Source organism: Chiloscyllium punctatum, chromosome 17, assembly GCF_047496795.1.
Source record: "Chiloscyllium punctatum isolate Juve2018m chromosome 17, sChiPun1.3, whole genome shotgun sequence".
Classification (NCBI taxonomy): Eukaryota; Metazoa; Chordata; class Chondrichthyes; order Orectolobiformes; family Hemiscylliidae; genus Chiloscyllium; species Chiloscyllium punctatum.
The window spans coordinates 93924729-93995578 of record NC_092755.1 but is presented as its reverse complement, the minus strand read 5'-3'; the positions used below and the strand labels follow the sequence as shown (position 1 = coordinate 93995578).

The following is a 70850-nucleotide window of genomic DNA, read 5'->3' as shown; positions in this document are numbered from 1 at the left end:
CTGTCTTCAGACTGATAGCCACCTTGGCAAGGAATGAGAGAGGAAATGCAGAGATACTTTCAGCGGCTAACATTGTTTCTAGAGTTTCTCCATTCACAGGTAAAGCACATCTTCAGACCACTGCCCACCCCTTCACAAACTGATCCAACAGATTCAATCAGCTCCCCAGTCATAAGCATGAAAAGTGAAGAAACTAACAACAGTGAAGAGGAGATAAGTACACTTTTTGTTAGTGATCTTCCTATGGACATTAAACCACATGAGCTTTACCTTGTCTTTTGATTTAAGGGATATGATGGTTCACTGATCAAGCTAACACTACAACAGCCTTTTGGCTTTGTTACATTTAACAGCACAGAGGGAGCAGAAGCAGCAAAGAATGCTGCATTCACATAGCCTGCAGCTACTGCACTGCACACTCCGATGTGCTGGTATCCTCCATCTGATGCTTCTCCAGAAGGATGGAAGTCTCGTCAGTTTTGTGAAGCATTTAACTGCTCTTATTTAAGAATTCAGATTTTTCTGTGGAGTGATTGCAGAAGGGCAGATTGAATTTTGTTTTCAGGTTGGACTTTACTTAAAAAAGATTTGAAGAACTGGCTCATTTTCACTTGACTTGGAGGGGATGGAGTAGTCACTAAAGACTGTGGATTTAAGAACTTTACTGATGAATTTTTTCCACATGGGAGGATTCTTCAAAATCTATTTACTGTAATGACTGGTAATTTTTGTTGTTATAATCACTGCATGTTGTGTATCAAAGACTTACTTAAATACTGGCTGTCAGAGCCTTATGAAAGCTGATAATGCCATGAGTTATCATGAAATGATAAAAAGGAGGGAATGATAATGTGAACCAGGTATGGACAGGTAGGGAAAGAGTTAGGTTTTGAATTTTGTGAAACAAGAGGTTCAGCTGAGCATGACTCAGATCAGATAAGAACAGATAAGAACTTGCAGTTAACAATGGGGTAATGGGTTAACAAGGTGGAAAAGCATTCATTATGTAGAGCCATTTAACAATATTAGAATAATTCAGTATGTAAGGTCAGTTTAACAAGGTGAAAAGTATTCATTATGCGATGCCAGTTAAGGATAAGAACGTTCATTGTGTAACAGCAGATGGTTTAATCTTTAGTATTGACACTCACTGATTGTAACAGTCACCCAATCAATATGTATGATGCCTTATCTGGATGCTCCTCCCTGTAAAATGACTATATAATTCATTAAGAAACTGCTGTTGGAGAGAGAAGACGACAAATTCATGTCTCTGTGCACGTGGGTGATCGTTCTCTCTCCCTCCATGGCCCGGAATAAATCTGAGCGTTTTGCTTCAACAGAGGGGGGAAAATGGGACAACAGTTGGAAATCAGCCTGTGTTTCTACTTTTTATCATTATTCACTGACTCCTATTGGAAGTGCATCTAAGTAGACATTGGGCAGGAAGAAAGTTGTGATCCCTCCATTACTGAGCAATTTGATGGCATTCATGGGCTTGGGTGATATGCGAAAGAGTCATCTGGCCAAAGTAACAGAACTCTTCTGGTACTGGGATGTTGTTTCCCAGCATAAGTCACCATCTTCAGATAAGGAAGAAAAATAAAGCTGCCAGACGAGGTGGAGGCTAGTACAATTATAATATTCAAAAAGCATCTAGATGGGCATATGAATAGGAAGGGTTTAAAGGGATATGGGCCAAATGCTCGCAAATGGGACATATTAATTTTGGATATCTGGTCAATATGGTTGAGTTGGATTGAGGGTCTGTTTCCATGCTGTATACCTCCATGACTCTGAGATAATTCAGAAATGTCCAAATTCAGAATTATATTAATGCTTATTTGTATTATTTCTTGTTATGCCTGTTGCATTTCCTACTGCATTAATTTAAGTGAATATAATCACAACTGACTGGAGGAGCAGTTAAAGTTCCATCATTTTTTCATTCTGTTTGGAATCTATCCCAACTGCCCAAGAGGCTGTTCTCTTGGAATATGAACCGTATCCATGTTCTGAATTCTATATTTGACAGACTAGTTTCGCTTCGGCAAATTTGTTTCATCAATACCATTACTTGAAGCCTGCTGGCATTTGTCTTTAAACATTCTGTTCAGTTCACCAAGGTGGCTGGCTGCTGGTTGACACTCTTCATATTTTCTGATCTCTGTGAGCTGAAGGCCATCACGTCTTTAACTTTGTAGGTAATGCTACTGAGCAGCCAGAGGAGGGTGTATCGTCATGTACAGCAGTCACGGTGCTAGGTTCAATCACTAGAAATTAATTCAGAGATTAACAGAGTGAAATGTAAGATTGTACGAGCATCTCACATAAGAAGCTGTAAGTACTAAACAGGTCATAATTCATGAAGCATAGATGGGTGGTGAGCAATTGGCCTCCTTTCTAAACACTCATTTGTTGAACTGAAGGAAAACAAATCATAAGATGTATTACAGGAAACTGAATGGATTGACAAGATCGGCACACACTTTTAAGACCATGTCACTGCATATAACAGAGTTCCCAAAGCGAGAGTCAGGATCCCAAATGGAGTTGCCAGCTGAAACATTGGGGTCATTAGCTCTGATGCAGCAGTGGCTACTCTAGAGCTCTGATCAAGTTATATTAGCCATGCTCCCCTTCTAACAGGCTGCTGATGTCACAAACTACATCTCCACACCCCACCCCAAGCTCCCCTGACGACTTATAATAAATTTCAAGCCTCAGAGTAGGGTCACAGTGGGGAAACGTTTGTGAAGTATGAAATACATCAGGGTTGGGTGGCACCGTGGGTTAAACATTGGCCTTTCATGTCTGCAGCTCAAGTTTAGCAATCCCATGTAAATTAGTTTGAGCAGATTGAATCATGTGCTAATTGCCAAGTTGACATTAATTTGGTATCAAATTGACACACATTCAGATTATAGGCCTACAGTTATGGGAAGTGAAAAATGACACACTGGTACAGTGAGGGTGAGGTTTGGTGTGAGGCATATTGTTGAAATGGGACAAAGAACTGTCTGGAGCTTAGGTAGAATCGCTGCAGTTGCACCTGGGGAATTGATCTGAAGGATTGAAGGGTGACATATGTAACATCTTCAACTAGAGAAGTGGTGAATGATAAACCACAAATGATAGGTTGGTTTATCTTATTTTGACGTGGAAATGCCGGTGTTGGATTAGTGCAGAATGAAAGTTGTGAACATTTAGGTGGGCAGTGAGCATGAAATAGTAAAGAAAATCATGATTAAGTAAATTTAATTAAAATGCTTTGAAATGATTAAATAGACCAGAATTTTACAGTTCCCTGTAGGAGATGGGTTTGCCTTCCCAAATCACCCGCCACAAGTGCTGCTTCCTATTGGGGTAAATCCTGACAGATCACTTTGCTCGGGCCTTGGGTGGAGAAGAAGCTGGTATCACTGACCCGCTTCTACATTAGCCATTCCCTCCTCACATTCCCTCTGCCTGGATGTTCCCTCCTTTTCATCATGTTATCCAAACCCACCTTCTCACACCACCTTCAGTCTTCCTCTCCCAAACCAACCATGATACCTGACATCTAGCTGGTCTTGGAGTCTCTGACACTTAGATGGGTGGAATTGCTTGCTGTGTCAAAAATGGACACCACTCAAATTGGCACAGTTGGGATTGGCCAGCAATTCTGAGGTGCCCCCTCTAGCCAGATAAAGCCTCCAATGTTGTTGAATGCCTGTGGAACCATCCTGATTAGCAGAGATTTGACTCTTTGAGTGGTGGGACAGGAAAACCCATCAGCTGGAGTGGTTTGCCCTTATAATTAGGAGTAATATATTTAAACAAACATTAGGTTGCTAGGAAACCTGAAGGCATATACAGATGACTGCAGAAAGATATGAACAGCATACCAAAGCTGACAGAGACAGCAAAGGCATGTATATGCAGATATAAAGAAATATATTTTGGGAAAAAGAGGAGTAAGGTGGAAGAACAATAGGCACGAGTTGGAGATGTGGATGGCCAATGGCATTCTGGACAGTCTTCATTGAGGAATTGACTAAACACAAGAAAGTTCTGCTAAAGTACACAATATTTAAATTATAGTTGCTGTAATGGACACCTCATTATTGAAGAGATGTTACAGTAATTATAATTATACCGTAAAGCGTCAGATAAATGGTAAAAGGTAAAGTTGCTGTAGTCTTACCAGATCACAGGGCTGTTTTTCTCATTAGAGAGACAGAGAGAGAGAGAGAGAGAGCGAGAGCTGGTGGTGGTTTAACCTGAGGGTCACCATATCACAGGCAAGGGGAAAAGTTAAGAAGGAATGTCCTTTATGGTAACTTCAGCCACTGTAGCAATTGAACACACAAACTGTTGGCATCACTCTGCATCAGAAACCACCTATATAGCCAACTGAACAAAACCAATCCCTTCAGATAAATGACATCAAGACAATCAAGTCATAATTAAGAGGAAAAGTTAAAAATGTTATTTCACAAACTGGTTAAAGGGAAATCTAACAGAGTTTGTAATGCATTCTGGAAGATCTGAAGGGGATAAATACTGAAAATTATTTTCACTGATTGCCTCGCCAATTATAAAGTTGCAAGTGGGCGGCACGGTGGCAGTGGGCGGCACGGTGGCACAGTGGTTAGCACTGCTGCCTCACAGCGCCTGAGACCCGGGTTCAATTCCCGCCTCAGGCGACTGACTGTGTGGAGTTTGCACGTTCTCCCCGTGTCTGCGTGGGTTTCCTCCGGGTGCTCCGGTTTCCTCCCACAGTCCAAAGATGTGCAGGCCAGGTGAATTGGCCATGCTAAATTGCCCATAGTGTTAGGTAAGGGGTAAATGTAGATGTAGGGGTATGGGTGGGTTACGCTTCAGCGGGGCGGTGTGGACTTGTTGGGCCGAAGGGCCTGTTTCCACACTGTAAGTAATCTAATCTAATTATCACCAAGGAAATAAATAGGTATGGGGATTTTTTAAAGGATAATTAAAACATGAGTTGCTACAATTAGTGTCCACTGTGGCCAGAAGTGCCTTCTTCTCTCATGTAATGTCAGTGATTCAGTATGTGTTAGAGGAGCACTCAGTTGTTAATGAAAGCTTCAGCAATTCAACCTTACCATTGATTTGGATGTCAGGGTGCTGGCGTGTAAATTTGACGGTGGTTATGGAAGAAGCACAGCCCATTAGAGTCAGAGTTGGATGCAAAGCCACTTTTTCAGCACAATTCGGAGTGAAACCACAGAAAAGTTTAACTCAGTGACTATCTCCTGGATGTTTCTCAAAGTACATGCAGCCAGTTTGTCATATTCCAATCATCCAACATACAGCTGATTTAAAAAAATCCTGCGTCAAAGTTTCTCATTGATTGGGTGAACTGAAGCAGTGTTCCTACCCAAATTTGTATTAAAGAAATTATTCTGGGCTAGCTTTATGAAAAGTATTTTAAGAAATCCATGTGAATGTTTCCCCAACAATTTCTCCCCTTATTTGGTTCCAAGAATGGAAATGGCTGCATTTAATATGATTTAGACTGCAAATCCTCATACAATATGATTAGCTCTCACATTACTCTCTCCCACTTTTTCTGAAAAACTGGAATTATTTCCCTGGTTCTCCACTTCTGGTCACCTCCTTTGTTGAATGTAACCCTCCACCTCCTGAGCATGTTTTTTTTCCCCAATTCCAGGTTTAGAACACTTCTTCCACTCTGTGCGAAATTATTGACCAAAAAAGGTATCTGGATGGGTATATGAATAAGAAGGTTTTAGAGGGATATAAGCCAAATGCTGGCAAATGGGACTAGATTAATTTAGGATATCTGGTCGGTATGGACGAAGTGACCGAAGGGTCTGCTTCCATGCTGTACACCTCTACGACTCCGTAAGTCATTGCTCTTTTGCTAGTTGCTTGCTGCCCAGAATCCTCATTCGCAGGTTTACCCTCCTTTCTGTTTACTTTGGAATAATTAATCATACACTGGCCCTTTACCAGGATAATTATTATAGTCACTAACTATTTAACCTGGAAATATTCCTATTGTTCTCTGGTTTCGGTTTCCGAGACATTTTACCGGGCTGTTGCCGCTGCTTCCTGACAATTAAGATCTTTCTTCTGCATATCCGGGAAAAGGGTTGTCCCTCTTGGTTAATCGGCACAGTGGTAGAATCCTTTCCCTCTTTGTTTGCCTACCCAGAGATATTTTTCACGATCGGTTTCATACTGGTTAAAGACTCTGGTACGTCCAACGTACTTTCCTTTTCTCCGTTGTCTTTTTTTTTGCTGTAAATCGATGTTAATCCTCCATTTTTTTTTTCCAGAGATGAAAGCCGACAATAATTTGTTAAGAAAAATATAAATCTACTTTAACATTGCTTTATTCCGATTTTTGTCCATCCGCTCGCCTCCAGGATTCGCTTGCTTCCTGTCTCCGATCCCTCCTTTTTGGACGTTATTTCACCGCCTGAATTCAGCTGGTTTCCCGATCCACAAAACACTGCGATGGGTAACCGCGGCCGGTGTCGAGTGCACTGTGCTACCCAGGACTGGGGAGCGCTTTCTGCCCATCTCTGGGCTACAAGCCCACACTGAAAAACGGGGCTTTGACAATATGACCTCTCGCACTAACGGTTGCCTCCATTTAATAAAAAAAATCTTAAAACAAAAACATTGGTACCGAACGCTGGAAATGCGAAATTTAAAAAAAACAACTTTGAAAACCCGCAGTATGTCAGATATGGAGAAAGTCAACTTTTCGGGTTAAAGTTGACTCCTCTGCACAGATGTTGCCTCATCGGCCGAATATTTCCCAAGGTTTTTTTTGGTTTTTGTTTCTGTGATTGTCCTCAAACAGGAATGACAATACACCTGAACTCCCTCTCCCATTTTACAGAATAACGTAGGGAACTGTGTTTTCAATGCTTTATTTTTAAGAACCATACAAGTTGTTGTGATTCCCGTTGATTTACATACGCTGGTCGACGGGGTTTTATTTCCGATCTCCAGCATCCACAGTATTTAACGCAAATATTTAATCATTGCTCAGGTTTCCGGTTGCTTGTCCAGCAAATCCCATAACGTCCCTTATTTTCACAACGTGAAATGATTACATAGACTATCCAGCCGAAAGAGTAGGTTCTAGCCTGATCGCGAAACTTCAGGTTCATCTTTGATTCCTCGACACTAAATCAGGTTAGACACCAAATTCTAAAATGGGTACAGTCATGCACTCCAGAACTATTTTCCTCAACTCGTCTCACGTATAAAGGCCCCTGTTCTAATTCCATTACCCACATGTGAAATCCCTTCACCTATGATTTTTTTCAAGCACAGCTTGCCTGATTTTCTAGAACTGAGGGAACAGGTGAGGTGAGAATATAAACATTAACTTACGTAAAACTATTCCATGCATCACTTAGCAGTTGGAAACAGATTGAAGGTGAGTTGAGGCAATCACTCGTCCCATTTCTTCGCAGCACATTAAACATTCCCCCAATTTTTACTAAACAGTAATCATCTCACTGTAGGTCAGAAGAAGTGTCATCTTCACCAAAGAAAATCATAGGCCCTTTGGTTCTACAATTGCACACCAGCCCTCTGAAGAGTAACCCACCTAGACCCATTCCCCCAACCCTGTATTTACCCCTGCCTAATACAACTAACCTACACATCTCTGAACACTAGGTGAATTGGCTGAGGTAAATTGCCCATAACCTGCATATCTTTGGACTATGGGAGGAAACCAGAGCACCCACGCAGCCACTGGGGAGAATGTGCAAACTTCACACAGGCAGTTGCCAGAGACTGGAATCAAACCTGGGTCCCTGGAGCTGAGGCAGCAGTGCTAACCATTGGGGCATCATGGTGGCTCAATGTATGGATTTTCTAGGGAAAGTTGTGTAACAACCATTTGAAATAATCACATTAGTGACTCAAATGTTTTGATATCATCGCAATTTGGAATGCAGTCTTAATGCAATTTTAGTCTGAGAAACAACTTCCATTTCACAATATATGCATTGTTAATCTTGCATTCTTACTTTCTTTGGTCAGGTGACAATTTGCTGATTTCAGCTGTTAGGCCCAGCAAATTGTCCTCACCAGTGAATAAGGTGGATTTTTAAAAAACTAGGCATCATTAGTGCCCCACTTGCTCAATTCTAGCCCTACATTCCACCAGCCACTTGTTCTTGAAAGAACTTACTACTCTCAGGTATCTGCCAAAAATAAAAAAACCCTTGTGTCTATGCCACCTTTAAGAGGCTGCTGTGATTCTGGTCAAACACTAGCATTCCAAACCCATCCTGCTCAGTTGTTCCAAAAATATTAGAGAAGGGAAAAACAAAGCCACAATTCTCTGGCAAGGATCTGGAGGTCCTAGTGGATGGGTAATGTGGTTTGTGTGGTGGGTGCACACTTCCTGGAGTACGTGTGTGTGTGTGTGTGTGTGTGTGTGTGTGTGTGTGTGTGTGTGTGTGTGTGTGTGTGTGTGGGGGGGGGGGGGGGGGGTAAGAGAGAGACACTTTCTGGAGGACTGAGGCATGCCACCAGCCCCCGGCAGCCTGGTCCAAGGTCTCCACCCCAGTCAGTCCTACTTCTACTGTCTTGAGGAACAGTGAGCAGTACAGAAAGGTCAAAGACCTCTGCTGGAAGCCAGAGTTTAGATCAGAGCAGTGCTGGTTTCCAGCATCTGCAGTCCTCACTTTTGCCTAGTTGATTTTAACCTTACTGCGAATCCTCTTGCAAGGATGCCTACCTTGAAGTTGTTCTCCTCTCTCCACAAGAATCTCAGTGAGTCTCTCTCTCTCTCTCCCTGTGCAACCCCCCAGGTCATCTCCTCTGCCCTGAAGCTCTTCAACCATGTACTGAAACAGACGCGTTCACCTAGTGTACTCTTTGCTACCTTCTCTCCAGCCCCACCTCCATCCATTTATCTCTCCAGCCTGAAGGCTTCCTGCCTTTATTCCTGATGAAGGGCTTTTACCAGAAATGTCGATTTTCCTGATCCTCAGATGCTGCCTGACCTGCTGTGCTTTTCCAGCACCCCACTGATCTAAACTCTGGTTTCCAGTATCTGCAGTCCTCACATTAAGCCCACTGACCAGATCATTCATCACACATCCCCTTCTAACCACTGGATGCAATGCTCTCATGTCTTACAAGGTTCCATTGAGATGGCCTTGGCAAAGAGAAAATGGACAGGTCCACCAGAAGGGATACCCTTGACCTGAGGAACAGTGTTCAGAGACCTCAAAAGGAAACATCAGCAAGGTTGTCTCCTGCATCCACCCATATCCTGGTGGGATAGTCAGATATATAGTGTTTTGCAGCACAAGCTGGTGAGCACCTCACTGTGACAGCTCTGCAGCTGGACAAGGCAGACCCCGGGCCACTGACACAAGGAGGTCTTCTGCATACCAGGGACCTGCTTAGCCTCAGGCAGCAGAGGACTCTATGGAGTCAACCATCAGGGACTTTGTAAGAATGCATACAGAAGCATTTGAGTAGCAAGCAAATGAGAGAGAAGGGAAATGGTTCTCATTGCTGCAGTCTGCAACATCTGGGCTATTATATGGGGGGCAGCTTCCTCAAGCATGTGGCAGTCTCCATGACTAGTTTGGTGGCTGTCATGGACAACCAGGTCCAGCACGCAGTCTGCTGTATACGCAGAGACCTACACTGCATCACTAGCCACTAGTCATTATGACTAAAGGAATGATAGGGAACCTTCCTCACAAGGTACAGCAGTGCCCAGACCATACAGAACCTCATCACCTCAGGAGATCTCCCACCCACAGCTTCCAACCTCATAGTCCGGGAACCCCTCACTGCCCGGTTCTACCTCCTTCCCAAGATCCACAAGCCTGACCATCCTGGCCGACCCATTGTCTCAGCATGCTCCTGCCCCACTGAACTCATCTCTATCTACCTTGACACTGTCCTATCCCCCCTAGTCCAGGAACTCCCCACATACGTTCGAGACACCACCCACGCCCTCCACCTCGTCCAAGACTTCCGTTTCCCCGGCCCCCAACGCCTTATCTTCACCGTGGATATCCAATCCCTCTACACCTCCATTCGCCATGACCAGCCCTCCGTTTTTTCCTCTCCAGACGTCCCCAACAGTACCCTTCCACTGACACACTCATTCGTTTGGCCGAACTGGTCCTCACCCTTAACAATTTCTCCTTTGAATCCTCCCACTTCCTCCAGACCAAAGGCGTAGCCATGGGCACACGTATGGGCCCCAGCTATGCCTGTCTCTTTGTTGGCTATGTAGAACAGTTGATCTTCCGTAATTACAGCGGCACCACTCCCCACCTCTTCCTCCGCTACATTGATGACTGCATTGGCGCCACCTCGTGCTCCCGCAAGGAGGTTGAGCAATTCATCAACTTCACCAACACATTCCATGCTGACCTTAAATTTACCTGGACTATCTCGGACACCTCGCTCCCCTTCCTGGACCTCTCCATCTCCATTAGTGACGACCGACTTGACACTGACATTTTTTACAAACCCACCGACTCCCATAGCGACCTGGATTACACCTCTTCCCACCCTATCTCTTGCAAAAATGACATCCCGTATTCCCAATTTCTCCACCTCCCAGGAGGACCAGTTCCACCATAGGACACACCAGATGGCCTCCTTCTTTAGAGACCGCAATTTCCCTTCCCACGTGGTTAAAGATGCCCTCCAACGCATCTCGTCCACATCCCGCACCTCCGCCCTCAGACCCCACCCCTCCAACCGTAACAAGGTCAGAACGCCCCTGGTGCTCACCTTCCACCCTACAAACCTTCGCATCAACCAAATCATCCGCCGACATTTCTGCCACCTCCAAAAAGACCCCACCACCAGGGATATATTTCCCTCCCCACCCCTTTCCGCCTTCCGCAAAGACCGTTCCCTCCGTGACTACCTGGTCAGGTCCACACCCCGCTACGACCCACCCTCCAATTCTGGCACTTTCCCCTGCCACCGCAGGAACTGTAAAACCTGCGCCCACACCTCCTCCTTCACCTCTATCCAAGGTCCCTAAAGGAGCCTTCCACATCCAAAGTTTAACCTGCACATCCACCAATATCATTTATTGTATCCGTTGCTCCCAATGTGGTCTCCTCTACATTGGGAGACTGGGCGCCTCCTAGCAGAGCGCTTTAGGGAACATCTCCGAGACACCCGCACCAATCAACCAAACCGCCCCGTGGCCCAACATTTCAACTCCCCCTCCCACTCTGCGAGGACATGGAGGTCCTGGGCCTCCTTCACCGCCGCTCCCTCACCACCAGACGCCTGGAGGAAGAACGCCTCATCTTCCGCCTCGGAACACTTCAACCCGAGGGCATCAATGTGGACTTCAACAGCTTCCTCATTTCCCCTTCCCCCACCTCATCCTAGTTTCAAACTTCCAGCTCAGTTACTGTCTCCTTGACTTGTCCAGACTTGTCCGACCTGCCTATCTTCTTTTCCACCTATCCACTCCACCCTCTCCTCCTTGACCTATCACCTTCATCCCATCCCCCACTCACCCATTGTACTCTATGCTACTCTCTCCCCACCCCCACCCTCCTCTAGCTTATCTCTCCACGCTTCAGGCTCACTGCCTTTATTCCTGATGAAGGGCTTTTGCCCGAAACGTCGATTTCGCTGCTCGTTCGATGCTGCCTGAACTGCTGTGCTCTTCCAGCACCACCAATCCAGTATTTGGTTTTCAGCATCTGCAGTCGTTGTTTTTACCAGTGTGCAGGAAGCACCTAGCCAAAGAAGCCATATATGGCTAATCAGAAGCCTTCTCTCAGAACTATCAGATGCAGCCAAGCCCTCAACCTTCACTCAGTCTGCCCCAATCAGACATGTAGTAGCTCAAGCCAAGAAGGATCCCTAGTCTTTGGCAGGGAGACCTGCGCATGTCTGGTCCATCTAAACAAGTGTTCCCAGGGTTCATTGTTAAACCATCTGCAATGGGAGGGACCATGCATTGGAGAACATAGATATTGAACTGAAATGCATTAGATCAAAATAAAGAGAGTACATTTAGTATTTAAATCAGATTTCCTTATATTGGGATTTAATGGTATAAAATTTTAAACAAATCTCAATCCCACAAATAATTAGCCTGTAAAAAGCTGTTCCATCTCATTGGTACATATATATGTAACTGGCAATAAAAATCTTCTGCCATTGGCACATATGGATGGATAGCAATAAACAAAGCTAATTGAATCCTTAAATGTTTAACCAATTAAGTATTTACTTCAGTGTTCAAAAAAGTAATTTTTACCTAATTAGGTACAAAGAAAAGTATAATATTTTGATTCTAATCAATTACTGCACATCAATCCTTAGTTTGCCTGTAATAAACTAACAAAATGCAAGCAATACTCATTAGCACATATTCAAAGGCAATTACTCAGCATGCACAACAATTGAGTATTTTAGTTAATCAAATGATAAAAGGTCATTGTTGCATTAATCATCAGGTTCACATTTAGCACAAACAAGAGAATCAGAATTTTCAATACACATTTCAAAGTTTGCTGTCGTTAGTTTACAATGTTCGATTCTTCAAATGTCACATTTAAAAAGGCTGAAAGTTCATTTAAAAATTAGTGGGCTATTTTAGGAGTTCTTCTCGGGGATCTTTACTGTCACCTGAAAAGAAAATAAACATTTTACACTTCTGGAAAAAAAAACAAATTCCCACTCACTCTTTCAAAAACTGATACCAAAAGTGTCTGCCTCCAAGTTTTCAATATGGATTCAATAGAACAGATTGGTGAAAGTGCAATTTTGCAAATACGCAGAAGTACCTCTCCTAATTTATTTTCATGTCTTTCCCCACTTGTTAATGATCCAGCAGAAAAGGGATAAAATAAAAAAAAAAGGGGCACTTATAGCATACACCACCAGCATTTGAATCAACATGACTCCAATTATACATTCAAGGTGTCAGGTTTTATTTCTGGACGATGTAGAGATAAATCAATCAATCTCAACTCCAACAGTAAGGTATTCCAAATGATTGGATTGCTTGAATTGGTCACAGGAATAACTAAAATCAGATGATACAGGGAAACTCTGTTGGATAACTGCGGATAGGAGTTAATGACAACATTAGAGTCGGTCATAAAATCTGCCAAATCTTTAGTCTCAAGAAATGGCCACCTGGATGAAGTCATGAAGGAATAATGTTGACAGTGGTCAAGAATAAAACAAAAAAAGAGGGAAGAGAAAAGGTCATATGTACTGTAATAAATTCTGTCCATAACTGGGGAAAGAACTCAAAACTAGTATAATGATCACCACATTCTGAAATGGGTTTATACGGCTACCACTCGTTACTCACAGTCTTTACTTCTGTATATGCTTGCAATCCATATTCTCCAAGTTCCCGTCCACTGCCTGAAGCTTTGTATCCACCAAATGGAGCTTGAGCTCCAAACACATCATAACAATTTATCCTGTGTGGTCAAGAGAAAATATCAAGTTATAAATAAGTTTTAAATTTAAAAGCCAGCTCAAAGTTTCTATCAAGATTATTGATCAACAGCCCCTCCAAGTCAGAGTCAGATGTACAGCATGGAAACAGACCCTTTGGTCCAACCAGTCCATGCCGACCAGATATCCCAACCCAATCTAGTCCCACCTGCCAGCACCCTGCCCATATCCCTTCAAACCCTTCCTATTCCTATACCCATCCAAATGCCTCTTAAATGTTGCAATTGTAGTAGCCTCCAACACATTCTCTGGCAGCTCATTCCATACACAACACCCTCTGCATGAAAAAGTTACCCCTTAGGTCTCTTTTCTATCTTTCCCCTCTCACCTTAAACCTATGCCCCCTAGTTCTGGACTCCCCAACCCCAGGGAAAAGACTTTGTCTATTTATCCTATCCAAGCCCCTCAATTGTGTAAACATCTATAAAGGTCACCCCTCAGCCTCTGATGCTCCAGGGAAAACAGCCCCAGCCTGTTCAGCCTCTCCCTGTAGCTCAAATCCTCCAACCCTGGCAACATCTTTGTAAATCTTTTCTGAACCCTTTCAAGTTTCACAACATTTTTCCGATAGGAAGGAGACCAGAACTGCACGTAATATTTCAACAGTGGCCTAACCAATGTCCTGTACAGCTGCAACATGACCTTCCAACTCCTATACTCAATAACTCTGACCAATAAAGGAAAGCATATCAAAAGCCTTCTTCACTATCTTATCTACCTGCGACTCCACTTTCAAGGAGCTATGAACCTGCACTCCAAGGTCTCTGTTCAGCAACAATCCCTAGGACCTTACCATTAAGTGTATAAGTCCTGCTAAGATTTGCTTTCCCAAAATGCAGTACCTCGCATTTATCTGAATTAAACTCCATCTGCCACTTCTCAGCCCATTGGCCCATCTGGTCCAGATCCTGTTGTAATCAGAGCTTCAATTTTGGTGTCATCTGCAAACTTACTAACTGTACCTCTTAAGCTTGCATCCAAATCATTTATGTAAATGACAAAAAGGAGGGCCCAGCACCGATTCTTTTGGCACTCCACTGGTCACAGGCCTCCAGTCTGAAAAACAACTCTTCACCACCCTGTCTAACTTTGAGCCAGTTCTGTATCCAAATGGCTAGTTCTCCCTGTATTCCATGACATCTAACCTTGCTAATCAGTCTCCCATGGGGAATCTTGTCGAATGCCTTATTGAAGTCCATATAGATCACATCTACTGCTCTGCCATCAATCATCTTTGTTAGTTCTTCAAAAAACTCAATCAAGTTTGAGAGACATGATTTCCCACACACAAAGCCATGTTGACTATCCCGAATCAGTCCTTGCCTTTCCAAATACATGTGCATCCTGTCCCTCAGGATTCCCTCCAACAACTTGTCCGCCACCGAGGTCAGGCTCACTGGTCTATAGTTCCCTGGCTTGTCTTTACTGCCCTTCTTAAACAGTGGCACCACTTTTGCCAACCTCCAGTCTTCTGGCACCTCACCTGCGACTATCGACGATACAAATCTCTCAGCAAGAGGTCCAGCAATCACTTCTCTAGCTTCTCGGGTACACCTGATCAGGTCCTGGGGATTTATCCACTTTTAACCGTTTCAAGACATCCAGCACTTCCTCCTCTGTAATCTGGACATTTTGCAAGATGTCACCATCTATTTCCTTACAGTCTATATCTTCCATATCCTTTTCCACAGTAAATACTGATGCAAAATATTTAGTATCTACCCATTTTCTGTGGCTCCACACAAAGGCCGCCTTGCTGATCTTGGAGGGGTCCTATTCTCTCCCTAGTTACCCTTTTGTCCTTAATATATTTGTAAAAACCCTTTGGATTCTCCTTAATTCTATTTGCCAAAGCTATCTCATGTCCCTTTTTTGCCTTCCTGATTTCCCTCTTAAGTATACTCCTACTTCCTTTATACTCTAAGGATTCACTCGATCTATCCTGTCTATACCTGACATATGCTTCCTTCTTTTTCTTAACCAAACCCTCAATTCCTTTAGTCATCCAGCATTCCCTATACCTACCAGCCTTCCCTTTCACCCTGACAGGAATATACTTTCTCTAGATTCTTGTTATCTCATTTCTGAAGGCTTCCCATTTTCCAGCTGTCCCTTTACCTGCGAACATCTGCCTCCAATCATTGGAAATTCCAAAGAAATACAAATAATCGAGACCAACTTGAATATCCTCTAATTATTTTGTATACCTGTAGTCTTATTTCAGTAACATAACTTCATATTATTTATGTATGAAAGTATGGCAAAACTCCTTTAGGAAGGAACCAAATCTGTGAATTAACAGTTTTTCCCCCCTGCAAACAGATGAGTGGGACAATTCCAGGGAAAGGACAAATACACAGTTCCTAACAGTTTAGAAACAAAATCAGTGTTTAAACCAGGCAGTCACATCAGTAAAAACAGCAATAAATGTTGCACCATTTCCAATTGCAAAGTTATAGTGCCTTATGTGTTTCTTAAATTTCAGGTAGAAATAGGTAAATTTTCTCCGCAATGACATTATTGTACAAGTGAGGAATACATGAGAAAGTGATTTTTGTCTTTAACACATTCATGAACAATAATTTCACATCAGAAATTTAGTGATATAATGGAGCTATTTAAAATTGCAGTTTGGGTTTTGTTTTTAAAAATAGTCATTCTGCTGCTTCCTGCTCCTTCAGTTTGCTGAAGGTTTTGGGCAAGGTTGGTACTGCAGAGGTCAGGGTCCTATGAATTTAGCTGTAATGAGACTTGAGGTAGTGGCTTAGGGAGGGGAGAACGCTCATATTGCATTACAATCTTTACATAGAATCATTCAGTACAGAAGAGGGTTTTTAGCCCATTAAAGCTTGCACGGAAAAAGATTTATTCCAAATCTATACTAATCCCATTTTCCAGCAATATGTCTAAAGCCATAAATGTCATGGCATTTAAAATGCTGATCAAAATACTTTTCAGAAGTTGAGGTTTCCATCTTATCCACCCATTCCAGATATCCACCACCCTCTGGGTAAGAAAAAACATTTTTCTCAAATTCCCATTCAAACTCTTTCCTTTCACCTTAAAAGTGTGTCCCCCCTTTTATTGACTCTTCAACCAAGAGTAACAGGTTCACCCTGTCTATGCCCCTCAATCTTATGTACCTAAAGTAATTTTTCTTCTTTGCTTTGAAGAACACACAAGCTTCTCCCGCTTCTTTTCATTGCCAAACTGTTCCATTTCAGGCAACAGCCTGGTGAATTTCCTCTACACCTCCTCCAGTAAAATCACATCCTCCCTTTGATTTGATACCCAAAACTGCACTCAATATTCCAACTGTGACCCAACCAAGATTCTGTACAGCTCCAACATAACCTCCCTGCACTTAATCTGTGCCACGAATGATAAAGTGAACAAGTACCCCAGGATCCCTGTTCTTCTGAGCTTCCTGGTGTCCTGTCATTCATTAAGCAGTCTCATTGAGTACATATTTGTTAGTTTTTAAATTGCATTTACCCAAACCCACCAACTATTGGTGGAAAAGTGAAACAATACGTCACCGTCCAAAAGGAAGGATGTTGTTAAACTTGAGGGGGTGCAGAAAAGATTTACAAGGATGTTGCTGGGACTGAGGAGTTTGGGGGCAAAGACAGGGTGAGAGGAAAGAGTCCGAAAAGGCATAGGATTACAGTGTGGGACAAGATTTAAAAAGGAACCTGAAGAGGGTGGGGAGTATATGGAACAGACTGCCAGAGGAAGTGGAGGAGGCCAGTACAAATACAAATACATTTAAAAGGCATCTGGATGGGAAGGGTTTCGGGGGAATATGGGCCAAATGCTGGCAAATGGGCTTAGGTCAAATTGGGATGGTCTGGTTGGAGCAGATGAGTTGGACCGAAGGGTTGGTTTCTATACTGTATGACTATGACTAACTAATTTTTGTTAAATCTTGGGCTATACAAGTTCAATGCATTTCACAGCCTTAGAACATTCCAAACATACAGTTTCTTCTTCAAATGCATAACTCAAAGCTATATAGGAAAGCTGACCAGACAGTTCCTGTGCGTAGCCCCTGAGACACGTAGTTAGCTTTGTTGATATCATTGGTAAACACTGCTGCTGCAAGTCCATACACAGAATCATTTGCTCGCTCAATCACCTCCTCCACTGTCTTAAACTTCAGAATCTGCATCACTGGCCCAAAGATCTAAATTAAAATAAAACAACGTATATTTATTCTGATATATTTGAATACATTTTCAACACAGCCTTTTACATTTCTAGCAAATCTGTTTTGATTAAGGAGAAATAACATCTAATCATTATCGATGAGCAGGAATAGATGTTTCCATGGTATTTTTGATTAATAATAAAAAGAGACATGGGCGTAAAATTGTAATCCAACTAGAGTGATGTATGAATTGTTACTTGAATCCTAAAATTAGTTAGCACCCCTGACAAACTGTAAAGTGTGTAATCTATTGGTTTATAATGCCTAAAGTACCTTGTAATATTTTATTCTATTAAAAGACACCATATAAAAAGTGTAGGTCGTTCTCGTTAATTATCACTACCAAGAGTAGCTAATAGAGCAAGTTTTAAGTTACTAATATCATTAGATTTTGATGAGAATTGACAAGGATATTGGAGTAGATACAACAGATTTCCAAAACGCCTTTGATAAGGTACTACACCATAGACTAATGAGAAAAGATCAGTGCAAAAAAGAAAAGCTGGAAGACAGAGAAGGTAGCCAAGTGACAGAAGATGTGAAGTACTGATCCATTAAGACCAGTAGTGGGACCACTGTCATTTGCAATTTTATTCCAAAGTCTAAAATAGTTAATAGAAAAACTAAAATTTGCAGACATCAATATGAAGGGGATCGAAAAACTATAAAATGTGCTAAACTCATATTGAAATTTGTTAGTCTATACTTGGAGCACTGAGTAAAGTTCTGGTTGCCATATTATACATTTTAATTTTGAAACCATAATCTTCTACCAAAATACAAAGATAATAATAATAAAGCAAACCTGATACAACTTAACATTTTCAACTAACATTCTGAGCTCTTGATACTGAAACAAGATTGTTATCCTAGTCATGATTTTGCAAATGAGTGTGAACTCACCTCCTCTCTAGCAATAATCATATCATCCTTCACATCTCCAAACACAGTTGGCTGGATGAAGAACCCACGATCTGCTGCCACTCCTCCCCCACAGAGAAGTTTGGCTCCTTCCTTTTTTCCACTACTAATGTATCCCAGAATTTTATTGAATTGCTCTTCATCTACCTGTAACAAACATACAATAACTGGCCATCAACAGTTGTTAAATTCACAAAATGTTCCAATGACCAGGACTGATAGCCAAAAACCAAATATTTGTAAGCATATTAAAGATTCATTCTGTGGGGCTTTTCAGGGCTTCAGCATAAAGTCAAGGCTGACATTACTGCAGTATCAGAGGTGCAATAAATCAGATAACGTGATACAGATGCATTGGCTGCTCTCCTTAGGTGCATATAAAGCATCCTGTGGTATTGTTTCAAAAGAAATTTGAGGGGGCTATCCTACATATGGCCAACATTTATTCTTCAACAATGGTCTCGCGAAAACAGATTATCTAATCACCATATTACTATTTATGTGACTGTGTTCAACTTGGCTGTTACAATTCCTAAAATTATAACGATGACTATGTTTAATATATGTAAATCACATCACTATATGCAAATCAAATCAGGACCTTTGTGGACATGAAAGGTGTTGTACAAATACAAATCTTACTTTTTCCATTAAATTAGTATCCATTCGGAACTTAAGATTCCAGTGAAATCATTTCATGTACTTTTTTTGTCATTTTCTGCCCAAATCATTCCCCAACCTCTTTGAATGCGGTCAACTCTTACTGTAATTCAACATCATTTGCATCAAGATTTGAGATGCCAGTGTTGGACTGGGGTGTACAAAAGTGAAAAGTCACACCACCAGGTAGGTTGGACTATAACCTGGTGTTGTGTGATTTTTAAATTTGCATCAACTAGTTTCTAACAAGTGCTACTTTTCATTGGTGAGTCAGAGAGCAAGTGTCAACAGAATTCTAACATTAAAAGGTATCACAACTACCAGTTAAAGTAATTCTTCACACCTGCTTAAGAATAATTTAGGAATTTGACACTATTAGCAAAGTCAGAATGAAGGCTGGCAGAAAATCAGATCAAATGTAGCAATGACTTTATTTTTAGGAGAACCTGAATCTTTCCGTCAACTTCCCTTTCTTTAGGTACATTCTTCAGTATGATTGGCGGCACATGAAGAAGAAGTTATCCTTTGCACTGGCATTAATTTAGCGTAGCAATTCTTCTGTACACACCAGTGAGTTAGTGGGTGCAATCAATACCAGACAGAAGCTAATGACCAGGAAATAAAAAGATTGACTTGGAGGAGTAAGGAACAAACAAAACTGATACTAAAATCTTAAAGATGTTGGTTTTGCCATTGGCTGCGATCAAAAAGGAGGATTAGCATCCAAGAGCTACCAGCCAATCCAGGAAGAAGCATCTCGAATGCTAGCAGAGTTACCAAAAGCAGAAGAGCGTGCCCAAACAGGAGTGACTCTGTTTGCATCTCCAAGGACACCAGTTTTCGCTTGGCTACCTTGCTATATGGCAATGGCACGCTCGCTGTAGGTAAAAACAGCAGGAGGAAGCTCTTAAGTGGTTATTAATTGGTAAAATCCAAGTAAAAGTGGGTAATGACTTGCAGGTGCCACCACAACAGCAGCTAATTTTGCACTCTGCTCTCTCATAGCGTAGGGTATAAAATTCCAGCCTGACTGTAATGGTTAGAAGTACCATACATGTCCTTTCTATAGCAAGAAGGGCAAAATGATAGCATTCCTTAAATGGCAAAAAAACCAAACAAACATTCTCAACTCGTTTTCAATTCAGTCTACATTTACCTGCGGCCCCTGCTCATTCTTGGAATCAAACGGATCTCCTACAGTTCGAAGTTTTGCTCTTTCCACACTCTGCTCCACAAATCTGTTGTAGATAGACTCTTGAACATATGTACGTGACCCAGCACAGCAGCACTGTCCTTGGTTAAAGAATAGAGCTGTATGGGATTCCTCAACTGCATGGTCAACTGGAAAATTAACAAAGTCAGTGTCAGTTAGAACATTTAACAGAACATTTTTATTGAGATGGGAGAAATTACTGAAATAAAAAAACATTTTTGGTTTATTTCAAGTTTGCTGCTACAGAAAGACACTAACATTCAGGTCTGCAGGAGGTAAATCCTCCTCCAGACCAAATCTGCAGATTACTTCCTTCAGGTTCTAGTTAGGACTTTTGGGATGGGGAGGGGGGGGGGGGGGGGGGGGGGAGGGGGGAGAAAGAGTGTGCTGACTGGTGGTGTTTTAACACAAGGGTCACCATACCTTAGGTGAAGGGGGACATTGAGAACGAGACCCCTTCATGGTAACCTCATGAGCCCCACACTGTTGGCATCACTCTGCATTGCAAACCAGCTGTTCAGCCAACTGAGCTAACCAACCCCAACAATATTTGGATCGACAATGATTTGCAATGCTAAGTAATGCCAATAGTAGAGTTTCAATTCTCACACTGGCTGAGGTTATCATGAAGGACTCTCCTTCTCATCCTCTCCCCTTGCCTGAGGTGTGGTAACCCTCAGGTCTTCTGTAAAAAACAGAGCAGCCATATGGCTCTCTTGGACTATGGTGACTTTAGTTTTACTTTCTTGCTCTAATCAAAAAAGAGCAAAGCAAAGGACAGTAGAACTCTGAACTCTGCAAGTAGGCCCAAGTAGTAACTAACATTTGATTCTCCTTTCTATCGCAATAGCAGGATATTTTACAAAGGCAACGTCAGCTTAATCTAGCTGGGGAAGCTTGAATCTGCGCCTAAACAATGAATCGTTACAATATATACGGTCAGAAGTATAAGCAAATTCAAGCAAAGCAATTAAGTTGAATCAGCTTTTCATAAGTTCTTAGAGGGGAAGTATGACATTGTGGACTAAAATTCTCAATTTGTTCCTTTCAAAAATAAAACAATGTACACATTCTTTATCATTTATTATTTTTTAACTTCTTTATTCATTCATGGGATGAGGGCATCGCTGGCTAGGCCAGCATTTATTACCCATCCCTAATTGTCCAAAAGGGCAGTTAAGAGTCAATCGCATTATTGTGGGTCTGGAGTCACATGTAGGCCAGACCAAGTAAGGATGGCAGTTTCCCTCCCTAAAAGACATTAATGAACCAGATGGGTTTTTCCAACAACCTACAATGGAATCATGGTCATCGTTAGACTCAATTCCAGATTTTTTTGTTGAATTCAAATTCCACCATTTGCCATGGCAGGATTCTAAACCAGGTCTTTGGATTAACAGTCCACCAATAATACCACTAGGCCATCACCTCCCTCAATATACACATATGTTTAAGATATTAAACACGTGTGCGCACACGCATGTGAATGCATAGTTAGCAGCAACAAAAATTGAGTTTTATTGATCCCAGCAGTTTAATGTAATCTCTCCAGTCAGATACAAACACAAGATTAGTGGATAAAAACCAAAAGAACTGCAGATGCTGTAAACCAGAAGCAAAAATAGAAGTTGCTGGAAAAGCTCAGCAGGTCTGAGAATCTGAGAAGAGAAATCAGTTAACGTTTTGGGTCTGGCAGCCCTTCCTCAGAGGCAAAGTCACTGGATCTGGTTTCTCTTCACAGATGCTGCCAGATCTGCTAACCCTTACCAGAAACTTCTGCTTTTAAGTCATAATTAGTGGAACTCAAGTTGCATGTAATAAAGGATTTCTTACGATCAGCATCAGAGAGGATAATATTTGGGCTTTTTCCTCCAAGTTCCAGGGTCACCTTCTTCAAGTTACTTTTTCCTGCAGCCTGCTGGATCAGGTGACCAACCTGAGAATAAAACAGGAACACACTTCTGAAAAAACAAGTATATTAAGAAAAAGTAAACAGTGAACAGGAAATAGTGAAATACAAGAAATCATCATCAGGATATGGCAAGACAGTGTAGCTCATGAGCCCAAAACAAAGTATTCCAATATAATTAGTTAAATCACCTCCAAGGCCTGAATTTATTTCTATAGAATCTTTTATTTACTGGTGTTGATTCAGTAGTTCAATTGACATTACATGCTTGGTTCAATCCAAGCCATAAAACTCAAAACTTCAAGTTATTGAACCACAGAATACCTTCACCTTGCATGGCTTAATTCAGGAGCACAACCAACAAGACAGATCAACTGCAGAACTGTATGCAAGTGTGCATTGTTTGAAGCAAGCCTTGGTAATAGAGGGACAGGAATGCAATAACTATTTTGGTTGGCCAATAACTGAAGAGCTTTCATAGCAAGGATATTATAGCACAGTGAAATGTAATAAAAATCCCAATTAAATAAAATGTATTACTGCATATAAACTAGACAGATTTATACAGTTCAATTCAGTATTACATTTCCAGGATTTGTACTTGTTGTGCATTCTATGAATGAATGAGCTATTCACTGATCCAATCTGTAAACTTCCAGAGTTTGACTTGAAGTGCCTCAATTTCCAAACTGACCTCCGTAGATCCTGTGAATGCAACTTTATCAACATCCATATGTGAGGCAATGGCTGCTCCTGCAGTTTCTCCAAAACCAGGAATAATATTCACGACTCCTGGTGGAAATCCTGCCTGTTTAAAAAAAAAGTGTAATGTGACAGTAATTAAGAGAAACTGACTGAAAATCCTTCGCACAAATCCCATTCAAGCAAGATATCTCTGCCATCAACATTCATCTATTTTTCCAATTGAAATGATATAAAAGTGAACTGAATATATGTAAAATGCAATCATAGCAGTTATGCCAAAAACATATACACCAGTGCCATCAAGTGCTGCCCTTGCTGAAATTTTAGAGTGATGATTGGTTCACCTAATTTACATGGGTCAGCACATCTTTGCAAAGTTGAATCTTTAACACCTGCTCTCTTCTCTCTCTTGTCCCATAGTGTCATTTACAAACTTTGTGGCTGATAGCTAGAGATTTATTTTTCTCAAACTTTGGAGATCCAGACTCTGGTATCTATTGCAGTATGGTCATTTGCCTTAGCAAATTAATGGGAACAGTCGGTCATCAACAGTCCTATCAAATGGCTCTTACTAATCATTTGTTAAGAGATACTTGGCTTGGATGTTATCAGACTTCATTATAGCCTCAATGTAAATATGGACAGAATGGTCAAACTCTACAGGGTACACCAGGAAGACTGCCCTTGATATTTTAGGTATTCCAACCTGTATGATGCCAAGGAATCCTAGTAAAATTGAAGTCAATGGAAACCAAGGAAAAAAACTCCAGTGGCTGTTGGAGGCTAATCATGTCAGCTCTAGGAACTCCTTATAGCAGTGCTCTGGTCCCAAATATCTACAGTTGCTTCATCAGCAATAAACCATCTTTCAACTCCATTTGCAAACTCTCATATCTACCATTCAGCAAGAACCGGATCAAATAATGACGTGGGCTGACAACGGTGAGAGCCTGAATATTGAGCATGAAAGGGTTAAACTATATGAACAAGGGGGAAGCAGCAAGTGTGTGGTAATCTCATTGAACTAGTAATCCTGAATCCCAATTTAATATTCTGGAGACGTGGGTTAGAATCCCAACGTGGCAGATGGCAAAATCTGAATTCAGTAAATAACTGGAATTAAAAGCTGACCAAACTACGACCATTGATTGTTGTAAAAACCCAACTGGTTTACTAATGTCCTTTAGGGAAGAAACCTACCATCTTTACCTGGTCTGGCCAACATGTGACTCCAGGTCCACAACACTATCAAGAACTCTCAACTGTCTTCTAGCAAGCCATTCAGCTGTATTAAACCAAAATAAAATTTAAATAAGGAGTAAAACCTTTGAATGGAAGCACCAGACAGCATCAACCTAGGCACCGATGACGATGTTGGCATTGCAACGTCCTCCTTACCAACATCACAGGACTATACCAAAATTTGCACAGTCCCACACCCTAGTCAACCAATAGCTTGATATTGTCACACAATGTCCCAGATACCACCATCACCAAATCTGGATACATCCTGTCACATCTGCAGGGCAACTCATCAAATTTGCCAGCACAGCAGTAAAGAGTAAGGAAGGAATTTCTCCAGGAGTTCACAACATGGACTCCAGGCCCCACAATGTCTCATGGCATCAGGTCAAACATAGATAAGGAAAATTCACGATAATTACCACCTACCATACACCACTCAGTTGATTAAATCAATACTCCATTTGAACAACATTTGGAGGAAACATTAAAGATGTAAGAGCATTTAATGTGCACTGGATGGGGGACTTCAACATCCATCACCAACAGTGGCTCAGTAGCATCACTACTGAGACAACTGGTCAAGATTGGGTCTATGCAAGTTGGGGTTAGAACTAGTAATAAGAAAAATTTACCAAAGTCATTCTCACCAATCTACCCATCATAGATGTAGCTACTCATGACAGTACACATTGGATTGACCACCAGTCAGTATGTTGAAGTCGGACCTTCACATCAAGGATTCCATCCAGTGCGCTGTGGGGCACTTCTACCATTCCAAAAAAGGGAGAGACTTCAAACAGGTCCAGCAACTCAAACTTGTGCATTCAAGGGCTAATGTTGGTCAACAGCAGCAGAATTAAACTTGGTTCAATGAAAAGTGCAGAAGGGCATACCAGGGGCTACACCGGGCACATATAAAAATAAAGTGTAATCTAGTGAAGCCATAACTCAGGACTACTTGCATGCCAAAACAGAAGAATCATGAAATAAACAGGGCCAGGGGATCCCACAATAAATCAATTCTTTAAGGAGTAACATACATTATGGGTAAGCGGGTAAGAGATGTACTATATCTGGATTTTCAGAAGGCATTTAAGAGGATTCTACATAAAAGGTTTGGCACAAATTAGAACACATGGTATAAAGGCTAATATACTAGCATGGATGGAAGACTGAAAACAGAACATGCAGAAATCAGCCTTTTTCGGTTTAGCAGGGTGTGACAAGTGTGTTCCTGCAGGGATTGCTGCTTGTGCCTCAACCTTTTACAATTTATATCAATTACTAAGATGAAGGAGACAAAGACATGGCACCTACATTTTTAGATGATACGCATAAGTAGAAAAGGATGTTCTGAAGGTTACAGGCTGATACAATTGAATAGGGAAACATCTTTCAAACAGGAGCATAATTTGGAAAAAATTGAAGATGGTCACTGATGGGAAGAATAAAAAGAACAGATTATTTAAAACAGAACAATTGCAAAATTCTCAGGCATAGAGGGATCTAGGGGCTCTATCACAGGTCATAAGTAAGTATGCAGGTAGAGCAAGTGATAAGGCAGCTAACAGAACACTAACAAACCAGGCTGGAGGAATATTGTAGGTCTGATACTATCTGTCAAGAAAGAGCGAGCCTTACTAAAATGTGAAACCATAACTCCTTCCCTTTCCACAGATGCTGCCAGACTGGAGCTTTTCCAGAATTCTGTTTCTCATTTCCAGCATCCACAGTATTTTTACTTTTAATAGAATACTATCCATTACGACAGGAGGAAATAAATATTAAAAATAGAAAATCATGCTTCAATGATACAGGTGACTAATAAGAATTGAGGCAGGAATACCCAAGCAGAAAATCAAGTCAGCTCAGGATACAATGTCTCCAAGCCCTGGCTTTCTTCAAAAACTGTTGCAACAACTCTTGCAGGCATCTCTGTGGAAATCCATTGCAATGGGCAACAAAAAGTCTGCTCCAAGAACTTTACATATCAATGGATAGGCAGAAAATTAGATTTATACAACAGGTGACATCACCACCATCAATAAGACACCCATAAGCACACTGCAGTAACATCGTGTGCAAAGCCAAAGCGACATTCAAGGAAACAGGAGCTATTTCAGAATGCTTCAACAACAACATCTTGAAGGCTTAGGTATTGTTTAAATCAACTTTGGTTTCTAAATGAAGTTTCGTTCCTCCTCCTTTATTCTACATCTTCACAGAAAGTAGATTAGAATGCAAACAATCAACCGATATCGTTACTGCTTATAAATAAGAAAGTGACCATAGGCGAGTTATACTGTTATTTTCCATCCTACACCAAAAATCAAGATATGGTCTCATCACATTCCCATAACCAAAGTGAAATTGGAAATTTTTCAAGACAAAAATCTTTCAGAGGTGAACATTGCAGACTAGACAATAAAGTTGGCATCTCACTAACTGCCTGAGCGTGCACGAGAGCCATGTTATTTAAACCCTTACAGACCATATGCTTTTTTATAGCAGTTTGAAAGAACCAAGTAGCTTAACACAGCCATTTCAGAGGGCAGCTGAGAGGCTATTAATCATGCTGTAGTGGATCCAGAAACAGGGGCAAGCTGGAATAAGGAAGGGAAACTTCCTCCCCGAAGGGCATTAATGAACAAATTACGACGACACAAAACCAATGAGCAATATTCAAGGAAATGCAATTTTCTTTGAGCACATTTAATCAATTATTTTTTAAAACATTTTAAAATAACTTTGCCATACCTCCTTGATTAAATTTGCAACATAGAGCGCTGTTAATGGGGTCTGCTCTGCCACCTTCATCACCACCACATTTCCAGTTGCTAGTGCTGGTCCAAGCTTCCAGGCCTGCATTAACAGTGGAAAATTCCACTGAAAGAGATAGAATTGGATGTTAAAATAAAGAAATACATCGAAATTATCAATAGTTGTTGGATAAGGCCAAAGATGCGAGAATCAATAAGACTTTACAGCAGACTGGGAAAAACAAAACGTTAGCTGCAAGCCAGACAGAAGACAATGTAGAAAGCAGCTCTCCAAGGTAAATAGGTTACTGTGCCCAAATTCCAGCCACACAGTTAGGAAGAATAAACATTCCAGCTGGTGTGAAGCAACAAAGTTATAATAGAGATCATAAAATGGAGGATTTGCAGAAACCAAAAAGGAACTTGACCATTTGGAATTGGACAAATTTCACAAGCAATTCCAAATAAAGAAATCAGAATGCCAACTTGGCAGGTGTGAACTGTAGAATAAGCAGCCTAGTAACACACTTTTTCGGTAACTCCAAGACTACCACACCTTCTGATGTAGGGCATTTCTTCACAGTTGTTATTGATACCCAAAAGGAGTTCCAGCCTGGCTGGCTGCCAACCAACTGAGTAATAATGTTTGGGGTTGGTTACAGTGATTGAGAAATGTTTAGTATTTAAAGGCATGTATCATTTACTCAGGGACTTAAGTTCGAAACAGATCTAAGGATCTCCACTGCATCCATGTATACACGGTCTCACAGAAACAGGCAAATAATACTTCAATCTTGATTGGAAACTTCATTTTAATTGTGAAGCAATCCACCCATTTTCCAAATTCAAATCATATTTCTATTACTTCTGTGGCTATTTGCAATGATGTTAGCTCAGGATATATTAGTTGCCTTTCTGAGCAGAAACCAACAGTGATCCATCTGGTTAAATTGGACCACTGTACTATTTAACATGGTTCCTCAGGATCAGACAAAGTGATTAGCCTGGCTATTTGATTAAAACCAGAGTTTAGGGCAAAATATATATTTAAAGCACTGAACTCTAATCTTAAATTAAGGATGAACAAGGCAAGTACCAAAATATTTAAAAAGCAACATGCAGCTTTGGAAAATTACAAATTTACAGTTGCCTAGTTTAAAATAATTTTAAATTTTTCCAAAGTAATCAGGTTACCAACAAACAATTTGTAACTTCTATTATAATCTTCCACTCAACTCGTTTTACCAACCCAAGTATTGGTATTTAACCTCTTAATTCCATTTGCCAAATTGCACTAACATGCTGCATGTGTTTCTCATGAGCAAGTACTGACAATACAGCTAGGTCCTGAACAGGTACTCTATGCTTCTCATCATTTTGTACACCTCTATCAAGTCCCCTCTTATTCTTCTTCGCTCCAATGAGAAAAGCCCTAGCTCCCTCAACCTTTCTTCATAAGACTTGCCCTCCAGTCCAGTCAGTCAGTATCCTGGTAAATCTCCTCTGCACTTTCTCTAAAGCTTTCACATCTTTCCTTTTTTGAGGCAACTAGAACTGAACACAATATTCCAAGTGCTGTCTAACAAGGGCTTTATAGAGCTGCAGCATAACCTCGCAGCTCTTAAACTCAATCCCCCTGCTAATGAAAGCCAACACTCTATAGGCCTTAACAACCCTATCAACATGTGGGGCAGCTTTGAGTGACCTATGGACATGGATCCCAAAATCCCTCTGTTCCTCCACACAGCCTTTAACCCTGTAATCTGCATTCAAATTCGACGTTCCAAAATGAATCACTTCATACTTTTCCAGGTTGAACTCCATCTGCTACTTATCAGCCCAGCTCTGCATCCCACCAAGGTCCCATTGCAACCTACAACAGCCCTCCACACTATCCACAACTCCAACCTTCATGTCATCAGCAAACTTACTAATCACACTCCTCTTCCACTTCCTCATCCAAGTCATTTATAAAAATCACAAACAGCAGAGGTCCCAGAACATATCCCTGTAGAACTGCACTGGTCACCAAGCTCCAGGCTGAAAACTTTCCATTTACTATCACCCTCTGCCTTCTACGGACCTGCCAATTTTCCTTGTATTCCATGCCTCCTTACTTTCTGAATGACTCATGGGGAATCTTATCAAAACACCTTGCTAAAATCCATATATACCACATCCACTGCTCTTTCATCAATTTGCGTTGTGTTGTCACATTCTCAAAATAATTCATTAAGGTTTGGGAAGCATGACCTGCCCTTCTCAAAGTCATGCTGACTATCTCTAATTAAACTATGCTTTTCCAAATAATTATAAATCCTGTCTCAGAATAGTCTCCAATAATATGATCAGATAACTTTGCTTGAATGTTGTGCAAGTCCTATTAAGCACAAAAATTCATCATAAATAGATACGAATAAGTTTTCATATTAAAATTTAGATGGAGAAATCAGTGTTAACCAATTCATTTGAAACAAAAATGCTTCAAATAACAACTGCTCTAATAAAATACGCATCAAGAACCTAATGAAAATGGAAAGCAAAGATTGCTTCTCATCTGTACAGTAAAACTTCTTAAAGTTTTCTACATTCACTCACCGGGATGATTTGCCCACACACACCAACTGGCTCATGACGTGTATAACAGAAGTAGTTTCCATCTATAGGGATAGTTTTACCATGATATTTATCAGCCCAGCCTGCGTAGTACCTAAAAAAAATTCAAAGACTAAGGGATAATTTCCAAGTCACACCATTAGTTTATTTGCTTTGTACATTTCAAACTGTGCTAATCCACCATGAGGCAGACAGCACTGTAGGTTCATACCTACACATTCTGCACTGTGTTATTCAATTGTATCCATACAGTCAGAGATGCACAGCATGGAAACAGACCCTTCGGTCCAACCAGTCCATGCCAACCAGATATCCCAACCCAATCTAGTCCCACCTGCCAGCACCTGGCCCATATCCTTCAAAACCCTTCCTATTCATATACCCATCCAAATGCCTCTTAAAATGTTGTAATTGTACCAGCCTCACCACTTCCTCTGGCAGCTCATTCCATACATTCCAACCCTGCATGAAAAAGTTACCCCTTCGGTCTCTTTTATATATCTTTCCCCTCTCATACTAAACCTATGCCTTCTAATTGTGGACTCCCCAACCCCAGGGAAAAGACTTTGCCTATTTACCCTATCCATACCCCTCAATTATGTAAAACTCTAAGGTCATCCCTCAGCCTCTGATGCTCCAGGGAAAACAGCCCCAGCCTGTTCAGCCTCTCCCTGTAGCTCAAATCCTCCAACCCTGGCAACATCCTTGTAAATCTTTTCTGAACCCTTTCAAGTTTCACAATATCTTCCTGATAGGAAGGAGACCAGAATTGCACGCATATTTCAACAGTGGCCTAACCAATGTCCTGTACAGCTGCACAGCTGCAACATGACCTTCCAACTCCTGTACTCAATAACTCTGACCAATAAAGGAAAGCATATCAAACACCTTCTTCACTATCCTATCTACCTGCGACTCCACTTTCAAGGAGCTATGAACCTGCACTCCAAGGTCTCTGTTCAGCAACAATCCCTAGGACCTTACCATTAAGTGTATAAGTCCTGCTAAGATTTGTTTTCCCAAAATGTAGTACCTCGCATTTATCTGAATTAAACTCCATTTGTCACTCTTCTCAGCCCATTGGCCCATCTGGTCCAGATCCTGTTGTAATCGGAGGTAACCCTCTTCGCTGTCCACTACACCTCCAACTTTGGTGTCTGCAAACTTACCAACTGTACCTCTTATGCATGCATCAAAATAATTTATGTAAATGACAAAAAGTAGAGGACCCAGCACCGATCCTTGTGGCACTCCAGCGGTCACAGGCTTCCAATCTGAAAAAATAACCCTCCACCACCACCCTCTGTCTTCTATCTTTGAGCCAGTTCTGTATCCAAATAGCTAGTTCTCCCTGTATTCTGAGAGATCTAACCTTACTAATCAGTTGCCCATGGGGAACTTTGTCGAACGCCTTACTAAAGTCCATATAGATCACATCTATTGCTCTGCCCAACACTTTGTAGATACCATCTTGCAAAGCTTTCTGTCCCCAGAAAATTGACAAAGCTACAAAATACCACTTCTGCAAACAAACGGCTGCCCTAACACATGTTGGCCATTGTGTTATGGAGTCCTCAAAAGAACAAGAATAAAGCTGAAATTGAATTGATGATGAAAACAAGCATGCAGGATTGCATGTACAACTTGATTGATCAGTTGCAATGCAAGCAGAATGTCACCTTGATGCTGTTTGGTCATTTCAATGATCTCTGCATTCACCAAAACATTCAATGGGCTAAGACAAGTTAGATGAAAAAGGTCTGTTTCCATGCTATACAGCTTTATGACATTAGCAAGGCCCCAATATTGTAGCTAACTAGTATAACTTAAAGCTAGTCTGCTCCCTATTAAAAAGGGAGATGCTCTTTGAATTGGGACGGAGAAGAACTTGACTTTGGGAAATTGGGATGGCAAAGAAAGAATGCCAATTGCCAAGGCTTTTGAACACTGCACTGAAGAGTAGAGGAATTGAGTTCCTGAGTCCTGAGGTCATGTTGCAGTTGCATAAGACTCTGGTGCGGCCTCATCTGGAGCATTGTGTGCAGTTTTGGTCGCCATACTATAGGAAGGATGTGGAGGCATTGGAACGAGTGCAGAGGAGGTTTACCAGGATGTTGCCTGGCATGGTAGGAAGATCATATGAGGAAAGGCTGAGGCACTTGGGGCTTTTCTCATTGGAGAAAAGAAGGTTTAGGGGAGATTTGATAAATGTGTACAAGATGATTAGGGGTTTAGATAGGGTTGACAGTGAGAACCTTTTTCCGCTAATGAAGTCAGCTGTTACTGGGGGACACAGCTTTAAATTAAGGGGTGGTAGGTATAGGACAAATGTTAGGAGTAGATATTTTACTCAGCGGGTTGTGAGTTCATGGAATGCCCTGCCAGTAGCAGTGGTGGACTCTCCCTCTTTATGGGCATTTAAGCGGGCATTGGACAAGCATATGGAGGTTATTGGGCTAGTGTAGGTTAGGTAGGCTTCGGTTGGCGCAACATAGAGGGCCGAAGGGCCTGTACTGCGCTGTATTTTTCTATGTTCTATTCTATGAAAAAGTGTCACATCTGTATGGGGAGGGTTGAACCTGGAGGTTGAGAAGGAAAATCTCTAGGTACCTGTCAAAAAGGCAGTAGTTGCAGATAACTGTGGATGTCAACATCATGACTCAAGCGAAAAATCCCAAGTAAGTAGTCGAGGTCAGTGAATGTATTTCCAAATGTCAAACCTTACCACCTGCACCAGCAGCCTCATACATTAGATATTGTTAATAATGCCAATTTGAGCAATCAAGTATCATACTCAAAATTCACATTTTTATTTCATCCTCACAATTAGCACTGGCACTAAAAAAAATCTTACACCCACATCAGAGCTTATGCTCCGTTCAGCTAGAAAGACTTCAAGACACATTCTCCTCTAAAAAAGGAAGAGAAGGGAAAGATAGAAGTGGGGGAGATCAGAGGAACTAATCAAAAAGGAAGAATAAGCAAACATGTACATTGTCATTTTATTCATTTGTTCACAGGACCTGGGCTTCACTGACTTTCTACTTTCCATGCATGACAAACTTTGTCCTTCCACATATCCAAGTCGAACCTAACCAAGAACATCAAGAGGAGAATGAAGAAACAGCACTTTCAATTATTTCACATTTGCAGCTACCATGTCGGATACTGAGCCTACATGCATTTAAGGGATTTATAGGTAGAATCAGCACAAGGTGAGTACCAGACCCCTCTCATCCAGAACCAGTCCAAGTGCAAGCATTAAGCAGATCCAGATTTGCCTAGAAGTCAGATTGCACTACAGGCGGTTCTGCTGTAGTGGCCTCAGATAAATGATTTCAGTGGGACAACCTATGCTTCCAATGCAGCAGGAAATCGGTTTATTTTCAGTCAAGGGCTCTTTTGCCATTCTCACTATTTCATTTACTTAGGTGATGTATTAGTTTATTAACATTGCCTTACTGTATTGGTGTTCACATATGAAGTCTTTGGATTCACACAGAAGGAGAATAAGAAGAATTTATTAACATTCTTAATTATTATCTATGCCTGTTAAGTTGAAAGCCACACACAAAAAGCATTACATTTCTTAAACGCCACAGCAATTTTTTAAAAACCATAAGTAAATGTCAAGTTTTATTCAAAATAAGATTTTACACAAAGTCATCACCTAAACTTATCTTTCACAGACCATAGAGGCCACAGTTAGTGCATTATACATAAAAGGTAGAACATTCTAACCAGAAGTTACCATCCTTTCTTACTGTGTCTCACATCTAATATCAGTGTTCATTCTAATAGCATTCACATTATCCATGATCACATTTTCCTGAACTTCTGCAGCTTGACGATTGAATGCTGAATCTCTAGTTTAGGGAATTCATTAGCATGATCCTTTACAAAATTTTCTGATTCCCAGGTTACTGAATATTTCATTGTTCATAGATTTAAAATCGCTCTCTCGTTTACAACTGCTTTCTCCATTCAACTCCTATTGTGCAGTCTGTCCCCTCCACACCCCCACCATCCCCACCCCCTTCACACAATGCAACGAAAGTAGTATAGCCAGAAGAAATAAACTTCCAACTAATAATGGAATTAACCATTTGAAACAACACATGCAAGGTCTTCTTACTAAAAAGTAATATTTGCTACTCGAGGTTACAAGAGGCATTGGTAGGAGCTACAAGAATAGTACCTCTGGTGTCAAGCTCCTGAGGTCAATTAAGGACCTAAACTGACCAATTTCCCCTTCTCTCAGGTTATTCTCACATCCTCTCTACAATTCCCACTGAAACTAACTAATCTAGTGCAGGCTGGGGACAGAATCTGGGCTCATCCTGGTTTGTATGATTTACTCACTAGGGACAAACACATTGGGTCTCTAGTTTGTTTCTACAATTTTGCTGGGCCTTTATTTTCTCCTCCTCCTCCTACAGTCTTTATGTAGCTCAGAACATATTATCACTTTTTGTTAAAAAAGTTCTCCAAACTGAAATTACCTTCTTAAAAAGGAGTACTTCCAAGAATCTATACAAATGGTGAAGTAACAATACAAGACTAGAGAAGAATTCCATCTGTAATCAATAAGTTGAGTCCAAAGATTGAATAAATTTTTATTCAAGTATACAGAATGACATGATAGAACACAGAGGCCCTTTGGCCCATTGTGCTTGTTCTGTCTATTTGGGAGACCACGTAAGCCCACTTTAAAAAAATATTTTTCAGATATAAACATTATCAGCATTTATTTGCCCATTACTAATTGCCTTCAACAATTGCACCATGAATAACTGCAATCCAACTGGCATGGGAACCATAGCTCTGCAAATTGGTTCCTTTTGGCAATTTAGCCAATTTCCTTTCAAACCATTTTTGATTCCACCATTTCTTGGGCAATGTATTCCCGATCACATTAGTGAAAAGTCAACAAAAATGTAGCTTAATATACTGTGAATTTGATAATACCAAGGGGATCCCATTGTTTCCAAAGAAAGGAACTTTTTATTTAAAACCATTCTGCTAGCTCAAAATAGGGGGAAAATAGGAGGAAATGTCTTTTTAATGTGGTCTAGCTTTAACACTATCATTTTGGGTCTAACGTCAGCATTACAAAACAGACTTCCAATAGTTTGCATTTAAAAAAAGCTTCCTAATTTTGCCCTCCTTTCAATCACTAAATTTGTCCCACTGATTCCTGACTCTTCAGCCACCCATTTCTTATTTATTTCACTAAAATCCTTCACAATTTTGAAAACATCAAACCTCCTCCACCTCTGCTTCCAAGATAAAGAGCCCTTGTTTCTGAAATCTCTCCAAATAACTAATCTTTCATTCATTGTACGAATGCAGTAGAGTTTTCAGAAGAGCTTTAATATTTTGACATGCGTTCTGAAAGAGACAGGTTGCTTAAATACCCTCCAAATATTAGTTTGTGATTTTATTTTAAAAAATAAGTGGCGAAAAAATCACCGGTGCAGCATTAACAGTATCATTATTTCCCAAACAAATTCTTCATTGCATTGAAATCTAGAATGTGCTTACAACAAATATGGAACAGAATGTAAATCTAACTTTCCATCTGTGTCCAAATTTGAAGCAGTTCATCTTTCCCAGGCTAAACTTTGATATACAAATAGCATATCATAACTTCAAATACACAGGACATGTAATGATCAGCAATGGCTTGTGATACAGCAACATTTTATGCATTTTTTTTTTAAAAAAGTCTGTTGATAAATAAAAAAGTGGTCACAAATAGAATGATAAAAGCATTTCTTAGAACGATCATTCAATGTTCGAAGCCACGGTGAAAGTCCACAGCGTCAACTTTGCAAGTAGGAAATTTTTGAAAATTGCTTGTTGGTTACATACCAGGCAGGCTCCCAACATTCTGGATTAGTGGTGCTGGAAGAGCACAGCAGTTCAGACAGCATCCGAGGAGCCCTAGGCTCCCAACATTGATCTTGCTAGAGAAGGGAACCAGATCTTCATGTTGAGATGCTTGCAATCCCCTACCTTTCCCAGCCCCAGGCATTCCAATAACTCCTCATACCTGCAGAGGTCATCTATGAACCCCAAAATTAGACAAGCCTCTTTGAAGGCAATTTAGTTCGCTGAGTCCTGAAGATAGAGCAGGTGAGCATGACTCAGTGACTGTGTCAGGGTTTGGACCCACAGTTGGTCCTGATGTCGAATCTTAATTCTTGATAAAGGTTCAGCCCAATACTTACAAAAACAATTCAAACAAATTTAGAAAGAATTCTCAGCAGAAAAAACTTAGTTAAACAAGATGCTGCTTTTTACAGATCAGTAAATGATGCACTTAAAAATCAATTACTTAATGAAGTAAAAGAGAACAAATTGAAAATACTAATCTTTCTATAGCCAACCAACATTATTAAATAAACTCTTAACAGTAAGAACTGAAGAGGGTACATAAAGTAAATGTGTACCTGAGACATTTGATAACTAAATTTAGGTCTGCCATGTAGGCTATGTGGTATGGTTTTCCATTGTCCAACGTCTCCAATGACTGAAAAACAAAATGGAATTACAATAATGTGACTGTGACTAACTGATCAGAGGCAGATCACATACGCACATCACTACTTCTAAATTTAGCCTCCTGTCTAACCAAGACTGGCCAGCATATTTCTAATTAACAGCCAAACCATGACAGCAACATAATATTTCCAGATCACTTCATTGGACTGTATGAACATTTTATTAGGGTACTGTAAATTTCAAAGTCAACTCAGCAATTAGAACAAAACATGTAATTGGCAACAGACTCTTTACTCAAATATTAGTTATAGACACTTCCAAGGATCAGTCCTTGCCCAATTCTAACTTCTTCATTGTCTTAGGTGACATTTTAAAACATTTTTACTGATGACACCCACAACAACCGCTCACCCTCAGGTATTTTTTATTCCCCCCAAGATTTCACACACGAGATGCAATGCGCATGCACCAACTTCTGCAAACACTTAAAATTTATTAAACCCTGTACAAACTAGGTGACCCTTTGGACCTCTTCGCAGGCAGGCAAAGTTGAGTCAAAAGAGGCCTCTAAAGAAAACACATCCACTTTATACAGGTCAGTTGGTAATGCTTACAGGTACTCTAGCCACTCCCTCACAGTCACATTACCCCAGGTATAATGGTAAGAGGAGATCATCCTCTGAGGCAATTCAAATGTAAATACCCTAAAATCCTGGGAAATCATTATGCAGACGATTTCCTGACTCAGTGAATCTCCAAGACAATGTAGATGTAATATGCCCTAGCTTCAGGGGACGGCTATGAATGCATTACTGAATGGAAGAGATTGAATGTTAGTTTAATTTGATAATAGTATGGGGAGTAGCAGCAAATGATTGTCTAAATGGGGTCGGAGTCGTCTATATTCCTGCATGACTATCATCCCCACCCACTTCCATAATGTGGAGTCAGTGCAGCTTAACCCTTTAATATTACATACATGTCCAGAGAGATATTCTAATTTAATCTTTTCACATTACACTTCTAGTATCTCTGATTTGCCTGGTTAGTTAGGCATGTAGAATCCTTAAAGAGCAGAACTTTTTTCACAATAGGTATTGTGGAGATCAAAGCCATGGTCTTTGGCCACCAATCTTAATTCCACCCAATTACTTGGTCATTGTCTAAGGCTCAACTAGACTTTTGCAACCTTGTTATCTTAACTGATGTAGATAAAAGTTTCCACTGTACATCTATTCCATCACTAAAAACTCCTGGAGAGGCGATAGCTTAATGATATTATTGCTGTACTCTTAATCCAAAGGCCTCGGTAACATTCTCAGGACCAGGGTTCGAATCCCATCATGGCAGATGGTGGAATTTGAATTCAATAAAAATCTAGAATTAAGAGTCTAAGATCACCAGGAATCCATTGTTAATTGTTGGAAACAAACCAATCTGTTTCACTAATGTCCTTTAGGGAAGGAAACTGCCATTTTCACCTGGTATGGTCTACATGTGACTCCAAATCCACAATGTGGTGGACTCTTAATTGCCCTCTGGGGGCATTCTGTGAAAGAACTTTAAAAACGTCCACCTCCTAATTAATTGTTGTTTCTTATCAGCGATGGTCCCTTGGAATCAAGGATGATGTATGGGAGAATTCAGGCACTAAGGGTTCTGAAGAAGGGTCACTGGACCCAAAATGTTAACACTGCTTTCTCTCCACAGATGCTGTTAGAGATACTAAGTTTCTCTAGGAATTTGTCATTTCTTTCAGGCTTCCAGCATCTGCAGTTCTTGGTTTATTTTATGATAATGTGGCAGACTAGATGAGTAGTCAAACCGACTGAAGTGCCCAATTTTCAATCCCCCACTCAGGGAAGCCATACTGTAGCAGGGAAATGTATTCACAGCCTCAGGTTGGCTTCCTTCTCCTTCCTTTGCCACTGCTGCTACAACTCATGATTGAGACACCAAGCCTTGAAACTGTTTGCACCTTAAATGGATCAGGGAAAAAAAAATTGCATGCGAAGCAGTTAGCAGCTTCCAACTCTGTAGTCAGTCAATAGAGTTGATGCCTGTGTTTTGGGGCAGCTTTGAACATATACCTTTTCCTTTGGCTATCTTTTGAGTAATGGAGAACCAGAAAGAACGTGGCCCGGAAGGTGGTTTTTGGGCATTCACCTGTGCATGAGATGGTTCTTTAGGAGCAACATTTTAATGCTGGTAGATGCAGCTTCACAGAAGATGCTCACGTTGACCCAGCAGTCCGTTAGATTCCCAGAACTTTACATAAGCATTGCTGGTGCCAACTTTCAAGAATCTTAATGTGTTTATACACAATCTAACTTTCATTGTAGAACAGGAAAGTGGTCAACACTACAGCCTTGCATATCAGGACGCTTCTTGAATTCCAAAAATTCCTGTTGTCAAAGACACATCGTTATATGTTGAAGGGAGCACTGCTGGCACAGTACTTTATGCTGGACTTAATTGGTGGAACTTGGAAAAGGTGCAAAAAGAAAACAGAAACTGCATTTACTTCAGAGCCACACTTCTACCTAAAAAAAAAGGTGTGTATGGGGTTAGATGTGGGGAAATTGGAATGCAGGGGAAAGTGGGTGGAAGACTTTGCCTTGACATTTGAGGACAAGCCATTTATGTCTTTTCAACATGTTGAAAAGATTAAGCATATTTTGTGTCTCCCGTGGTGTTCAGCCACCATGCAATCAGTAGGTCATTGACACCCATGGGGATGAGCTTTGTTTTTGCTGAAAATAACTAAGGTCAAAGAGCATGCCATCTAGAATATATTGGACAACAGAATGGTAGTTCATGTTGGACGAAGGGAATGACTATGCTCAGAAAGGTGAGCAAGATAGGGATGATCACACAACCTTGTTTGACCCTAGTCTGGATGTACAAAGGTGTGGTTTCAGATCTTCTGCTCAGCAGAGCAAAAATTTCATCATGCATGGGGTTACAGGATGGCGACAAATTTCATTGAACAATCAAAGCACTGGAAAATAATCTATAGGGTTTCACAATTTAGAGGATCAAACATCTGTCAGGTTGATAAAGGCAAGGAATAATTCTGGACTTTGCTCCCAACATTTTTCCTGGATCTGCCCAACCATAAAGACCATGGCGTCACTTCCGCCCCCACCGACCTCAGCCTCCGCGCTCGCCGCCCAGACAACCGCCTCCATGATCACCAGGAAGACCATCGCCGACAGATTCACTGCCTCCGCGGCTATCGGGAATAACACCATTTCTGTCGTCGCCACAGCCACTTCCACCCCCTGGGTTGCCGTTGCCGCCGCCACTTCTGCCCCCAGTGACATCACTAACCTGTACAACCACCACACCACATGCACCTCCGCCCCCACGCCGATCTCCGTCATGCCCAACCCCGCCCCCACGCCCAACCCCGCCCCCGCCGAGTTTTCACCATCCCTCCAGAACGACCCCTCTCTGAGGATGAAAGATCAGTCCTCAGCAGAGGCCTCACCTTCATTCCCCTACGCTTTCGGATTAAAGAGTTCAACACGTGGCGGCACATTGAACAATTCTCCGCCTCCGCGCCTACTTCTTCAACCAGGATTCTCACCCACCCTCTGACGACCCCCTTCTCCCACCTCCAACACACCTCATCCACCTGGACATCCCGTGCTGGCCTCTTACCTGCCCTCCATCTCTTCATAGCCAACTGCCGCCACGACATTAACCGCCTCAACCTCTCCACCTCTGTCACCCATTCAAACCTCACCCTCTGAACGTGCAGCCCTCCACTCACTCCGTTCCAACCCCAACCTCCCCATCAAACCAGCAGACAAGGGAGGCGCGGTGGTAGTTTGGCGCATGATCTTTATATTGCTGAGGCTAAACACCAGCTTGCGGACACCTCCTCCTACTGCCCCCTTGACCATGACCCCACTTCCCACCACCAAACCATCATCTCCCAGACCATCCATAACCTCATCACCTCAGGAGATCTCCCATCCACCGCCTCCAACCTCAGTCCCACAACCCCGCACCGCCCATTTCTACCTCCTGCCCAAAATCCACAAACCTGACTGCTCTGGCCGACCCATTGTCTCAGCCTGCTCCTGCCCCACCGAACTCATCTCTGCATACCGCGACATGGTCCTGTCCCCCTTAGTCCAAGAACTCCCCACCTATGTTCGGGACACCACCCACGCCCTCCACCTCCATGATTTTCGCTTCCCCAACGCCTTATCTTCACTATGGACATCCAGTCCTTGTACACCTCCATCCCCCATCACGAAGGACTCAAAGCCCTCCGCTTCTTCCTTTTCCACCGTACCAACCAGTACCCTTTCACTGAGTGAACTGGTTCTCACCCTGAACAACTTCTCTTTCCAATCGTCCCACTTCCTCCAAACCAAAGGAGTAACCATGGGCACCTGCATGAGCCCCAGCTATGCCTGCCTCTTTGTAGAAAATGTGGAACAGTCCAACTTCCGCAGCTACACTGACACCATCCCTCACCTTTTCCTCCGCTACATTGATGACTGTATCCCATGAGGAGGTTGAACAGTTCATCCACTTTACCAACACCTTCCACCCCGACCTCAAATTCACCTGGACCGTCTCAGACCCCTCCCTCCCTTTCCTAGACCTCCCCGTTTCTATCTCGGGCGACCGAATCAACACTGACACTTACTATAAACTGACCGACTCCCACAGCTACCTAGACTACACCTCCTCCCACTACTGGATTAGTGGTGCTGGAAGAGCACAGCAGTTCAGGCAGCATCCAACGAGCAGCGAAATACGCCATCCCATATTCCCAATTCCTTCGTCTCTGCCGCATCTGTTCCCAGGAGGACCAGTTCCAATACCGTACAACCCAGATGGCCTCCTTCTTCAAAGGCCGCAATTTCCCTCTCCACCGCATCTCCTCCACTTCCCGCTCCCCCGCCCCTTCAACCCCACTGGTCCTCACCTACCACCCCCCCAACCTCCATATACATCGTATCATCCATCGTCATTTCCGCCACCTCCAAACGGACCTCACCACTAGGGATATATCTCCCTCCCCTCCCCCAATCAACGTTCCGAAAAGACCACTCCCCTCTGTGACTCCCTTGTCAGGTCCACACCCCGCACCCCCCCCCCACCAACCCAACCTCTATGTGTGGCACCTTCCCCTGCAACCTCAAGAAATGTAAAACTTGCGCCCACACCTCCCCCCTTACTTCCTTCCAAGGGCCCAAGGGATCTTTCCACATCCGCTACAAATTCACCTGCACCTCCACACACCATTTACTGCATCCACTGCACCCGATGTGGTCTCCTCTATATTGGAGAGACAGGCCACCTACTTGCGGAACGTTTCAGAGAACACCTCGGACACCCAGACCAACCCACCCAACCACCCCGTGGCTCAACACTTCAACTCTCCCTCCCACTCCACCAAGGACATGCAGGTCCTTGGACTCCTCCATCGCCAGACCATAGCAACACGACGGCTGGAGGAAGAGCGCCTCATCTTCCGCCTAGGAACCCTCCAACCACAAGGGATGAACTCATTTGTCCAGTTTCCTCATTTCCCCTCCCCCCACCTTGTCTCAATCCCAACCCTCGAACTCAGCACCACCTTCCTAACCTGCAATCTTCTTCCTGACCTCTCCGCCCCCATCCTCACTCTGGTCTATCACCCTCACCATATCACTCTCACCTTAACCTCCTTCCACCTATCGCATTTCCAATGCCCCTCCCCCATGTCCCTCCTCCCTACCTTTTATCTTAGCCTGCTGGACACACTTTCCTCATTCCTGAAGGGCTCATGCCCGAAACGTCGATTCCCCTGCTCCTTGGATGCTGCCTGACCTGCTGTGCTTTTCCAGCAACACATTTTCAGCTCTGATCTCCAGTATCTGCAGTCCTCACTTTCTCCTCCCATGCCTTCCGTACCCAGAATATGGTCGGAAACACTGGGTTTCGAGTGTAATGTTAGAAGATTAATGTTCCTGACCTCTCCGCCCCCATCCCCACTCCGGTCTATCACCCTCACCATATCACTCTCACCTTAACCTCCTTCCACCTATCGTTCAGAGTGTACAATTTAATGTTAAAGGGTTAACTATACTGTCTTTGGGTGGGGGTAACATTCATACAGGAATGTGGATGGCTTACACTTCACTTGGCCAGCCATTTACTACTACTATTCTGCTATTATCAAATTAAACTCTCATTTAGTCCCTTCCATTCAGAAGTGCTTTCATAGCCATTCCCTGAAGGTAGGACATATCACATCTACATTGTCTTGGGGAATTAGAGTCAAGAAATAGTTTGCATAATAATTACCCAAGATTAAGGCATTTACATTTACATTTCCAAGGATGACCTCATCCTACCATTGTACCTGGGGCAACATGTGGTTATTGGGGGTGGGGTGGGGTGTTTCTTTTATTCTGGGCCTCTGACTCCGCTTTGTACACCTGCAAGGAGGGTCAAAGGGGTCACCTAGCTCGTACAGGCTTTAATAAAATTTAACTGTTTGCAGAGGTTGCATCTCGTATATGAAACCTCATGAAAAGAACCTAATAAGAATCACTAGTAGATAGGATAGGTATTTGGTATGCTTTCCTTTATTGGTCAGAGTACTGAGTACAGGAGTTGGGAGGTCATGTGGCTGTACAGGACATTGGTTAGGCCACTTTTGGAAAATGGCATGCAAGGATGTTGTGAAACTTGAAAGGGTTCAGAAAAGATTCAAAAGGATGTTGCCAGGTTTGTAGAATGAGCTTAAGGGAGAGGCTGAATAGGCTGGGGCTGTTTTCCCTGGTGCGTCAAGGCTGAGGGGCAATCTAATAGAGGTTTATAAAATCATGAGGGGCATGGATAGGATAAGCAGACAAGGTCTCTTCCTGGGGTGGGATGAGTCCAGAACTAGAGTGCATCTATTTAGGGTGAGGGGAAAAATATAAGACACCCAAAGGCAACGTTATCATGCAGAGGGTAGCACATGTATGGAATGAGCTGCTAGAGGAAGTGGTGCAGGCTAGTACAATTGCAACATTTAAAAAACATCTGAATAGGAAACGTTTGGAGGTATTTGGGCAGGGTACTGGCAGGTGGGACTAGATTAGGTTAGAATATCTGGTGGGTATGGACTGGTTGGACTGATGGGTCTGTTTCCGTGCTATGCATCTCTATGGCTCTATGACTGTAGATGGTGGCAGCGGTGGGATTCCAACATACACGGAGCTTCCAGGTGGACTGAAAGAGCGATTGTCTGATTGTTAGTTGCAAGAGAAGGATGGACCCACAAGGTAAGATTCACCTTTATCTCTCTTTCTAAACTTAACGCAGTTGACCCCTCATTTCCTGGGACTTGGTGGCGACGAAATCTTTGAGGTAACTCTCACACTTGCACACCAATGAGTCGCCGTGCACGAGAAAAGGGTTTTGATTGGGGTTAGAGTCCGCAAACAGAGTAAGAAAAGGGGTTCGAGTGCCCGTGAGAAGTAAAGTGAGAAAGGGGGTTAGAGTCTACTGGAAAAAAGGAGTTTGGATTTCCCTAGTGACAAGATTGAAAGCTCCACAGAGCAGTAAAACGTTAGACATCAGGAAATTCAAAGAAAATCATCTAAACAAAAAAGTTGGTATTCTTAAAGTTATTACTTTTATTCCCCACGCCTCCCCTTAGAAGTACTTTTGGAATGGCATGACATCTCCGGGAAAGGGGGAGAAAATGGAGTCAGTCTGCTCGGATCCTGACAGTAAAGTACATTACTGGGGAAGCTTTGTGTGGGTTTTTGTTGTGGAAGACTCAGTTTCTGGGCTATGGACTTAATTTGGCAAGTTCTTCTTCTGGGGAAAGGGAGTGGCTTGGACTGCAGCGCCATGTGGGCCCCTCGGAGGGCTTTCTCTTTTTATAAGTGTAATTTCATTGAGGGGAGGCATATTTAGAGATGTCGGTGTTGGACTGGGGTGTACAAAGTTAAAAAAAATCACAACACCAGGTTATAGTCCAACAGATTTAATTGGAAGCACACTAGCTTTCGGAGCGACGCTCCTTCATCAGGTGATTGGCCTGATCACTTGATGAAGGAGCGTCACTCCGAAAGCTAGTGTGCTTCCAATTAAATCTGTTGGACTATAACCTGGTGTTGTGATTTTTAACTTCATTGAGGGGATGTGGGAAAAAAATGCTGAAATTAAGGTTGTACTTTGATGACTTGGGTCAAAAAAAAGGGAACTTCAATATAAATTATGTCATGATGAGAGTGCTTATTTAAATATTTTGGTTTGTTAAAATACTGGTTCAGAAATGGTTTTGCCTTATTTGAATTAGGATCTCAATTCAATATGTTTTGTGGGCTATGTAATAAGACAGATTGTTTTTACATTATTATGCAACATTATGTCCTTTTTAAAATGATCAAAGTTGTAACCTTAAAACAAACTGATAGAGGACCTTGAACCCTCGAATTGTTTAAAATGCTACAATGCCTGTTTCAAAATAAAAAACAATTGTCAGTGGCCATGCTTTCGCCAGAAGAGGGTATTGGATCAAAATACCTTGGCTGCTTTTTTTTAAAACAGTGCATTTTAATTTTGATGTTTTGATAAGATTTTAGATAATTAGAACTTTTGGCTCTGTTCATATTGCAAATTCAAAAAAATGTTGATCTCTACCAAAGTTGCCACTTATTTTGACTGTTTTATTTGGAAAGTTTCATTTGGAGAAATATTCTACATTTGTTTCCCATGAATATTTGAGATTTAAATCTGAACTGCAACTGCCTCTAATGGCTAAAGCACAGGAAACATTGTTGTTTCTTGCTGTGCCAGATTTTTGAAATACCTTTCCTGACAGCTTTCACATTAACCAAGTATTAATTTGTTAAAGAAAAACATTTTTTGACTAGCCTGAATGTGGTTCCCCAACAGTTTGATTTTAGGAGAATTGACTGAATTGTTTAGGCAATACAATTTACAAATTTATGGATTATAAAAAACTTGATATCATAAATAGTAAACAGTAACAGATTTCAAGATGACTGAGAATGCTGAAATAGGCAGACAATTTAATGTAGTTAAACATATGACTGTCTTCATACCGATAGCCACCTTAGCAAGGAATGAGAGAGGAAATGCAGAGATAATTTCAGCAGCTAACATCTCTAGAGTTTCTCCATTCACAGGAGAAGCACGCCTTCAGAGCACACCCACTCCTTCACATTCTGATCCAACAGATTCAATCAGCCCCCCAAAGTCATGGCACAAAATAAATTAAGTAGCTAACAGTGAAGAGGAGGTCAGTATGTTTTTTGTCAGTACCTTCCTATGGACATTAAACCACGTGAGCTTTACCTTTTCTTTCAATTATTTAAGGGATATGAAGGTTCACTGATCAAGCTAACATCACAACAGCCTGTTGGCTTTGTTACGTTTGACAGCAGAGCGGGGACATAAGCAGCAAAGAATGCTGCTTTCAGCTAGCCTGCAGCTACAGCACTTCATGCTCAGATGCGCTGGTATTCTCCATCTGAAGCATCTCTGCAAGGATGGGAGTCTCGTCAGTTTTGTTAAATATTTAACTGCCCTTATCCAAGAGTTCAGATTTCTCCATGGAGTCATGCTGAAGGACAGACTGGATTTTGTTTTCAGGTTGAAATTTACTAAAGGAGATTTTAGATAACTGGCTCGTTTCCATTCAACTTGGAGGGGTGGCGTGGTCACGAAGGACTGTAGATTTAAGAATCTTACTGGTGAACTTTTTCCCCCACTTGGATGGATTCTGCAAATTCTACTTACTGCATGGACTAGTAATTTTGCAAGTTGTGCGAGTTTAACTTGCTTAAATACCAACTGCCAGAGTCTTATGAAGGCTGGCAGAGTCATCTAGGTGGTTATCATGGAATGATAGATGGAATGTAATGTTAAAAGATTAACTTGTACTCTCTGAACATTAATGTAAATTTAAAGGGTTAACTGTACTGTCTTTGGGGGGGGGGGGGGGGGGGGGGGGGGGGGGGGGGAACATTCATACAGGAATGTGGATTTGGCCAGCCATTTACTACTACTCTCCTGCTGTTAATCAAAAAAAACTTTAATTCAGTCCCTTCCATTCAAAATTGCTTTCATAGCCATCCCCCAAAGCTAGGATATATCACACCTACATTGTCTTGGGAAATCAGTCAGGAAATCATTTGCATAACAATTCCTCAGGATTAGTGCATTTACATTATCTCAGAGGATGACCTCATTTTACCATTGTACCGGTGGTAACATGTAGTCAGTTGGGGTGGGGTGGCCATAGTACCTGCTAGCATTACCAACTGACTTTACAAAGGGGATGCGTTTCCTTTGTTTGGGGCCTCTGACTCGACTTCATATGCCTGCAAAGAGTCAAAGGGTCACCTAACTTGTACAGGCTTTAATAAGCTTTAACTGTTGGCATAAGTTGGTGTGTGCGAGTTGCATCTGGTGTGTGAAACCTCAGGAAAAGAACCTAACACCAGGACAAATTCTTCAGGAGGATGGAGACCAGGATCTTACCCCAACGGAGAGGATGGAAATCACTGTAGTTTCCACAACCAGAATTATGTCCTATTTTGTATATATACATTGACAAAATTGTTTGATTCCTGTACCAATACATCTGTAATCATAGATAAGTAAGAAGCTGAAGGACAGGTGTTACTGTTAGGGATGTGGTCCCAGTCAATTTTAAAAGTCCCATTCATGTTGAAAAACCAAGTAAAAAAAAAAGGAAATATTAAATCCTAAGGAATTTTAGGACAGAATTTGGGAATGCTTGAGGGTTACAAAATGTTTGCAAAACATTACAGCAAAGGCAAAGTAAAATAGACTCCCAAGTGCAACAACAACACAAGGAGTACTTACTGCCAAATATGCTCGATCACGCTCAATGAGATCAGCTAGACGGTTTATAAGGACCCCTCTTTGTGATGCATCCATTAATCGCCATGGAGATCCAAATCTAAATGCTTCTTTTGCTGCCTTCACTGCCTTATTCACATCATCCTGTGGACATATTGAACACCAAACATGAGGCACACAGAGAAAGCAAGCATTTGACAATAGTCAAGGAAAAATATAAATATTTAAGTGACTATATCAGTTACCAGAAATGGTAAAGACAATTTTTAAATATATTCATTGAAAATGACAACAAAATTGGAGTCGTTTACTGCCAATCTAGAAGATTACCTTTCCTACCTCTCAATACACTTCATGGAACAGAATTTGGTCCATTGTGCCTATATCTCGTTGAAAGATTTAAGCACTCCCATTCCACTTTGCTTGTTTAAATCAGTTCCATTCAGAAAAGAATTGAAATCTTTCAATATTTTGTCAGGCAAAACATTCTTGATTACAACTAGCTTTTTATTCCCCACTGTCTCCACCTTAAAATGTGTCCTTTTGTAACTGGAACTAGTTCTTCCTTCTTTTGCTCTGGCTTCTGGATCTTCCAACTGCCCAATGTGGAAATCTTGTCTCAACATGGCGGCGGTCGCAGACAGGCGTGGTCTCATTTTCCAGTGTATCCCACCCAGGAATTAAGTGAACTGGGATGAACTTTTACATTTGCTCCCCCCCACATTTCTTATTTATGACTTGTCATTAATTCAGGCACCGTGATAAGTGAATTTTAAAGACTTTCATGATTATTTTTGTAAAAGTACATGTGACAATAAACTGCTATTCCCACATTAATTGCCTCAAACCTTCGGACCACAAGTAGGCCATTCAGCCTATTAACTGTGCTCCATCATTCAATTAGATCATGGCTGATGATCCTCAACTGCACTTTCCTGCGTTTTCCCCATAACCCGCAATTCCCTTATTGATTAAAAAGGTGTCTATAATCAGCCCTGCATATACTTAACAATCCAGCCTCATTACCCCTTTATGCAGTAAAGAATTCCATAGATTCACTACCCTCTCAAGTCCTTCTAATCGGTTTTAAATGTGCAATCCCTTATTCTGAGATTATGCCCTGTGGTTCTAGACTTTCCCATAAAAGGGAGAAACAACTTTCCTACATCTACCCTGTCAAGTCCTTTAAGAATCTTCACAGTTTCTAAGTTTACCTCTTATTCTTTCTTTAATTAAGGCCCAAAATATTCAACCTCCACTCATAAGACAGTATGGTACCTTTATTCATTAAGCCATCAAAAGGGCTTACTTTTGAACAAATTTCCATTATAATTCAAGGCATCTTATAGATGTTTTGTTTCCATAATATTCAGTACTTACAATAGATACCTGATCAATTTTCCATGCATTTGTCCATACTAAATTTAGTATGTAGATTAAAGACAGAAAGAAAGCATTTGGAGTGCAAGGACAACGTTATGAGAAATAGACAAAAGAATGGATACTCAAATTACCTTATCTCCCCTGGCAACTTGGCAGATGATTTCCCCTGTGGAAGGGTTGATGGTTGGGAATGTTTTCTTACTGACAGCATCATGCCATTCATTGTTGATAAAGATCTGTAAAGAAAAGGATGAGAAAAATCACAAATGACAAACTACTTTATGTTGAGGATGGGACATTAATTTCTTGGGTTTTCTTGATTAGTGATTGTGAAATGGTCATGGCAGAATTAAAACAACATGACTCTCAAAACTGAGGTAGGGATTTTGTCCCCAATTTTCTGACTCTGACCTAATCTTAGCCTTTGAAGAGGAACTGTTCTGGCATTGGATCAAAAGAGGAAAAAGTGAAAAATAAGTCATACATTTAGAAAGAAATTGGGTCATGTAGTTATTTACTTATTCAAATACTTAATTTGTTAATGACTCAAGAAGCCTGCGAATGAATATGTGACCAGGATACAAAAGGATATATTTTTAAAAAGAAAACTGGAGATGTGGATCCTGCTGGTAAGGACAGCAATTATGCCCCATTGCTAATTGCCCTTCAGCAAGTGCTGAAGACAGCACACCTAGGGGTGCTCCGGATTTTTGACCGAGCAATGAAGAGACTGTGCTATATTTCCAAGACAAAATGCTATGCATCCTCAGGTTTAGAGTGATATAATGTCTCATGTGTTTGGTATCATAATCCTAAATAGCATGCATAGTTGAATAACCTTTAGCATTGTTGAGATGGTACATGCTGCAACACATTCAACCCGTTGTGCAGAGAGTCAATGTTTAAAGTGAGAGATGGGGTGTCAATCAAGTGGGTATCTTTGACCTGGATGATGTAGAGTTGAGTTGGAGTTGCATGCATTCATTCAGGGGAGTAATCCAACACTTATTTGCACCTTTGGCAAGAAGGCAAGTTATTCAGTCTTTACTGTGTTTTATAATCACTGTATTTATTTGCCTGGTACTGTTAAAGTATCTGGTCTATTATGGCCCAAAGGAATTGGATTTCAGGAGGTTCAATGATAATTTCATTCAAACTAAAGGTGAAATTGTTGGATCTCTCTCATTGGAGATGGTTAACTCCTGGCACTTTTGTGGGTATGAAGGTTATTTGCAATACAAGAATCCATGTTTAAATGTTGTCCTAGTCTCATTTCAGCCAGACATTTGTTGCTTCAGAGGAGTTTGAAACTAAGCTGAACTTCGAATTCAAAACATTTTCATTTATAAATTTCATGATCATTAATCATTAAAGCATCTGAAGATGGTGGAGTTAGGATACTGCCAAAAAAAACTGTTCAGAAATGTTCTGTACTTGCAATGATAGTCATCACCAAAGCCAGCTTCCTTTGGAGTCCTATCTGACAATCAGCAAAGAGGTGTTTTTCTGATTTCCACCGACAACATTATTAGAGCTCCTTGATGTCATACTTAGTCTTGATCATAATGCACCCCCAGAATTTAGATCTTTGTCCATGTTGGACTATGTGAGATAGGGTTTGAAGGTGTAGAGTTTAGGATAATTCTACAAATCAGAAGTAGCAGAGCTGATTGCATTTAAGTTTGCTATTGATTGAGATCTATTTGATGGAGTGGTTTTAATAAAAATCAGGCCTGTCCTGCTTTCTGTGAACTGAATATACCTGGGCAATTTTACACTTTGTCAGGTAGACACTAGTGTGTGGAACAGCCTAGTTATAAGCCTGATTGGGGTTATGGACTAGACCAGATCACTTCAAAATTTTTTTTGTTTAGAAAAAGGTATCCTAGACCCCAATTTTTTATTCGAAAGGGTAGAAAGTGCAGTATTCCAGATGCGATGCGACGCGACTGGTCAAACTAGTTAACAGTAAGCAAAACACAAATTTATTTCAACACAATAGTTAAAATACAAACAAAAGAAAAAGGAATTTAGAATAACTTAGCTATCGGAAAACTTAATCAAATAATAGAGTAATTATTAGTTAGCCATTCCAATACAGTAATATCCCATAAACACACCCCTTGGCAAAAAGGCAAATTCAGAGATTCTCACAAGCAGTTCTCCAATTCAGGAGGGGAAAAAAAAATCAAGAAAAGATTCAGAGAATGTAGCAACCAGGAGACATATACTGAAGCCTTCTGAATCTTAAGTCCCCAAAGACTCTGCTTAAAACTAACATTAAGGACTAAAGAAACTAGTAGACCTAGTCTGGGAGAGGTGGCTGCAACCAGGCTGCTTCCGTTGTTCCAAATTTTTAAAACCCCCAAGGCCTCATAATTGTTTACTTAGAAAGAGCAAGTTATATCTGCCTCACAACCTCTTTTCCATTTAAAAAAAAACACCCAGGACAAAATAACCTCTTCAAAAGTGACAGCACTGTAACACTAGTTCTGAAGCACAAGTTTTCTGCCACAGCTTAGCAGAATGAATCTAAACAGTTTAAAGACTAGCATTCAAGATTATTTCCTGCAGCTGAATGAATTAGTCATTAATTTGTATTTCTGTAGTCATGATTATTTCTTTTGAAAATGGTTTGAGGGCTAGTTTTCAAAATGAATAGCCTTTTGTTTACCTTAGGAAACTTTATAGCCTAGAAAGGTAAATGTGCCGAGGCCTCAAAAGTTTCTGTACTTGTTCTTTTTTAGACATTTAATGGCACATTTCTGGGGCAAGTGGGACTTGGATCCAGAGGTAATGGTTCTACCACTTCATCACAAAAAGGGGAAGTGCCACAGCTTAGAGAGACCAACCTCGATAGGAGTGGAAGCAAGGCCATTCGGCCTATGTCTTGTGGTCTTAACTTGTTCTGTTTTCGGTTGTTTTGCAGAAGGTCTCAAATGATGTTGATCTTGAGAAAGAGAGAAGATAAAGTAATGTGCTCATTATAGTCCTAGGCCAAAAAAGTTATTTGAAGCAGAGAACATTTAAACTCAGTATGATGGATTCTTCCTGGAGCTATCAGATTTTCCAGAAAGGTAGCTGAATTGAAAGTAACCCATCAAGGTGTTAGAGAAAAGGGATGCTCTGGTGTGTTAGTGCCATACAGAGTGTGCTTATGAATGAGATGTTTTGGGATTTGTAAAGGAGCGTTTGAGTTTAATGGTTTTATTTCACCATTTCAAAAGGAGTTTAAAATGTGTTTAAGTTAATCGTTTGGTTTGGTCTATTTTACAGAATTCTGTTTTATTGTTATATTGAACACTCAACAACAGAGCATCCACAACTCCAAGGTAGATAACTCTGAAGATCCTTCAGTGAAGACATTTTTCATGTCAATCACATTACTAATTCCCTCACATAAGGGTATTCGCCCATGTTCTAGATTGTAGAAAATTATGTTATAGTACTAGCTAACTTTCTCTCATGCCATGTTTTCTGCCTCATCTTCGCTAGACCTTAGAGATGGTCTAATGCCCGGATCCACCACTGATCTTTGCAGATTCTTTTTCAACGTTTCTTTCAATTGAATACTATCCTTAACTTCCTTGTTCCACCATAGCTGATACATCCTTCTCAAAGCCTCTCTTTCTCAGAGATGAACCTTTGCCAAGTTTAAATTATCTCCTTAGAAACATCTGCCACTGCAACTTTATTAGTCTACTTTTTAAGGCAGTTACTCTAGTTCACTTTAGTCAACTGTCTTCATATCTTCAGCTGCCTTTATTTTAGATTTAGAAACACTAGTTTATGGGTCCCTTTCAATCATGGGACTACTAACATTTAGAAGTTCCTTTGCCATGAAGTTATTGATAGATATGATGTGGAATTCAAAATCAATGAATAACAGTGCCAATGGATGGTCACATAAGCCAAGGCAATTGGAGAGAAAGGAATGCAAGGAACAATGAAGAACCATCCTCACTTATTGAGGTCAGGTAAGAGAACATTAACCATAAACTTTGCACAGGCCTCAGGTCCCCAACACGATTAGAGTTTGGAGCAAAGTTTGAGGTGACAGTGGATATGAGCACTTACCAGCCCTCCTTGTCTCAAAATGAGAACGTTTTAAGTTTCGCTTGATAAAGCAAGCTATGGACCTACACATTATGACCAAAGGGCTTGCTTATGAAGGTAGATACTGATTTTCAAAAAGTACTGTAGAGCAAGTAGACATTAACTTTCACAAGATTAGTGAACAGGCTGTCATCAAGAGTCCATGTATATTCACAGTGAAACTTAATGACTGTTACCATGATTATTTAAATGGTGACAGATCAGAAAAAGCTGATGTACAAGGGGAATTGGATGTTTTTATACACCAGACATTGAAAGGAAGCAGTTAGGAAGGTGTGTCATCCCTTATTGCAAGAAGGTTTGAGTACAAGAGTAAGGAAGTCTTTCTGCATTTTGAACGAGACCGCATCTGGAGTAGAGTGTGCAGTTCAGATATACTTGTAGAGAGAGCACAAAGGTTTACCAAACTGATTCTTGGGATGACAGGTTTGTTGTACAAGGAGAGATCAAATGGCCTGGGCCTGTATTGATTGGAGTGAAGAAGAATGAGTGTGTCTTTCATTAAAATGTATAAAAGTCTGACAGGCCTGGTCAGATTGAAGTAGGGATAAAGTTCTACCTGGCCAAGCAATCCAGAATGAGGAAATCATTTTCAGAATGTGCAAGACACCATTTAAGACTGAGATAAGGAGAAATCTCTTTAGAGGGCAGCAAAGCTTATGTATTTTCTGCCACAGAAGATCTGTAGTGACAAAGTCACTGAATATACTTGAGAAAGAAACAGATTAACTAGCTGAAGCTGATATGTTATACCAAAAGCAGTCAATTATATTCAACACCACCATCCACAACTTTTACCACAGTCTCACAAAGCTGTATTTTTACCCAACTGAGTATATCAATCAAAACACCAAGTTATTAAAGCATGGCATTTTTCATTTAAAAAATTAGTGCACAAATATGACTATAATTAAAATATACTTGCAGTTATGACAGTAGCCCTGTAGCTTGAATACCAAAATGCAAAGATAAGTCTGAAATTTTGAAAATATGTTTGGCAGAAATCAAAATTGGAATTTTCAAACTATTTGCACTAGAGTTGAAGAGGAAATGCTAAAATCCATACTAACAGCACACTGACTCAAATGTAGAGGAGAAAACAGAAATTTATAGTTTTGTTTAGAAAATCAAGAGAATTATCTAAGGAAGATCATTTTACATCGCAACCATACAGAATAACAGTAGATGTTAAAATAACCATAAAACATAGGAGGCAAAATAGGCCAGTCAATTACAGGTCAAAAGAGTGCAGTAATTGAAAAGCACAGCAGCCAAGCACATCTTAAGAGCAGGAAAGTCACATTTCAGGAATTAGTCCTTCAACTAATAGGAGGGTGGGGGTATAGGTGGAGAGGAAAGGTTGTTGGAAAGACAATAGGTAGATGCTGGTGGGTGGGGGAGGGGGGGGTGATAGTGATATGTCAGAGAGGAGTGTGGAGTGGATAGGTGGGAAGAAAGATGGACAGATAGGACAATGCCGATTTGGAGGGTTGGATCTGGGTTGAGGTGGGGAAAGGGGAGATTTAGAAACTTAGAGGCAATTACCCACTTGAACTGTCCTACCTGTCCATCTTCCTTCCCAATTATCTGCTCCACCGTCCCCTTTGACCTATCACCCCAACCTGCACCTATCACCTTCCCAGTTACCTTCTACAACACCCCCACATTTATCTCTCAGCCCCTTTCCTTCCTCCACATTCCTGATGTGGAACAGATGTCCAAAATATCACTCTCCTGCTCCATGGATGCTGCCTGACTTGTAGTCTTCCAGCAGCAAACTTTTCAACTGTAATCTGCAGTCCTCGCTTTCTCCCATCCAGTGCACTAAGTCTGCTCCACCATTCAATGAGATCACGTCTGATTTGATGAGTTTAAATTCTTTTGACTTAAAATCAATCTCTCACAGCTTTGAATACCCTTAATGACCCAGCATCAACAGTCCTCTGCAGTAAAGGAATTCTACAGATTCATGACTCAAGTGATTTCTTATCTGTCTTAAAAGTATGACCCCTTATTCCTGGCTCATGTCCTTTCTTGGTCCTACACTGTACTGCAAGGGAGAAACTACTTTTCCAAATCTATCCTGCCAATTCCCTCAAAAATTTTGTTTCAGTAAGGTCACTTCTCATTCTTCTCTAAATTCCAACAAATACAGGTCTAACTGACTTAATCTCTCCTCATAAGACAGTCCCTCCATACCTGGTACCAGTCTACTGAACCTTCTCTGAAACCCCTTCAATGTCAGTATATCTATATTTCATTAAAGGGACCCAAACCTGTTCACAGTACTACAACTGTGATCTGACTAGTGCTGTCCCAACTTTTACATGATCAGTGAATCTTATCTATTGATTGAACAATAACTGTACAATTCTACAGCGAGTTCATTTACTCCATTGAATAGGAGTATTTTTTTTTAAATGACAAGTGTTTTCTGACCAGAAGCTTCTGCTGTAACCAGAATTACAAATCTCAAATGGTTCTGAAACTAACAAAAACAGAACGTGGGGAAGGACACATCAAATATAGATGAAAATAGAATCAAGAATAAAAATTTATTTTCTGATTTAGGAGCAGATTTCTATCTTGAACTTACCCTACAATTTCTTTGCCTATCAAAAGTCATATGCAGTTACTTTGGAGGTGAATAAATCTGAGAATTAACTTGCTGATAGCTGGCTGGAAAAATTTCATAATATACCATACCACATTAACCTTCCCTTGGTTAATCATACTCCAATGAATCTACCAAAAAAAAAAATTACCCTTGATAGCTTGTCCCAGATAGTGAAGAGCTGCAAACATTAAACTATATGCATATTAATAAGAAGATGATAAGTTTATTTCAATTTTTGATCTTCCTGTAATAAACAAAAAAGTGATGAAGATTAAAAAAACCAGTCTGAATCTATATCAAGACAGATATTTGGGCCAACATGGCTGGATAGGAAGACTTAGGTAGTGACACATTCTTTAGTAGTTCTTCTGACCTTAATGTGGTGTACAACAGCAGGGTGCATTTGTAATAAGAGAGGACATTCCAGTTTGAAATTTTCAGACTTCCCAAAGGCACAGAACTATTTATAATTTCCTGAAATTCAAATGACGCTTGTTTTTCTTGTCATCTATTCCCCTTCAAATCACATTACTCAGGCATCTATAAAGTGACAGTTACATAGATTTGAGAATGTTCTTCCAAGGGATGAAGCAAGAGAAATGGAAAAGTTAACTCATTATGACAGCTACTTTTCTAAATTTACCACAACTTTTGTAACTCTAAGTACATAAAAATTCAAGTTTATCTAAATGTAGATATTATTTGACACTAAAACATTGGGATCATAGTCAAAACAACAAGGGATGTGTGTTGTTTTAAATAAACATATTGCAAGCCCCTGAGTACCTAACTGAAGGGCTCCAGGAATCTTGCAAAATCAAGAATTTTTCTATGCCAAATTTAGTCTGGTTTAACCATTCACGCAGTTTCTTACCATTAGTATGTATGTAAGAAAGTAAGTAAGTAAAAAAAAACAAAGTCATTGAAATCAGTTTACTTTAAAGCAGTCAAAACGGAATTTGTCTAACATTTAAGTGGGTAAACAAATTTTATGTTTTCCCTAAGAGTTAATAGCACAATCTAGGTGGTTTCTACATATGAAAAAAGGGGTTTGTTGCGGAAAAGAGTTAATTGAACCTCACCAAAGCCAGTCAGCCTCAATACTGCAAAAGTCAGGCATGACCTAACTGGTTACTTTTGAGAAAATAAGAAACGCTGTTTAAAAGAACAGGTAAGCAAAATATGGTACCACCTGGAATCAAGAGGGCATGTTTAATTTCGGTTTCATGAGACATTATGAAAACATTTGATAGTAAAGTTTCTCTAAGTTATGCTAGATCATGAACAAGAGTATGTGTAGGATAGTATGAGAAGTGACTGGGTTAGAATATTCAGAAAAAAAAAGGAATTGCATTAACATTTTGGGTGTAGCTCAAATGTAATATTGTAGTCAAAGTGTGGAGTGGGAGTAAAAAGAAGTGAAAAAGATTTTTGGTTGAGGACAATTGAAAAATATGCAAAACTAACATCCATGAATTGTCCACAAATTGAATAGTTAAGGAATAGAGCTGAAAGCACCACTACCATTTGATGTGAAGGAAGATGCAGCATTGTGGATCCAAGAGAAATCAAAAAATACTGGAAATATTCTTTTTATTTATTGACCTTACAATTGAATTTTTATACAGATGCAGCAAAACATTAAATATGGTTGCAGCTATGCAGAATATTGACAAGCCTACTTTTGCAGTGCTCCATGTGGTTCTGGTTGCCCTAACTTTCCAAAGAATGCTGTTAAACATTGGGAGGGTACAGGTTGGGTTTGCAAGTTTGTTGCAGAGACTGGAGTGAGAAAATTGTGGGGAGAAGCTGAATAAGCACAGCAGGTCAGACAGCATCTGAGGAGCAACAGAATCAACATTTTGGGCAAAAGCCACCAGGGCTTTTGCCCGAAACGTCGATTCCCATGTGCCTCAGACATGCCTGACCTGCTTTGCATTTCCAGCACCACACGCTCTACTCCGATCTCCAGCATCTGCAGACTTCACTTTCACCTAGAGGCTGAATAAGCCTGGGCTTCTTTCCCTCATGGCGTCGGGGCGGAGGGGTGATCTTGTGGAGGACTGTAGAATTGCACAGAGCATGGACAAGGTGAGTGGCCAGGGTCTTTTTCCTAAGGTGGTGAAATCCAAAACTGGAGGTCTTGGGTTTGAGGTGAAGGGGAAGGATTTTAAGAAGGACCAGCGGGGGGGGGGGGGGGGGGGGGGGTAACTTCACCCCCCCCTACTCCCTCCGCCTCCGCCTCCGCCTCCCCCCCCCCCCCCCCCCCCACCCCCCACCCCCCACCCCCCACCCCCCACCCCCTCTCCTTAGAGGGTGATGTGACATCTAGTTAAGACCATAAGACATAGGAGTGGAAGTAAGGCCATTCGACCCATCGAGTCCACTCCGCCATTCAATCATGGCTGATGCGCATTTCAGCTCCACTTGCCAGCGTTCTCCCCGTAGCCCTTAATTCCTCTAGACAACAAGAACCTATCAATCTCGGCCTTGAAGACATTTAGCGTCCCGGCTTCCACTGCACTCCGTGGCAATGAATTCCACAGGCCCACCACTCTCTGGCTGAAGAAATGTCTCCGCATTTCCGTTCTGAAATGACCCCCTCTAATTCTAAGGCTGTGTCCACGGGTCCTAGTCTCCTCGCCTAACAGAAACAATTTTCTAGCATCCACCTTTTCAAAGCCATGTATTATTTTGTACATCTCTATTAGATCTCCCCTTAATCTTCTAAACTCCAACGAATACAATCCCAGTATCCTCAGCCGTTCCTCATATGCTAGACCTGTCATTCCAGGGATCATCCGTGTGAATCTCCGCTGGACACGTTCCAGTGCCAGTATGTCCTTCCTGAGGTGTGGGGACCAAAACTGGACACAGTACTCCAAATGGGGCCTAACCAGGGCTTTATAAAGTCTTAGTAGTACATCTCTGCTTTTATATTCCAACCCTCTTGAGATAAGAGACAACATTGCATTCGCTTTCTTAATCACAGACTCAACCTGCATGTTTACCTTTAGAGAATCCTCGACTAGCACTCCCAGATCCCTTTGTGCTTTGGCTTTATTAAGTTTCTCACCATTTAGAAAGTAGTCCATTCCTATATTCTTTTTGCCAAAGTGCAAGACCTCGCACTTGCTCACGTTAAATTCCATCAGCCATTTCCTGGACCACTCTCCCAACCTGTCTAGATCCTTCTGTAGCCTCCTCACTTCCTCAGTACTACCTGCCTGTCCACCTAACTTCGTATCATCGGCAAACTTCGCTAGAATGCCCCCGGTTCCCTCATCCAAATCATTAATATATAATGCGAACAGCTGTGGCCCCAGCACCGAACCCTGCGGGACACCGCTCATCACCAGCTGCCATTCTGAAAAAGAACCTTTTATCCCAACTCTCTGCCTTCTGTTAGATAGCCAATCCTCAATCCATCCCAGCAGCTCACCTCGAACACCATGGGCCCTCACCTTGCTCAGCAGCCTCCCGCGTGGCACCTTATCAAAGGCCTTTTGAAAGTCCAGATAGACCACATCCACTGGGTTCCCCTGGTCTAACCTACTTGTTACCTCTTCACAAAATTCCAACAGGTTTGTCAGGCATGACCTCCCTTTATTAAATCCATGTTGACTTGTCCTAATCAGACTCTGCTCTTCCAAGAATTTAGAAACCTCATCCTTAATGATGGATTCTAGAATTTTACCAACAACCGAGGTTAAGCTGATTGGCCTATAATTTTCCATCTTTTGCCTTGATCCTTTCTTGAACAAGGGGGTTACTACAGCCATCTTCCAATCATCCGGGACCTTTCTTGACTCCAGTGACTCTTGAAAGATCTCAACCAATGCCTCTGCTATTTCCTCAGCAACCTCTCTCAGAACTCTAGGGTGTATCCCATCGGGGCCAGGAGATTTATCAATTTTTAGACTTTTTAACTTTTCTAGCACTATCTCTTTCGTAATGGCAACCATACTCAACTCAGCCCCGTGACACCCTTTAATTTTTGGGATATTACTCATGTCTTCCACTGTGAAAACTGACGCAAAGTACTTGTTAAGTTCTCCTGCTATTTCCTTATCTCCCATCACCAGGCTCCCTGCATCAGTTTGAAGTGGCCCAATGTCTACTTTTGCCTGTCGTTTGTTTCTTATGTACTGAAAGAAACTTTTACTATTATTTCTAATATTACTGGCTAGCCTACCTTCATATTTTATCCTCTCATTTCTTATTACACTCTTTGTTATCCTCTGTTTGCTTTTGTATCCTTCCCAATCTTCTGATTTCCCACTGTTCTTAGCCACTTTATAGGATCTCTCTTTCTTTAATACATTTCCTGACTTCCTTTGTCAGCCAAGGTTGTCTAATCCCTCCCCGGTTAATCTTTCTTTTCTTGGGAATGAACCTCTGTACAGTGTCCTCAATTATACCTACAAACTCCTGCCATTTTTGCTCTAGTGTCTTCCCGGTTAGCCTCTGCTTCCAGTCTATTTTAGTCAGTTCCTCTCTCATGCCCTCATAATTACCTTTATTCAACTGTAACACCATTACATCAGATTTTGCCTTCTCCCTTTCAAACTCCAGACTGAACTCTACCATATTATGGTCGCTACTTCCTAAGGGTTCCCTTACTTTAAGATCTTTTATAGAGTCTGGTTCATTGCAAAGCACTAGGTCCAGAATAGCCTGCTCTCTTGTGGGCTCCATGACAAGCTGTTCCAAAAAGCCATCCTGTAAGCATTCCATGAATTCCCTTTCTTTAGATCCACTAGCAACATTATTTACCCAGTCCACCTGCATATTGAAGTCACCCATGATCAATGTAACCTTGCCTTTCTGACATGCCTTCTCTATTTCCCGGTACATGTTGCGTCCCTGGTCCTGACCACTGTTAGGAGGTCTGTACACAACTCCAATTATGGTTTTTTTGCCTTTGTGGTTCCTCAATTCCACCCACACAGACTCCACATCATCCGACGCTATGTCATTCAATACCATAGATTTAATTTTGTTCTTAAAATGGAGGAGTTGAACCGAAGGATCTGTTTCTGTTCCATATGACTAAAAAAAAGCAACACAGGCGGAGATTGGAGTTAATTTTCTTTTCCCAATTAATAAATTAAATGTCAAGGCTGACGGCTCCTGCTGGCAGAGGCTTGCCTTTCTACAAGCAATTGTTGGAGACAAACATCTCCAATACATCATTATGTATTCTTGACACCCAGATGAAGGAAATAAAACAGATCCAGGCCTTACTTCAAGTAGTTTTATACACAAAGTGAAGTATTATAGGAATATCCCCACTGACTTCACATCTTCCTTGCTTCAGTAAATGTCATATGCACTGAAGTAACCATCTGAATCAATGCAATCTGTATGTGGTTAATTTAATTTGATACAACTCACATCATCTAGCAATTTTACTGCATTGCTCTCCTGATCCTATTACCAACAGCAAAAGTTGCCAATTGGTGCACTCAATTCACCTCATGACCCATCACTGCTGGTGATTCCAGAGATTACCTCTTTATGGCTCCATTATGGAAGACTGCACTGGGGGAACACAATATAACAGCACAGTACAGGCCACCCCTTCAGCCCTCAATGTTGCTTAGACCAGTAAGTGGGCAAGGTAGCCAAATATTCTCTCAGGCCAGAAAATTCTACTTGTGTTTGAAAGGGTCAAGTCATCAAAAAGGTTTTGTTAGTGCATTTCAGCGGTAATTTTTTAAACTAAAAAAACTCAATTAGACTTTTATGGATAACATTAAGAGTTTTAAAAAGTCCTGTTACAGGAATCTATAGGGATTTTTACTGCATATTTCCTGGAAATAGTTTCAAGTGGTCAAAGACCATTATTACATAACTAGATTGTGAGCACAGCAAACAGTTCTTGCCTGAGGTAGTAGTTATTTGCCTGAAGCACTTGCAATTCTTTCCAGAGGATGAAAATACATTACTGTTCAGTAGAGAGTTTCAAGATTGTAACTCAGTGACAGTGGGGAAATATTATATTTCCAAGTCAGGGTGGTGTGCAACTTAAAACTTGTGGAGCTCACGCTTATTCTGTATTTTGCAAGACATTTAAAATTTGTTCCAGCTCAGTTTGCACTCGATGGTGGCTGCAGAATGGATGTTTAACATAGTAAACGTAATGCCAATTAAGGAGTGCCTTGCCTTGTACAGTTCAAAGTACGAGATAGGAGCTGTACCAGAAGTGGAAAGTTTTTTTTTAAAAATTACACCCTTGATTTCTATCTTCTAGGTATTCAGAAGGCTTGTGAAATACCGAGTCGAGGGTTACCTAGCCTTGTTCTTTGTTATTAACCTTTGTTCTTATAGCCAGAGTATTTATTTGGTTGGTCAAATCAAGTTTCTGGTCAATGGTCATGCGCAATGTCAACGGTTCGAGATTCAACGACAGAAATGCTATCTGCAAAAGACAAGTCTAACAATGATCCACATTAAAAAAAAAATTGAAGTTCTTTACATTACCTTTTTAATTGATTTAAATCGTTAAAAAAGGAGGTGGTAAAAAAGGAGGGGGGGTGGCATTGCTAATTAGAAATGGTATAACAGCTGCAGAAAGGAAGTTTGAGGGGGATCTGCCTTTGGAGGTAGTATGGGCTGAAGTCAGAAATAGGAAAGGTGCAGTCACCTTGTTGGGTATTTACTATAGGCCCCCAAATAGCAGCAGAGATGTGGAGAAACAGATTTTGGAAAGGTGCAGAAGCCACAAGGTCGCAGTCATGGGCGACTTCAACGTCCCAAATATTGATTGGAAGCTCTTTAGATCAAGTAGATTGGATGGGGTGGTGTTTGTGCAGTGTGTCCAGGAAGTTTTTCTAACTCAGTATGTAGATTGTCCAACCAGAGGGGAGGCCATATTGGATTTGGTACTCGGTAATGAACCGGGACAAGCGATGGGCTTGTTAGTGGGTGAACATTTTGGTGATGGTGACCACAATTCTGTGACTTTCACCTTGGTTATGGAGAGAGATAGGTGCGCACAACAAGGTAGATTTTACAATTGGGGGAAGGGAAATTACGATGCTGTAAGACAGGATTTGAGGAGCATAAGTTGGGAGCATAGGCTGTCAGGGAAGGATGTGGTGGAAATGTGGAACTTTTTCAAGGAGCAGATACGACGTGTCCTTGATATGTATGTACCTATCAGGCAGGAAAGAAATGGTCGTGTGAGGGAGCCTTGGTTGACGAGGGAGGTTGAATGTCTAGTAAAGAGGAAGAAGGAGGCTTACATAAGGTTGAGGAAACAGGGTTCAGACAGAGCAGTGGAGGGATACAGGATAGCCAGAAGGGACCTGAAGAAAGGGATTAGGAGAGCTAAGAGAGGGCATGAAAAATCCTTGGCGGATAGGATCAAGGATAACCCCAAGGCATTTTATGCATATGTGAGAAACCCGAGAATGACGAGAACGAGGGTAGGTCCGATCAAGGACAGTAGTGGGAGATTGTGTATTGAGTCGGAAGAGATAGGAGAGGTCTTGAACAAGTACTTCTCTTCAGTATTTACGAACGAGAGGGACCGTATTGTTGAAGAGGAGAGTGTGAAACGGACTGGTAAGCTAGAAGAGATACTTGTTAGGAAGGAAGATGTGTTGGACATTTTGAACAACTTGAGGATAGACAAGTCCCCCGGGCCTGACGGGATATATCCTAGGATTATGTGGGAAGCAAGAGAGGAAATTGCAGTACCGTTGGCAATGATCTTCTCGTCTTCACTGTCAACGGGGGTGGTACCAGGGGACTGGAGAGTAGCGAATGTTGTGCCCCTGTTCAAAAAAGGGAATAGGGATAACCCCGGGAATTACAGGCCAGTTAGTCTTACTTCTGTGGTAGGCAAAGTAATGGAAAGGGTACTGAGGGATAGGATTTATGAGTATCTGGAAAGACACTGCTTGATTAGGGACAGCCAGCACGGATTTGTGAAGGGTAGGTCTTGCCTTACAAGTCTTATTGAATTCTTCGAGGAGGTGACCAAGCATGTGGATGAGGGTAGAGCAGTGGATGTAGTGTACATGGATTTTAGTAAGGCATTTGATAAGGTTCCCCATGGTAGGCTTATGCGGAAAGTCAGGAGGCATGGGATAGAGGGAAATTTGGCCAATTGGATAGAAAACTGGCTAACCGGTCGAAGTCAGAGAGTGGTGGTAGATGGTAAATGTTCAGCCTGGAGCCCAGTTACAAGTGGAGTTCCACAGGGATCAGTTCTGGGTCCTCTGCTGTTTGTAATTTTTATTAATGACTTGGATGAGGGAGTCGAAGGGTGGGTCAGTAAATTTGCAGATGATACGAAGATAGGTGGAGTTGTGGACAGTGAGGAGGGCATTTGATGTTTGCAAAGGGACTTAGATATGATGCAGAGCTGGGCTGAGGAGTGGCAGATGGAGTTCAACCCTGCCAAGTGTGAGGTTGTCCATTTTGGAAGAACAAATAAGAATGCGGAATACAGGGTTAATGGTAGGGTTCTTAGTCAGGTGGAGGAACAGAGGGATCTTGGGGTCTATGTACATAGATCTTTGAAAGTTGCCACTCAGGTGGATAGAGTTTGTAAGAAGGCCTATGGTGTATTACCGTTCATTAGCAGAGGGATTGAATTCAAGAGTCGTGAAGTGATGTTGCAGCTGTACAGGACTTTGGTTAGGCCACATTTGGAGTACTGTGTGCCGTTCTGGTCACCTCACTTTAGGAAAGCTGTGGAAGCTTTGGAGAGGGTGCAGAGAAGATTTACCAGGATGTTGCCTGGAATGGAGAATAGGTCGTACGAGGATAGGTTGAGAGTTCTCGGCCTTTTCTCGTTGGAAGGGTGAAGGATGAGGGGTGACTTGATAGAGGTTTAAAAGATGATCAGGGGAATAGATAGAGTAGACAGTCAGAAACTTTTTCCCCGGGTACAACAGAGTGTTACAAGGGGACGTAAATTTAAGGTGAAGGGTGGAAGGTATAGGGGGGATGTCAGGGGTGGGTTCTTTACCCAGAGCGTGGTGGGGGCATGGAATGCCCTGCCCGTGGGAGTGGTAGAGCGTGTTTTCACCATCCCTCCAGACCTCCCACTCACTGAGGACTCACGATCAGTCCTCAGCAAAGGACTCACCTTCATCCCCCTCCGTCCACGCATCAATGAATTTAATACACGACGTGACATCGAACAATTCTTCCGTCGCCTCCGCCTCCGAGCTTACTTTCACAATCAGGACTCCCGTCCACCTTCCGAGGACCCCTTCGCCCACCTCCAACACACTGCATCCACCTGGACACCCCGCGCTGGCCTATTACCTGCCCTCGACCTCTTCATTTCCAACTGCCGCCGGGACATTAACCGCCTCAACCTGTCATCCCCCCTCCCCCACTCCAACATCTCACCCTCACAATGCGCAGCCCTCCAATCCCTCTGCTCCAATCCCAACCTCACCATCAAGCCAGCGGATAAAGGGGGCGCAGTGGTAGTCTGGCGCACTGACCTCTACACCGCTGAAGCCAAACGCCAACTCGAGGACACCTCTTCCTACTGCTCCCTTGACCATGACCCCACCTCCCATCACCAAACCATCATCTCCCAGACCATACAGAACCTCATCACCTCAGAAGATCTCCCACCCACAGCTTCCAACCTCATAGTCCGGGAACCCCGCACTGCCCGGTTCTTCCTCCTTCCCAAGATCCACAAGCCTGACCACCCTGGCCGACCCATTGTCTCAGCATGCTCCTGCCCCACTGAACTCATCTCTATCTACCTTGACACTGTCCTATCCCCCCTAGTCCAGGAACTCCCCACATACGTTCGAGACACCACCCACACCCTCCACCTCCTCCAAGACTTCCGTTTCCCCGGCCCCCAACGCCTTATCTTCACCATGGATATCCAATCCCTCTACACCTCCATTCGCCATGACCAGGGCCTCCAAGCCCTCCGTTTTTTCCTCTCCAGACGTCCCCAACAGTACCCATCCACTGACACTCTCATTCGTTTGGCCGAACTGGTCCTCACCCTTAACAATTTCTCCTTTGAATCCTCCCACTTCCTCCAGACCAAAGGCGTAGCCATGGGCCCCAGCTATGCCTGTCTCTTTGTTGGCTATGTAGAACAGTTGATCTTCCGTAATTACACCGGCACCACTCCCCACCTCTTCCTCCGCTACATTGATGACTGCATTGGCGCCACATCGTGCTCCTGCGAGGAGGTTGAGCAATTCATCAACTTGACCAACACATTCCACCCTGACCTTAAATTTACCTGGACTATCTCTGACACCTCGCTCCCCTTCCTGGACCTCTCCATCTCCATTAGTGACGACCGACTTGACAATGACATTTTTTACAAACCCACTGACTCCCATAGCTACCTGGATTACACCTCTTCCCACCCTATCTCTTGCAAAAATGCCATCCCGTATTCCCAATTTCTCCACCTCCGCCGTATCTGCTCGCAGGAGGTCCAGTTCCACCATAGGACACACCAGATGGCCTCCTTCTTTAGAGACCGCAATTTCCCTTCCCATGTGGTTAAAGATGCCCTCCAACGCATCTCGTCCACATCCCGCACCTCCGCCCTCAGACCCCACCCCTCCAACCGTAACAAGGACAGAACGCCCCTGGTGCTCACCTTCCACCCTACAAACCTTCGCATCAACCAAATCATCCGCCGACATTTCCGCCACCTCCAAAAAGACCCACCACCAGGGATATATTTCCCTCCCCACCCCTTTCCGCCTTCCGCAAAGACCGTTCCCTCCGTGACTACCTGGTCAGGTCCACACCCCCCTACGACCCACCCTCCCATTCTGGCACTTTCCCCTACCACCACAGGAACTGTAAAACCTGTGCCCACACCTCCTCCCTCACCTCTATCCAAGGCCCTAAAGGAGCCTTCCACATCCAAAGTTTCACCTGCACATCCACCAATATCATTTATTGTATCCGTTGCTCCCGATGTGGTCTCCTCTACATTGGGGAGACTGGGCGCCTCCTAGCAGAGCGCTTTAGGGAACATCTCCGGGACACCCGCACCAATCAACCAAACCGCCCCGTGGCCCAACATTTCAACTCCCCCTCCCACTGTGCCGAGGACATGGAGGTCCTGGGCCTCCTTCACCACCGCTCCCTCACCACCAGACGCCTGGAGGAAGAACGCCTCATCTTCCGCCTCGGAACACTTCAACCCCAGGGCATCAATGTGGACTTCAACAGCTTCCTCATTTCCCCTTCCCCCACCTCCTCCTAGTTTCAAACTTCCAGCTCAGTTACTGTCTCCTTGACTTGTCCGAACTGCCTATCTCCTTTTCCACCTATCCACTCCACCCTCTCCTCCTTGACCTATCACCTTCATCTCCTCCCCCACTCACCCATTGTACTCTATGCTACTGTCTCCCCACCCCCACCCTCCTCTAGCTTATCTCTCCACGCTTCAGGCTCACTGCCTTTATTCCTGATGAAGGGCTTTTGCCCGAAACATCGATTTCGAAGCTACTTGGATGCTGCCTGAACTGCTGTGCTCTTCCAGCACCACTAATCCAGAATCATTGGCGACCTTTAAGCGGCATTTGGATAGGTACTTAATCTAGGATAGAAGTTCGGCACAACATTGTGGGCCGAAGGGCCTGTTCTGTGCTGTATTGTTCTATGTTAGTTTTGTTTGCTAATAATTCACATTTCAGTGCAGCTTCAAATGCATTTTTGATGGTTACATAATCAACTTTCATGATTATTTAGACAGCCCATGTCCTTTTACCTTATCATAGTAAACATCTGGCTGAGTGTTTGGAGCTGGAAGTGCAGCAGCCGCAGAATATCTCTTAACTCCAGAGGTAACTAGTGCAAACACTCTGGGAAGCCGACGGCCCTTCGACAACAACATGTCGTGTAGGGAGAAGTAAACACTTGACCTTGTTACAAAACAAAACTGTTCCTTCACGATTCTCGAACACACCCTCCTGCCAAAAAAAAACCAACACCCACTCCCAGCTTCCAATCAACAGGAAATTAAATTTAAATCGACACCGAGAAAATCCGGACAGGATCCTGGAGGTGGAACGAGAGAAGTATTTTCGAAAATGACCTTCAATTACAAAACTTGTGGGCCCCGGTCCTGCTCCATGTTCCCTCCTCCTCAGCTTGACATTCTCCCGCGAACGGTCATGCGTGACCGTTAACAGCTTCTGTCCATCGATCATCACATGACCCGCCCCATTCCGCTGTCAATCACTGGTCAGACCCGCCCCATTCCGCTGTCAATCACTGGTCAGACCCGCCCCATTCCGCTGTCAATCACTGGTCAGACCCGCCCCATCCCGCTGTCAATCACTGCTCAGACCCGCCCCATTCCGCTGTCAATCACTGGTCAGACCCGCCCCATTCCGCTGTCAATCACTGGTCAGACCCGCCCCATTCCACCGTCAACCACAGACCTGGCCCGCCCCTTTTCGCTGTCAATCACGCAACTGAGCCGCTGCATCCCGCTGTCAACCACACGCATGTTCTCCACCCTCCCCCTACAGTCAATCAGGACAAAGAGTCAACTGTCCCCTCTATTCCACCAGATGGCGCTACCAGCCGGTTTATATTTTTTTTGGTATCAAAACTCATTTATTGAATTGGAAACATTGGGAAGTAGGACAAAGAAAATAAATACAAAGTCACCATAAAACTTCAGTAGTGACCTTTTGTCAGAAGGGTGGGGAGGGAGGAGAAAAAAAACCCATCTCAAATTTGGTTTCACCATGTTGGAAATTACACTGGACACATTCTTCAAGTTTCCCTTTGTGGATTAGTGAAAACAGAGCGTACTTTTTAATTAAAGTAGTCTTTTCCTTGGATCAACTGCATTTGAAGCCCAATAGTTCAGCTTCTTCAGCCAGACTTAAAAAGAAGGATGGCTACTTGGCCCAGGTAGAAATAGATGAAGTGTTTTGTTTCATGAGTCACGTAGCTTCCAAAGTTTCTACCCACAATACAATGCCATGTGGGATTGTACTTTTTGTCAAATTCCTTCTTGATGTAAGCTGCTATGTCTTTCTCAATGTTGTACTTCTCTAATGCCTGGGTAGCACATTCCACAGCTTCCTGCTGCATGTCTTCAGACATGTCAGCATTCTTGATGACAGCTACCAGCCGGTTTATATACGTCATGATGAGGCCATTTTTTTGGTGGAAATGACAGGATAGATTTTTACGCAACATCAGCTTACACCCCAACAGGTTTATTGGAAAGTACAAGCTTTTGGAGTGCTGCTCCATCTGAATAGACTTGAATAGACTTGTAGCTACCTGAATAGACTTTATAACAGCTGTGAACAATTGTAAAGTTTCAAGTAGTGTTTATGAATAGATGACCATAAATGCTCCCATTCTTTGGTCGTTTTTATTCACCTAGATAATAAGGAGGCCTTCCTTGCTGTGTTCTTCCAGCCTCCTGCTTGTCTACTTTGGATTCCACCGTCTGCCGTTTTTAAAAATCTCTTTCACCTTGATCGTGGCTGATCTGATGATCTTCAACTCCATTTTCCAGCCTTATCCCCATAACCCTTGATTGCCTTCATGATTATAAATATGCCTTGAGTATACTTAACAACCCAGCCTTGACAGCTGTCTATGGTCAACAAAATTCCACAGATGCACCACCACCTAACAGAAAACAATCCTCATCTATGTCTTCAACAGGTATCCCTTTACTCTGAGATGATGCGTTCTGGTCTCAGTGTGTCCTACAAGGGGAAAGAACGTCTGAATATGCTGTCAAGCCCCTGAATAGCCATAGATTCATAGAGATGTATAAGAGGCAACAGACTATTCTGTCCAACTCTTCCATGCCAACCAGATATCCTAAATTAATCTAGTTCAATTTGCCAACACTTGACCGTTAACCTTGAGAACCATTCCTATTCATGTAGCCATCCAGGTAACTTTTAAATATTGTAATTGTACCAGACTCCACCATTTCCTCTGGCAGCTCATTCTATATACGCACCACATAGGTCCCATCTAATTTTTTCCCCTCTCATCCTAAACCTATGCCGCTGGTACTGGACTCCCCCAATTGAGGGAAAAGACCTTGTCTGTCTACTCTTTCCACGGTCCTCAAGTTTTCATAAACCTCTAATAAGGTCATCCCTTCAGTCTTCGATGCTCCAGGAAAAACAGCCCCAGGCCTATTCAGCCTCTCCCTATAGCTCAAACCTTCCAACCCTGACAACATCCTTGCAAATCTTTACTAAACCCTTTCAAGTTTCACAACATCTTCCTATAGGAGGGAGACCAGAATTGCACATAATATTCCAAGAATGACCTAATCAATATCGTGCGCAGTCGCAACATGACCTCTTAACTCCTATACTAAATGCTCTGACCAAAAAAGGAAGACATAGTAAACACCTTCTCCACTATCCTATCTACCTGAGACTCCACTTTCAAGGAAGTATGAGCATGCACCCAAGGTGTCTGTGTTCAGCAACACTCCCCAGGACCTCATTATGTGCATAAGTCACACCCTGGTTTGCTTTTCCCAAATGCAGCACCTTGCATTTATCTAAATTAAACTCCATCTGCCACTCCTTGGCCCATTGGTCCATCTGATCAAGATCCTGTTGTAATCTGAGGTAACCATCTTCACTGTCCAATTTACCTCCAATTTTTGTGTCATCTGCAAACCTACTAACTATACATTCTAGGTTCACATTCAAATCATTTATATAAATGATGAAAAGTAGTGGATCCAGCACCCATCCTTGTGGCACTCCACTGGACACAGGCCTCCAGTCTGAAAAACAACCCTCTGTCTTCTACCTTTAAGCTAGTTCTATATCCAAATGGCTAATTCTCAGTATAATCCATGTGATCTAACCTTGCTAACCAGTCTACCATGAGGAACCTTGTGGAACACCGTACTGAAGTCCATATAGACCACTCTGCCCTCATCAATCCTCTTCATTGCATCTTCAAAAACTCAATCAAGTTAATGAGACATGATTTCCCACCCACAAAACCATGTTGACTATCCCTAATCAGTCCTTACCTATCCAAATATATGTAAATCCTGACCGTCAGGATTCCCTCCAACAACTTGCTCAGCATCGATATCAGGCTCAGCAGTCTGTAGTTCATTAGCTTTTCGTTACCAACTTTTTGAGATAGTAGCATCACTTTAACCAACCTCCGGCAGCTTATCTGTGACTATCGATGATACAAATACCTCAGCAGGGGGACCAGCAATATCTTCCCTAGATTCCCACAGAGTTCTAGGGTACCCCTGATCAGGTACTGGGGATTTATCTACCTTTTTGCATTTTAAGACATCCAGCACCTCCTAATCTTTAATATGGACATTTTTCAAGATGTCACCATCTATTTCCCCACATACTTTTTCTTCCATGTCCTTCTCTGAGTAAATTTTGATACAACATACTCGTTTAGTATCTCCCCCATCTCCTGTGGTTCCACACATAGGCTGCCTTGTTGATCTTTGAGGAGTCATATTCTCTCCCTAGTTACCCTTTTGTCTTTAATGTATTTATAGAATTCCTTTGGATTCTCCTTCACTCTATTTGCCAAAGCTATCTCATGTCCCTTTTTTGCCCACCTGATTTCCCTATTAAGTTTATTCCTACTGCCTTTATACTCTTCTAAGGATT

The 70850-nt window shown here is 42.0% G+C and overlaps 1 protein-coding gene, 1 long non-coding RNA gene and 1 pseudogene across 3 annotated transcripts in view; all 3 read right to left on the bottom strand.

Moving 5' to 3' along the window:
• The window catches only part of LOC140488142 (uncharacterized), a 13280-nt gene extending 6670 nt beyond the window's left edge, over positions 1–6610 (bottom strand). Inside the window, exons 1-2 of the long non-coding RNA XR_011963002.1 lie at positions 5109–6610; positions 2072–2273 (exon numbers count right to left, since the gene is read on the bottom strand). This is a non-coding gene — a long non-coding RNA (uncharacterized lncRNA). The remainder of the gene's footprint in view (positions 1–2071; positions 2274–5108) is intronic.
• Positions 6611–12033: 5423 nt separating this feature from the next.
• On the bottom strand, positions 12034–67301 carry LOC140488140 (aldehyde dehydrogenase, mitochondrial). Of its 2 annotated transcripts, none has more exons than XM_072587963.1 (13): positions 67283–67301; positions 48614–48718; positions 47103–47243; positions 36185–36264; positions 29712–29823; positions 27112–27240; positions 23099–23212; positions 22329–22431; positions 20439–20623; positions 18605–18769; positions 17520–17677; positions 13340–13454; positions 12034–12645 (listed from the first exon to the last, which is right to left on the bottom strand). In XM_072587963.1, exons 3-13 carry the CDS (start codon positions 47175–47177, stop codon positions 12613–12615), a joined length of 1269 nt encoding a protein of 422 aa, XP_072444064.1. In that variant the 5' UTR covers positions 47178–47243; positions 48614–48718; positions 67283–67301; the 3' UTR covers positions 12034–12612. The 2 variants fall into 2 exon arrangements, with proteins under 2 accessions (XP_072444064.1, XP_072444063.1); XM_072587962.1 differs by lacking the exon at positions 67283–67301 and adding an exon at positions 66956–67265.
• A 485-nt stretch (positions 67302–67786) lies between these two features.
• Positions 67787–68352, bottom strand: LOC140487659 (dynein light chain 2, cytoplasmic pseudogene; annotated as a pseudogene).
• Positions 68353–70850: the final 2498 nt, after the last annotated feature.

Coding starts and splice junctions, on each gene's coding strand:
- LOC140488140 (XM_072587962.1), bottom strand. CDS start 67,081: ATGTTGTTGTCGAAGGGCCGTCGGCTTCCCAGAGTGTTTGCACTAGTT. Junction 23,213..27,111: donor TTGCAAATTTAATCAAGGAG/GTATGGCAAAGT, acceptor TTTTTTAAACAG/GCAGGATTTCCACCAGGAGT. Junction 17,678..18,604: donor TGATTATTGCTAGAGAGGAG/GTGAGTTCACAC, acceptor ATTTTAATTTAG/ATCTTTGGGCCAGTGATGCA.